Source organism: Gymnoscopelus braueri, assembly GCF_963280865.1.
Source record: "Gymnoscopelus braueri genome assembly, chromosome: 17".
NCBI lineage: Eukaryota > Metazoa > Chordata > Actinopteri > Myctophiformes > Myctophidae > Gymnoscopelus > Gymnoscopelus braueri.
In genome coordinates this window covers 26389524-26455958 of record NC_137617.1, presented here as the reverse complement: position 1 = coordinate 26455958, position 66435 = coordinate 26389524, and the positions used below count along the sequence as shown (strand labels likewise).

Here is a 66435-nt window from a genome sequence, read left to right as displayed (position 1 = left end):
AACAATTAGCAAATGAAAATGGGTCATAACTCCTCTGTCTTTCTTTCGCAAGTACTGTATACTGAATGGTGTGCATTGCACTAACATGCATTACGGCATACGCCATGTCGTAAATAATTACACGTGAATATAATTATCACCTACTGATATCATATCACCCCAAAACATCCTAATGGTCGCATACTGTAGACCCAGGCATGATTCATGCGCTAGTTCCTGTGATTGGTATAAGTGAGAATTTACAGTCCACTAAAAGTGATCTTCACAGTTGAACCCATGTGACAGGTCTAAACATCAATCGTTGGCAAAGAGAAACAAAATTGGAAACCGTGATCCAAGAATAATCGTGCGGAGAGCTCCAGTGACCTGCATGCGTGTGTGTCTGAATGTGTAAGCTTATGCCAGGCATGTGAGTAAGCGGTAACTCTAAGCTCGCATCATGAGCCAACCAGTGTAAGCCATAGCTCACACATGTGGCATGACATATCCCCCCTTGTACTGCTGCATATAAATGGCTAAATGGCAGGAACTGAGGGGAGGGGGTACTTCAAAGGCCCACATCACATGGTGCGGTGTTTAGTGTTTTTGGCATTACAATAGACGTGGTAAATACAGCTCTGAGGCGCATTCCGATCACGTGTACCAAAAACCCCTCTGTCAGCAACTCGCAATGTACGTACTGTATAATGTTGATCTATAAGACATCTTACGGTTTCCCACTTCGATGCCTAAGTTTGCCTATGATACATTTGTCAGAGTGAATATGCATTGAGACTGAGCACTGAAGTGAAAAGATATCAGCGTTTTGAGAAATTAGCTCGCTGTCTTCGCCGCTATAGTTATCATGTTCAAGACCCTTTACACAGTAGCTCCCATGTCTCGGGTCCACCGCCTCGTTCCACATTCCAGCCGTTTAATTTGTTCCCCTGATACTATTCCACTTCATAACGCATTTGTTCTTACTCTATTGGCCCCAGTAGGTTTACTTGTCATGTTATGGAACAACTGACCCACATGCACAACGAGGGCCCCCTCCACTTCCTTATGTAACCCTACGGCACTGACTGCATCTGTTGCCATTTCTCCCTCTCACTTTGTCTCTCTCCCGCTCTTTCTTCTTTTTCTCTGTCTTTTTCCTACTCCATCGCCAGTTTATTTTTCTTTCTTTCTTTCCTTCCTTCCATCCTTCTATCCATCCATCCATCCATCCATCCATCCATCCATCCATCCATCCATCCATCACTGACCCAGTCCTCTATTCCCCAAATGTGACGTCCCTCACAGCTTTGCTGTGTATGTGTCACTGCCAACTATGTATTACAGTACACATGCCATTCTCTTAACAGGTGACACAAGACTTGCTGTGGCTATCAACCTGTCATGTGGGAACAGTTTATATGGCCCCTGATGTTGAGACAGTGGCCGTGCAAAGTCTGCTGTTGTTTTTGTTTTGTTTTTTTAACTTTGTTTGGCAACGCTAACCATGGTTTCAAAACAGATACAATACTGTACACCGTAATGTGGATTGTAGCGGTTTGAAGGGCATGGTGGCCTTTTACGTTCCCGCCTTTTGGCTCCAACCACTTGCCCATATGAGGAATTGCATTTTCCAAGCGGAGGGCTCACCCACACCTGGATCCAGTTAGTAATTAGCTAGGTCAACCGAGGTCCGAGGGTCAACTGAGGGTTTTAGTGCTGCTGCCATAGTTAAGCCAATTCATAAGGCGCATGACGGTGTGGCACGTCGAAAATAGCCATGCGTCGCATCCGGGACGGATTGTGAGCTTGTGTTATTTTTTGACGAGCAGCACCGTCGTGCGACAAAGCATAAAGTCAATTAGGCTTTGGGGCCAAGTAGGATTAACGTGTGTTGGGAGAAGCACACATCCAAGCCAACCATCTTGTGACTGAGAAATGAAGTTTAGCCGCAGAGAGAGGGGAATAGTTTGTTTTATTTATTGTTTAATAATTGCCCCTGGCTATTGGCCACCAGCGGCACCAGTACTATGAGCCCTCATGTCTGAATAGTGACTAATACTTCATTGTAAAAATCCTCAGTGTTAATTTATGTCTTTGTGTGTAAGAATGTAACCAAATGGACCCATTATGTCACCCATTTTACCCGTTTCTTCTGTCTCACCCACTTTTGGTTTTCATTATTTTATATTTTCATTGTACAATGTCTACTGAAACAAAAAGCCATTGAAAGAATCTTAAATAAAATGAAAGCTATGTTAACATTTAACACATCAGGTAGGAGCACAACTTATCTTATGCTGAGCTGCATTTATGGGCTGTTAAAACATGATATTAATTGGGGTTATAAGACATGATTGGGGGTGGCAGTGGCTCAGGTAGAGTGGCCGGTAGAGTGGCCGGATGGGAACCGTGAGGTCCCCAGTTCGATCCCGGGCTCCCCCAGAGTTGGTGTCGAAGTGTCCTTGAGCAAGACGCTGAACCCCTCATTTGCTCCCGATAAGCAGGTTGGTGCCTTGCATGGTTTCCTCTGCCATCGGTGTATGAATGTGTGTGTGAATGGGTGAATGTAATGAACAATCTATGTAAAGCGTTTTGGATAAAAGCGCTATATAAATGCACCATTTACCATTATGATTGCTTAAAAAAGTACATCTTCATATTTTTTGCATACAAATAATGTAGAAAATTCATAAGGGATCAAACTGTCTAGACAAAGATTTGATCCATCAAGGATCTTAATAGACTTGGTTTGGTCCCCTGAACATTTTCAAGACAATAGTCTCTCAGTCATATGTAGTCACAATGAGGCATAACAATTTAGACATCGATGCTGTCAGGTGTAAACCTGAAATGTCTAAAACCGTTCCTTTGTTATTATTTTAAAAACATTTTAGTGAAAATAGCCGATCTGCAAGCTCACAACATGTTGCACCATGATGCATTGCGAGATTGTAGATCTGCTATTTTCACTACTTTTGTGTGACACACTTGTATGATGATGTAGGGTGGAGAGTGTTGCTTCCATGAAAGGAGGATAAGTCTCCTCGCGAGCAGGGATGTAAAGGCTATGATTACATGTGCTTTGCCTCGTATAGAACGTTTTCACAAGATTTGTCAATGATTTTCAAAGATATTCGATCTACAAACTCACATGCGTTTGGAATAGGCAAGGCTTAAATACAGTTAAAGGGGTTAAACTGATTTTGATGCTATATTAACAACATTTTGCAGGGCCCCTGGGGGGTCCCCAGACCCCACACTACTACACTATATAAATTGTTATCAGACGCCAAACTTCCCCTCTCAGGAACTTTGATAAGGTCCTCCTTGTAACCGCCAAACCCTGCAACCAGTAGTTTCCACCCACGCCTTCACAGGTATGTTGCTATATCAGTGGTTCTCAAACTTTTTCATGTCGCGGACCCCCAAAATGTATGTGGCCGCAGGCCCCCATCTCAAAATGTTTTGTTCCAGGGAACCCCCAGAAGCAAAGACTTTAATTACAAATGTTGGCTTTAAAAATATATATATTCACACTGTGCTATGAGCTTGTATATCTGCTATTTTTGAATAGCCAAAAATGACACAGATGCGTTCCCGGTCTTAAAGGGTTAATGACAAAATTAGCTTGAGACTGCTAACAGCCATACATATTCTTATGATCTCTCCTTTTCAACTTTGAAACAATACTACACCCGTCAATAGGATCACATCAAAGTACCATAATTACCTATATTATAGTACCTATAAGTGAGATTTGGAAAAATGTACAAATATCTTGGGCAGTGAAACCGGCCCTAAAAGTGAGGTTTGGAAATTTGTGCAATTATCCTGCGCTGTGATTGGCCAATCACAATCTATTCAGGACTGTGATTGGCCAGTGTCACATGACACATGTGCATAGCCCTATATAAGCAACCATAACTTAAAAAAAACCAAATTATAGTTTTTTTTTAAGTTATGGTTTTTGTCCATCATAAAGTGTGTTTTACAAAAGATAAATGTATTTATCTTTTGTACATGATTGATCGACTCCATTCAGTATTGTGATTAGCTAGCAAGACACATGCTGACACTAAGTGGCTCTTTCAGATCAAAGCATATATATTGGTTGACTCCATTCAGTATTGTGATTAGCTAGGAAGACACCGCCCACTTCACACAGGGTGTGATTTTTAGACTGCTTTTGCCTTATTAGGATTAGTTGTTGTTTGTCTCATTGTTTATTTTTGTACCAAGTATACTTTTGGTTCAAAGGAGATGTTGATGCTGTCAAGGTCTTCTCGACCTTGACAGCCTGCCGCTATTCTGGCTCGAATAGCCGGAGAGCTGGGGGTTACTCTAAATCGTCCCAAAGAAGGTTTGACTGACTTGGAGTCCTTTGCTCCCGAAGGAGGCCATGTTCTCAATCTGTCGTCAAGCCATAGCTCATTTAAAGTCATAATAATACTATGGCTTTGAACGTTTAAACTTTCGAACTTTAGAGGCTACTGTGCTCACCATGCATGCCCCCATCACCATGTCCTTGAACACGATGTCATGGTTAAACATGTTTTCGAATTCCAGAGCCTCTTCAGGCTATCTCAACAATGTTTGTGAACCCCTGCCATTGTTTATCATAACATGGCTTCCTTAGCAGAAAACTTAGCGTAGCCTACACAGTTAACACTGTAGCTATGGTTACACACATTCAGATCTGACTGTTATCTGCTGTCTACTATTACAAATAGGAACATCTTACCAGTGCTTCTAACTTCAGCAGTAACACACATTTAGTTTCTACTAGAAATGCATTACATTGTAATTAGTGACAATACACATTATAACACAGATTCTACTAGAAATGCTCTACATCTATAATCAGTGACATAAAGAAAATAATCAAAGCAGATCACAATAATACATCACATTAGTCATAAACTAATAAACTATTCAGTTCAGATTATGTTTCACACACTTTGGAATAGCTCTCTCGTGTACTGTTAATTCTCATCACTTACCACCGTAACTCTGTGCCTCACTTAACTCCATCGAGTCTTCTTTACTTTTCCAGCTTCTCCTCTCTGGCTACCTCTGGTGTCAGAGGTGTAGGCTGCAGTTATCTTTTCTCCTTCTAACTCAAAACTCCTTCCTCCTCTGTCCCTTTGAGGCTAGCTACCTTGATCCTTGACCTCAACTTCTTGCTCCACATGCTATTGTATCCCAATGCAATTTCCACCGTACGCCGACTCACGAAATAGCCGATCTACAATCAAAGTGTGTGAAACATAATCTGAATTGAATAGTTCAGATTACACATTAGTCATAAACTAATAAACTATTCAGTTCAGATTATGTTTCACACACTTTGGAATAGCTCTCTCGTGTACTGTTTGTTAATTCTCATTGCTTATCACCGTAACTCTGTGCTTCACTTAACTCCATCGAGTCTTCTTTACTTTTCCAGCTTCTCCTCTCTGGCTACCTCTGGTGTCAGAGGTGTAGGCTGCAGTTATCTCTTCTCCTTCTAACTCAAAACTCCTTCCTCCTCTGTCCCTTTGAGGCTAGCTACCTTGATCCTTGACCTCAACTTCTTGCTCCACATGCTATTGTATCCAAATGCCATTTCCACCATACGCCGACTCACGAAATAGCCGATCTACAATCCAGTGTGAAAGTAGCCGATGTACAAACTAATGTAGAAATAGCTGTGCGAAAATAGCAGATCTACAATCTAAGAAATCAACTTGGGAACAGGAGGGGTGCATAAACATCACAGTGTGGCGATAAAACGCACCATTTACCAGAATATAGGGCATGAATCTTAGACAGCCAATAAAAGTCTAAAGCGGTCAAGTAAATAGCTTGCCAAGAGAAGGTTCCAGGTAAACTTCAGGGGCCCGATTGCCGAATGGTTAGGTCGCATACAACATTGGCATGCCCGGTTCGATTCCCAGCCTGCCGGACTATTTGCTGCACCTCCCTACTTTGTCTCTGGTGTAATTTCATTTTTCAACATTATTGGTGACAGTGCATCACAACAGATGAAAACCATTGTTGGTGACGGCGCACCATGATGACACAGATGGACAATATTGTCCATATATATGTCTACGCAAACATAGGCTAAGACCTGATTAACACAAAACTATTGTTGATTATTCAATAAATAAATAGAAAAATGCTCTACTTACATCATAGGTGCACTTTCCAGGCTTTTCACTGTGCAAAATCATAGATCAAATCCTTAAGGTCCAGGTGACATGCACAGGCATTCTCTATAGATAATATGGCAAGTCGAGGTAGACAAGTTTCATGGGACTTCTCTTCACGAACAAGCAACATGTTGTTTGACAGAATCAACGTAACTTTAAAGGGTCCGATTACAATGTTAAGGAGCTCACACTCAAGGTCCCCACACTTTCATGTGCTCGAATTCATCCGCATTACCTGCATCACCTTAACTTACACCTTATAGCTCCAGCTTGGTGAATAAGTTCACTGACGACACGATTATGATAGGCCTGATCACAGACAACTACGAGACGGCCTACAGGAGATAGGTCAACAACCTGACGCCGTGTTGCCAGGAGAACAACCTCTCTCTCAACATCGATAAGACCAACGAAGTGATCGTGGACTACAGGAAGAGAGGAGGGAGGCTGGACCCCATTGTCATCAACAGGTCTGCTATAGAGAGAGTCCGCAGCTTCAAGATCCTCTGCATTCCTCAGGCACCTGAAGAACTTCAGCATGGGTCCACCAGGCCTTCTACAGAGGCTGAGTGAATGCATCACCGCCTGGCATGGGAACTGTACTGCCTTCAAATGCAAAGTTCTGCTGAGAATGGTACGGACTGGCCAGAGTATCAGTGGATGATTGAGCTTCTCTCAATCCCGGATATATACAGTGGTGTGAACGATGGTGTGCCAGTAAAGCCATAGGATTATCAAAGACCCCAGCCACCAAAACCATGGACTATTACAGCTGTTATTGTTGGCAAGCGGTACCACAACATCAAGGCCTGGAACAGCCAGCTCCAGGACAGCTTTTTCCACTAGGAAACCAGGCTTAGCAACCATCCTCAATCACCTTAAGACAATCCATCAAGTGGAACGTACAAGGGAAAAGAAAAGAGAGGATGACCACAAAACAACTGGCACAAGACTGGGAGGCAGATTCTGCGAGGCTGGACCACACCTGTGGACAGCTGGAGAGGTTGGCTCAGGACCAGGATTCTTGGGGAACCCTTGTTGTTGACATCCTAACTCCCAGGAGGGTTAATAGTAGGTATAAGTCAAAAGTAACCAGGCTTATGAACATTGGACACTAACGGGCACGCACACGCACCACATACCACATGGATTCCCAAAGTGAGGTGCACACACCCCTTGAGGTGCTCGAGCTGCCTCTAGGGGGTGCGAGAGAATTTTTATGGTGGTTTAATGGATGTAATAATTACACCATTAGAATCTAATATTTTTCAAGTGGAAGCATGGACACAGACAGACAGACCCACAGACAGATAAAGACATTCATCGATTTTTGGTTCTGGAGCGGCGGTGGCCGAGTTATGCTCTGGACCACACACACACACACACACACACACACACACACTAACTATTATTGTTACCAAATTCACTTTTACGCCACACCATCTCATCACCTTGTTGTAACAGTTACAACTGTGGCTTTGGTGTAAGAAGTGGATACTGTATTTATAACAAAATGATCAACTGGCCCCATCTGCTGGGCTCTGACAGTAACTGTAGTCAACTCTCTGTTGTAGTCAGTACACCTGGCTGGCCCATCCCATTGCTGCCCGCAGCAGCTATAATATTATATATTATGTTTTCCTCTCACACATATTTTTCTCTCCTATGTGGGCCAAGATATTTTTTTCTCAATTAAAACAAAAATATGTTTTAATTGTTTTGCTTTGAGGGAATCTGAACTTTTGTCAAGTGATTTCTGTTTTTAAAATAAATGCAATTGTAATTGATTGCAATTAACATTACATTTACAGCATGTAATGTGATTAATTTGTAAACAGAATGCAGATTAATTCAATCCTGTTGTCAGGTCATCTGTTATATGGCCCCACACTGCTGGTGAGTAATGTTGGCACATACACAAAGGCACTGTCCTTAGAGCTGGATCTGGTCCCTGGGTGCTGCTTAGTGGCTGCACTGCTCCTAATATTCAATTTCTGGTCTATTAGTTTACAATGAAGACTGACAGGATTATTTGGCTGTTCTGTATGTTTGTGAGCTCTCTTAATCGGGAAGAGGATAGCCAAGCTATCCACTTAATCGTATGTCCCATTTAAATCCAGATCCTTTGTGTATTTTACCCCGTTGTGATCCTTCTACGCCAGCTGTTATATAATACATTACCTACAACTTGTGGTAGTGAGACAGCTGTGCGTTTACCATATTACGCTGGGTAGTGTCTGTGGAATTCAGGCCAAATTTGACCCGGACCTAATTTTCCTAGTTTTCCAACCATAGTGATCGTCTCTGACCAAAATCTAAGGTTTTCCATTTAGAGTTCCGAATATCTTTTACTATGCAAAAAGTGAATTCTTCCTTGCATTGAAAAAAAAAACACAAGACAGAGATGTGTTGAAATATTTCAATTACAGACATGAAGTGTTTTTGACAAATTGTCAACAAATATAAAAAAAGAGGCAACATTTTTGAAAATAGCTGATCTACAAGCTCACAACGCCTTGCGTTGTGAGCTTGTAGATTAGCTATTTTCTCAACGTTTATATGTGGAACCGAGTTAAACAAAATGTAATTGCTCAACTCCTACAATTCCATTTCGGGGTGGGGGGTCCCCAGTTCAAATATGATTATGCTCAACTCCTACAATTCCATTTCGGGGTGGGGGGTCCCCAGTTCAAATATGATTATTTAGTTTATGACACGTCTATAATGTATGACTGCACATGATGGGCAAAATTTCACCCCGATCCGAGCCCCCTTGATTTACATTATAAGATTTAAGATAAATATTTCAAAAAATGTGAGAAAGAAATTGGAAAAAAAGTGGAAATACGTCTTTGGCGTACTGGCAGTGTGCGTTTGCTATAGATTAGCTCCGGACACACACACACACACACACACACACACACACACACACACACACACACACACACACACACACACACACACACACACACACACACACACACCCTCCTCTTATAGACTGAGCCACAACATCAAAATAAAAGCAATCTAACATGTCTGCAAAAGCACGTTTTTTGAAAGGTGCCAAACATGTGTAACAGGGAGACCTGTCCCCATTCAGGCTTCTGTGTCCATGCCCCAATTACACAGGTGTACAGTAGGTAGTCACTGATTATCCCCTCCCCTATAAAGCCTGGTGCTCATGCACTCATTCTAGCTTGGCTCTCTGTAATGCACTGGCTTGTCTGAGCAAGGTAGGAAATGGAGTGTGGTTCTGCTTTTAACCCATTGTTTAGACCATGCTATTTATGGTTAATGGTCCTATGTTCTGCTAAATGACTGTAATGTTCCTCAGGCGCCCTCCTCTCTGCCTCAGTGTTGAGGATCAGAGCAGAGGCCAAGAGGCTGTGTGTGTCGGGGCCCAAACCTCACATAACCGGAGGTACGTGGTGTGTAGTTGCCTTTTGTATAATTATATTGTGCCCTCAGATGGTGGTTCTAACACAATTCTGTACTTGTAGGCCCCTGTATTCTCCAGACATTGTACTGCTGCTATGGTGCCACTGTATGCTGCCGTATAGACAGACCTTGACTGTTGAGGTACTTAATGTTCTGTATTTTGATTTGAAAGTATTTTGATGTATAATTATAATGCCTGGTGGGGGCTAACGGCTGTCTTTTGTTTTATAGGCGCTCCTTAGCTCCATTGCTGCCTTTGCCCCTTTTTGTTAGTCATTTCTTATGTATTGTATTTTACTTTTGCATTGATCATCCAACTGCCACTGTTTCTGCCACTGTTTATATATCTTTATCTAATTGCCATTTCTTGTACCCTACTAGTTGGAGGCGACCGCAGTCGCACTGTGGGGGAGAACTTCTGCTATTCACTGCATGCCGTGTGTGTGGTTTGTGTGCACCTAACCCACCATAGTGTTGTGTGTAAGTGTGTTTTTAGTGTTTGAAGTGTCACTGTACTAACTCCTCTGTCTCTCCTCCCCCCCCCCCACAGTCTCACTGTGGTCTTTCACTGATATATTTTATTATAGTGCTTTCGATTCATTTAACCTTTATTTGTGATATACCTGTTCAATTAAAGGTATAGTAGGCAACATTAAGCCTATATTTGAAAAATACCTCTATATATATTTTGCATTTTTTCCCCTCTATCAGCCACTATATAATGATGCTGGGGTGTATTCCTGCATTGAAAAACACTCCTTTCTGAAATCCGTATTTTCCCTACTATTTAGGTTACACATCCGGGGATCCGGTGCGTAAATTCACGCACGCATGTGCGCATCCGTGCACGTCCGTGTCCGTGTGAACTTTTTACTTTCGGTTTTAAAATGCTCTCAAACTTCTTTTTTTAGGCACATAATTTACTTTTCAAAAAGCGTTTGGATAGAATTTAGTTGTTTAACTTCATATATGTGGTCAATTTGTCATGAAAGAGCCTATTTTAAAATAAAAATTTAGAGAACCGGCAGGGGCGGGCAGTTCCGCGAATTGTATCCGAAAAAAGTAACCTATATTCGGCATGGCCCGTTTAGAAGTCTGCTTACTCTATGGAAGTCCTCCGTGCGTCACCCCCTGGTGGTCGGGGAAACGAACTGCTGGATTTTTTTCCTTTGTTTATCTCTGAATCGCCTACAATCCCTTTAAAGTATAATAGCATGATAATACTACTGTGGCAATTATAATAAATATTATTGATTACCTTGAGAAGCACGTCTCTGCTCCAGTCAATTACAAACGAACCTGTGTTGTACCTGTGTTGTACTTAGTTACTTTAGCACTTTCATTGATTCTTTGGGTGAAACTCCCAAAGTGGCGTAGTCGAAGTTACACATCTGTTATATTTCTGCCATGGTTACACATGCATGTATCTAAGCTACATTGTATTGGTTTTAATAACTGTAAAAAATAGAATGAATGCACACTGACAGCTGTATTTTCTAGGAAGAAGATTTCTTTTATTAACGAGAACAGTACAATGTTCTCAGAAGTGTCAGCCCAGAAGTTGTCAACAGACAAAACAAAACTACATATCCCATCAGCCATGTGGCCCTTTATTTGGCTTCATGGGAGGTTCAGTGAGTAACAGGAGATAATGACTATGACCATGCAGCTGTCTGTCATCAGGGCTAGTTGGGGGGGCTGCTTTAGCTGTGAGCAGTATGCTAAAAGGGAGGAGCAAATATCTGGAAACACACTGATTGGCCCCTCGTGAGAATAGGGCATTCTTGGCATCAGGATCTCAACCTTCTGCTCAAGGGAAAAGGTTGAGTAATGTGAGATACTAATTATATGCAATTACCATCCGTTAACTGGGCAATGGCATGAGCTTTGTGTCTGGCCTACTTGGATGTCCATTGATGGATAATTTATAATCTATAGTGTATTAGATTATGATTATTATATTGTATCACTTTGGATAATTGCATAAAGTATGATGTATTTGCTCAGAATGGACAGTTCTGTAACTACTGATATAAGATGTCCTTGCTCCCTGGCCTACTCTTTCTTACCCATGAAAGTTGTGGCTACAGTTTATCCATGATGCCTTAGCACAGACAACCTTGCCACCAAGATGAGCCTTCGCCCCTATTCATGTTGATATGATATTGTGGGGTGGGCTTAATGAAAGATAAACTGTCTGTTATATTGATGTACATTTTGTATTACCAGTAGAGAATATTTTGATGCTGTACCACCTTGTCTCTCCTGTGCAAATAATTGAGTAAACCTGATTATTATTTAAGACTGACTCCGTGTTACTTCTTTTTACGGTAATCCTTTTGCCATCCATATTGCTGGATTTGCAAATAATTCCCAATTGGAATGGCTGAAGATCCTAGTGTTGGAGAAATTGAATATTCTCTAATAAGCCATGGTGTGGTGTTTCCTCAAACAAAACCACATGGCTAAGTTACTTTTATAACACTGATATTGGATTTCCAGAAACCACATTAGGTGTTTGTTTCACACCGCAGTACACCCAAATAGAAGGTCGACTCGACACGTTAAATATTGTGCCCGTGCAGTGCTGAGGGTAATTTTAGACATGACTTTTCTCTTATCTTCCTTGGTCTTATCAAACAGCAGTGCTAAAAATAGTGCCGATATCTTTCTGTTGTATAATAATAATGGCAACCCTCCTGAGGCATCTGTAGTGGCACATAATTTTTCATCTGCTCTCCCCTTTTCCTTTCAGTGTTCTTGTTTGTCATGGTCACATTATTCATGACTGGAAATGCTCCTATTTATTGTGCCCTGGAGGGATAGTGGCTGTTCAACTATTATCAAACATCTGGATTAGCTGGGTGTAATGAAGAATTTGATGAGAAAGTTTGGACTGAGTTAGATCCTTCTGCAAAGTGTGCTGATTAATCACTTTTACGTTCAACCTTTGGGGAGTTTTATCAAGAAAGTTGCTGACTATGTGCAAGAATATCCTGAATTTATCATCACTTTAAGTTATACTGTTTTATTAGGGCTAGACTGACTGTTTGTGTCCTCACAGTTGATTTATTTTAATAATTCATTCAATAATTTCTAGATTTTAAACTTAAATCTTTTTGATAAGAAAAATAAAACTTTGAAAACTTTGATTGCTTGTATAGCAGAGTAGCCCTGCCTGCAGCCAAGAAGCCAAATGTCTCCTTTTGAATGATAGAAAAATACATACGGATGGCACTCAAACTTGAAAATGGAAAAATGTGAGCAGATAAATGATAATCAAACGTGACGAAGGGCAGGAGAGATTAATGTAAATTCACAATCCTTGAGTCTGCCAAGGGACAGGGTGAGGGAGGGACAGAAGCAACAGAAGCAGGGAAGGAGCGAGAGAGAGAGGGGGAGAGAGAGAGAGAGAGAGAGAGAGAGAGAGGAAGAAGGAGCGCACAGAGAGTGTACTGTTAGAGGGTAGAAAGACAGATTGAGTGTCAACGGCCAGCGTAGGTAGATCACCAAACAAGCATCGCTGATAGACGTCAGAAGAACGGAGGGCGGGAGAGAGAGAGCAAGAAAGAGAGAAAGGCAGATTAACACATGCAAGGAGAGGAGCAGCGTAGCAGGAAAAGTGTTGTTATTGCATATGGACAACAGGAGAGTTGCTGGTAGCCAGGAAGAGAGCAGCCAACAACACTGGGGAGATGCTGTGAGGAACCGTGCCAAGTGATGGAGCATGAAGGAGTCAGCAGGCGGCCACGATTAGTCAGGTACAGCAATATGGCATCTTTACATTTCATCAACACATGACAACGTATCCTGGTTAGTGTTTAAAGTGTTTGCTACCAGAGATAATTTCAAATAAACTTTTTTTCTAATTTTGCTTACTTGCTTATATTTCAATGAATCTTATTGCACTTTTGATGTTTATTTACCGTATATGTTGTATGTTTTAGGCCACATACAATACTTAGTACTTGCTTATAATAGCCCTCTAGTAAGTAATGTAAGTACATTTTGTTTTATGTTTTAGATGGGATTGAAAACAAATCATAGTAGTCCCAGTTTTATCTCTTATTTTCTCCCTGTTATACCATGCCTTCCATTCATCCGTTTAATTTACCACTCTATCAACAGGAAGAGACTATTACTGGATGATGCTAGTCAATCTGGCGTCCAGGGTTAACAGGATTATGGAGCGGCTACTACGTACGCTTGGCCCTGTGTGACCCGTTGTCTGCAGTTGAAATAGGAGACCTCATGGGGCTTATTCACAGCCTGATCAAGCTTTGACATTGCACTCCAGCTTTTACGTTTCCCAAATCCCAGCTTCACTTTCCTCTGGTGATATAAAACGTATAGAATGTGTGTCCAAGTTTCCCATTTCCTCATCAGGAAATCTACCCAGGAAATCTTGCCCCATGGGTGGCTTGCGTCACTACTTAACCTATCGAGGTTAAATGTATAGTGATGATTTAGTTGACTTTTGAAGACATGCAAATGTTATCATTGTAGTCCTGTGTTTGGATGGAGATGGATGATATTTGGCGGTGTGATGTATTCAGGCGCTCTGTGTCGACCTTCACATGATGCTCCAGGGTCATTGGTCGCCACAAAGCACACTCTGTGTGGCGCACAAACCCACCATTTGTCCTCCCTCTCTATCGCTCTTTAGCATTTCAACTCGTCTCCTCCCTGAGCAAGTGACTCCCACTGATTAAGGAGGAGATTTTCCAAATATTTCACAACACCCACGTAACCCCCATTGGCCGTGAGGCCGCAAGACCTACTGTAGCTCTCATCTTAGACAAAGGCTTGTTTGTTGTCTCCCCTTTTATTCCAGTGTCTTACTGTTAGCCGATTGTTGTGGATAGTGGAATAGATTTCCTTATGTTAACCATGTAAAATTGCCCTGTCACCCACGAGGGTGACGGGGCTGTGTTTCAGAAGTTTCTCATGAATCTTCCTCCGCTATGCTCCTGTTGCTGTGTGTGTGACAAGAATACAATAGCTGTACAGTGTACAGTACATGTAGAATGGGAAATGTAGTTGTAGTGAGTATAATTTACAACAGCTGGAACTGCCAGTCAAGGGCATGGCACCCCTTTACCTTCAGGATATGATCCACCCCTTCCTGCACAGTTAGATCAGCTAACAAACCTCCCTTCCCTACGACATCCTGGCCATTGCTCCAAGCATCCTAGACTCTTCTCTCTCCTCCTGGCTGCCAAGCTGTGGCATCACCTCCGGCCTCCTGCCCTCAGTCAGGACTGCAGACTCATTCCCTATTTTCTATTGCAGTCTGAGAACTTGCCTCTTCACGCTACCTCATCCCCTAGCTAGCACTCCTCATTCCTTTTCTAGCACTCTATTTACTTGATGATCCTTTGTTGACTAGGGTTCATGCCCCGTACTCGGAGTCCCGGATCTTGCCCTTTGTTGCTTAGATAAGAGCATCTTCTAAATCATACATGGGCAACTGGCGGCCCGGGGGCCACATGCGGCCCCCACCTTCACTTAATGCGGCCCGCAGGTTAATATCGTAATACTGATATATTATTGATTTCAGCTGTTACAATTCCAAACATGCAATCATGACCCGCTTTAATTACTTCAGTCTATATAATAGTAGCTTAATGACTAGTATTAAAATCCGATTGTCTTTTTTTATGTCCAATGTATTTGTATTTAAGTTCATAAAGTTAACATAAGTATAACTAAATGCATTTGAAAAAAATAATAATGCTACTTTTCAGGATTCCAATTTAAAAATGGGGGGAAAAAAATCAGGATTCCAATTCAAAAATAGCAGATCTACAAGCTGAAAATGCGTCGCACTGCGACGCGTTTTGAGCTTGTAGATCGGTTATTTTTGCTACTTTTGTGTGACAGAATGGCCCGACAGTATAGGCAATGTTGCCCTGTGAGTGTGGAAATATAGTTTCCCTCTCCATCATCAAAGTTGCTCCCTGTTCTAAATGCTTAAATTGTAAATTGTAGTAGTCTCTAATTTGTTATGACCAACATGAAGGAACGTGATCCATCCAAGCGTTGACAGCATAAAAAATAAAGAATTCTTTAACACTCTTCAACACGTCATACAAACTCTACAATTTCATTTGTCACATCACAATGTGTTGTGAGGTTGCAGGTCACTGTAGCTATTTTTTAACTAAATAAAATAAAATTTGCCCAAAATAGGGATGCCTTTTTTTTCTTTTCTTTTTTAATGTTTTGCATGTAAGAAGCAGGGATTAATAAAATAACAATATCAATAAAATAGCGATAGAAATGAATGACAAAAAGCAGAGGCATCCCCCACCAGCAAATCCTACCCTGCATATGCCCTCGACATGCCACCTAGCTTCCCCCAACACCAGTCTTTTATTTTCATTTTATGCCCTCAGCAGTCTAGTTCAGTCCAGTCTGCTGTGTGCACTTTGGGACCCATTCCCAGGGAGGCATGTCTTTCATACCAGCCCCTCGCCTGCTGCCAGATTGGTTTTCACACACTCACAGGCCCCTCCCTGCTACCAGGGCGATGCAGCTGTCACCTGTCCGTTTCGTGGCGGGATGCACGATGGCCTGTTATGGCTCAGAATAGAATTCTGGGAGAGGGTTGCTGGCTGGTCTCTCTGTTTAGAGTGAACGGTTGACTGGGGAAAATCCTCTACGATATGGTAGCGTGTCTGTGACACCTGGGTTGTGTACATGCTAGGAGGATACAGAGTGGTGCTGGTAGGATTGATTGGACTGCAGGAACATAGAGGAACCTGGGTTTGTACTGACCTTTTGTTTTTACAAGTAATAGTCAGTGTCTGGTTACTGGTGAGGCCTGACTCACTTCTCATTCTGCTCATTCTGACTTATAGGCAGACTTCTAGGGTCATAGTTACGTTGGTCATGTTGTTATGCAAATGTTCCTTTTCCTGATATTTTCTGCATATTACTGTATACTTACAATTTGCGCAGTGTTTGTTTTAAACTGCAAGAGATCACACGTTTATATGGGCCTTTAAATACAATTGAATTATTTCTAATTAGCTGTTTTACTTTAAATTAAATTATTATTGTATATTTAATGTGTGTTCACCAAGTAGTTATGGTAATTATCTCTGATTGAATTGGATGGATCAATTATGACCTTACTCTTCATACCCACCTTGGCCATGTAGTTGTAGTGAGAGTTAGACCAACAGTACAGCTCTAAAGTTCAAATGCAGTTCTGCTATTGGTCAAACTGCAGGATCAGTCACAAGGGAGGAACGTTTCTATTGGTCCATTCATTTTGAAAAGGAAATAGCCCTGTGAGTGATGCTGACTTGAAATATATATATTATTTTTTTTATACCTACATTCAATACATTCCAGTCATTGGTTTTCTTGATGATGATGGTTTTGTATTACCATACATAGCCTCTTCACCTCATTTTCCTTACCTTATTTTTAACACCATTTTATGACCACATTTGTTATCTTCAATGATGACCTATAATTTAAAAAGATATTCTCATTCCTTTGCAGAATGGAGGACCAGGACAGAGTAAGCCAAGCATCCAGTGTGGCTACCATATCGTTCCCTGTCCAAAAAGTTTGTTATTTGCTTGCACGGCTATCTTGTTACAATGAGAACAAATATGTGTATGCTTTTTTGTTAGAGCCCGACCGATTGGCCATTATTTGACTTGTTTGACATCGGTATCTGCAATTATGCCGCCGATGGGTCCCGATCAAAAATAGCAGATCTACAAGCTGAAAATGCATTGCACTGATGCGTTGTGAGCTTGTGGATCAGTTTTTGTATTTATTTCTTATACAGCTTAAGTGGTTATTTGTGTATGTTTTTATGTATTTGTTTGCTTATAAGTTAATTCTTCTCTTTGAATCAAAACTAACTTTCTCAAATTGTTTCGAAAATGTTTGCAATTTCTGACAAAATATAGTTAAAAACATCAGTAATCGGTGGTCTGGGACTCTCTAAAATTGGGATTGCATCTGACCCAAAAATTGGGCATCGGCTAGGCTCTACTTTTGGTACAGCATGCTGCTGGCTTACAGAAATGGAATGCTGCAATGCATGTTCAATGGACTGGGATGCTACCTGATTTGTTTAAGATTGAGTAGTTTTTTTGTGAGGGAGTATGTGACATAACAAATATCTGCATTTATTAAATATTCTCTCCTCCTCTACCAGGGCAATGGAGACAGGTTGCAATCATTTGGGAAAAGATGTAGGGCTGCCAAAAGAGACCCCAACTGTACCGTGGTCATCAGAGGATGGCTCTGTAAAAAAGTACTGTTACATAACTTTTCTCCATACAGAATAGTTTTGCTGCTTGTACAGTACTTTTAAAAATGTAACGCAACCTCTGTAATGTTTACGTAAGTGACAGTTTGTACAACTAACTGGATTTGTACAATTATCTGTATTATTAATGTAATTCTAGGAAAGTAAGAAAGAGATTTATGTCATAAATATATGAAATATAACTAAGATTGAAAAAGTATAACCAAGTATGGTACATTTTCCATGAATGGCCTCACGTCACTCAGAGATCATTCTTTTTCCCTCTGTAGGATAGCAGTGGCTTGAAGCTGTGGAAGAGAAGATGGTTCGTCCTCTCAAACTACTGTCTGTTTTACTACAAAGGTAAGCCCAAGTCAAACTACTGTCTGTTTTACTACAAAGGTAAGCCCAAGTCAAACTACTGTCTGTTTTACTACAAAGGTAAGCCCAAGTCAAACTACTGTCTGTTTTACTACAAAGGTAAGCCCAAGTCAAACTACTGTCTGTTTTACTACAAAGGTAAGCCCTAGTCAAACTACTGTCTGTTTTAGTACTAATCTTTCAAGACAGAGTACTATAGATCAGGGGTATTCAACGTTTTTCAGGCCAAGGACCCCTTAGCTGAGAGAGAGAGATGAAGCAGGGACCCCCTCCACATATTGTATAAAATTGTGTTGCAGATTAAACTTTTTCATAGATTTCATAGATAGCTTCATAGACTTGTTTGACAGCACCATCATCAGTGTATGTTGGATTCATGTTAATGTGTATTTTCGGACATTTAACCAACCAATACTTTGTAAACTTGACGTTTCACTCTGTACTTAGTCTGCTCTTTCTTCCCTCTACACCTTTCTTCCCTCTACACCCTCTAAACCTCATTGCCGAAAATAGCCGTTCTACGAGCCCACGCTGCGAGGCGTTGTGAGCTTGTAGATCTGCTATTTTCAGCTAATGTTTCCCTCAGAATAGGGATGCTAGGGTTCAAGTGGTTAATGTAAAAAGATTATCCCATCAAACAAAGATTTGGCGGCCACCCCTGTAGTAACACTGAGGACCCCCTAGGGGTCCCGGACCCCTGTTGAAGACCCCTGTATAGGTTAGCCCAAGTCAAACTACTGTCTGTTTTACTATATACCGCTATTTACACTAAGCTATAAATGTCAGCAGTGGAACGAGGCGCTGAGCGTCTATTCTGGCATTTGTATCTACTGCAGGAGAGTTGAAAACGTATTATTTGGGGTGAGTGTTTTAGAAGAGCACCTTGCATTTTCAGCTGTGAAAAAAAATGCTTTGGTGGACACGTGGCCTTAAGGTAGGTCTAGGAACCATACAGCATCACGTCTGGAAAGGGCTCATTCATCTGATTTTGGAATTATTTTCTGTTCCTTCTCAGACAGTAGAGAAGAATCTGTATTAGGCAGCATCCCGCTTCCGAGCTACAACATTCTCTTCTGCTCACCACGAGAGTGCAAGAACAGGAAGTACACCTTCAAGGTACAAGCATGTAATTATCATTATTTAAGTTAATGAACTCCTTTTGGTCGGTGCAAGGCTGATGAAGTGCTGAACAAACGTTATATCCTCTTCTATAGGTGGTGCATCAGGGAATGCGTTCGTACTTCTTCAGTGCAGACACTCAGGAGGACATGCTCGGTTGGGTCCGAGCTCTGACTCAGTCTGCTGCCATGGAGTCTGACAGCTCCCTCAGCAGGTGCAGTACAACGCTATTCAGTGGGGAAAGCATTCATGTGTGATGCACTGGATTATCACTACGTAAAAAAATATAATCATAATTGGAAATGTTGCCATGTGATAAGTTATTTTTTAAAGGTGCCCTCGTTTCCTCACCTCCTTTACCGAAGTGTTACCACTAGGCTCAGAAGCCATATCGAAAAGAAATTGGGCCTCTTCTTACTTCCTTCACAGGTGTTACCAATGATACTAATGAAGGCTCTGTTCCATTCTGGTCAAACAGAGTCAGGATGCTGATATTGTGCATGTTGGCTCACTGGAAACACTCTGCTACACCAGTGGTTGTCAAAGTGAACCCTCATGGTTCGTTGAGGGGGTTCCAAATGGCCCCTTACAGGTGTGTAACTCTGAGAGTGTACAAACAGAACCAAATGGACGCGTAAGGGCCATTTGGTTCCATTTGTACACTCTCAGAGTTACAGTATGGGGGTCCTTGAAATTAAAAGGTTTGAGAGCCACTGTGCTAAATGGAACCTTCATTAGTATCATTGGTAACACCTGTGAAGGAAGTAAGGAAGAGGCCCAATTTCTTTCCAATATGGCTGCTGTGCATAGAGCCTCTTTGCACCTTATGTCTAACCTCATATACTGTACATAGGCTACTGTATGTATGTTTAAATAGATATCTTAGTTTTTTGCCTTTCCTTGACATGTTTTTCTCTTTACTGTTTGATTTTTCTCCTTGTTATCTTCTCTTTTCTCTTTCTGAAAACAACAAAAATGATGGAGCTTGCACAACATAAAATTTCACCCACTTTTCTTACACCTGTAAACCTGTGATGTGACAGCAAAGTTGATTCTGATTCTTTTCAGACGTTGCTCGAGCTATCACGATTTCACACAGATAGGTGGCAGCAGTGAATCAGTGATGGAGCTCCGTCCGTCCTCCTCCATGGGAGACGGGCTCTCCCAAAAAGCCAGGCACGTCAGCAGGACGCTGAGTGAACCGAGTCACCTCACCGGGGGGAGGATGGGGACGCAGCATGCAGAAAGGGACAGAGGGAGACGCGGCATGCGTGAAAGGTAGACATGGCATCCAGACATCCTGAGCAAGTGAACCGTGAACCTTTACAACACAGTGTTTATTTCAATGATTCTCAAAGTGTGATCTGAGGACCTCCAGGGGTCCTCGAGGGGGTTCCAGGGGGTCCCCAGCTAAATGAGTTAATTTACAGTAGAATCAAAATCGATTTAACCACTTTAGCCCTATTTTATACTTCGGCTATTTACAACACTCATCGTGAGCTTGTAGATTGGCTATTTCAAAAAATCGTGAGATGTTAGAACATTTTTGGAATAATTTAGAAAAAGTTTAACACAAATCTTCTCTTTTGAAAGGTTCAAAAAGGTTTGAGAACCACTGGTTTATTTAAGGTGAAATTGTCTGAAATAATGTTCTCTCTCTTTTTTCTTTTTACTTGATTAGCCCCTCCCCCACCACACCCAGTCCCCCCGAGTTCAGCAGAAGACGAGGCTATGGTCCAACAGGCCATGATGAGGACTCTTACCCCTACGCCTCCGGCCACCACACGCCACCCAGGCAAACGGAATTCATGGGAACAGGTTCTTTGACCCCGGGAGGTCGGCTGGGGTCGCGACCTCACACACCAGTGGGGCGGGTCGACATCCGACCCCATGATGACCCGTCGATGATGCCCCAGACTCTGTGCTATGTTCCTGGCTCACCCAAGCTAGAGTTCAAATCCACCCCGCACACCCCCGGCACAGAAAGGTGGCAAAATCTCAGCAAGGTCAGAGGTCGTCTTTCTTTGTGATCACCTTGAGAGAATCCATACCACTACAACAAAACAATTAATTGATTTCTCTGATAATGTTGAACACAAGAATAAAAGACTTGACATAAATAAATAAATTGTTATAAGAGACAAGATTATGTTTCTAATAAGACTATTCTATATAATTTATATATACAGTATTTAGTGAATTACCCTCTCTTACAAAGAAAATCTGATTAACTTAAAATTCTAAATTAATAAATGTGTTAGTATGTATCAGTTATGTATTTATTTATTTATTCTATTTAATTCTCCATAGCCTACACCTACCTATACCTCCATTCTTCATGTGCCAAGTGGGCGAAGAGCTTTGGGAAAGGTAGGCATACTGTGGACACTGAACACACAGCGAATCATCAACATACAGTACAATATTAATAGTGATCACGACAATTATTTAGTAAACCTAGCTATGGACAGACACGTACAGTATTCATTTCCTGTATTTATGTTTTGTTTTTGTATTTTGTATTTGTTTTGTTATGCTATTGCAGAGTGGTGTTTTTATTTTCCCCCTCTACTGTAGTCATATTCAACAATCCTATAAATACTCTTAACTTATATTCTCATGTGCTATTATTTGAATCCTATGTCTCTCTTCAGCAGTGCTCCACAGGGGCTCACACAGACTTACTGCCCCCTTTGCCCCCATCAACGAGAGCTTCACAAGCTCCTCACTCACCACAACACCACCACCACCACCACCACCATCACCGCAGCCATATGTCTGTCTGTGTGCTACCGCCGTCTATGGTATTGCCCATATCTCAATGTGCTGTTCGTTTGTTTTGTTTGTTTCATGTCGTTGCAAATCCTGTCAAATGTCTGGTGTCTTGCTGTACTCAAAACATCTGTTGTTTTCTGTCAGAAGCTACTTGTGTGGTCTTGTATGTATTAAAAATATGTCAGCGGTGTGTTGCAGGGCAATGCCTGCATGTAACATGCAGTACTGGTGCCTTTCGTTTAGTCATGTAATATTTTCACAAACATAGGGGCGCTCGTGACGCATTTTGTGTCCCGGATCCATTTTTTATGTAAGTTAAGTAAATAGCCTCAGGAATAAGGCTGTTCTAGAGCCTTGTGGCCCTGTCTTCTATTTCTGCAGCGTGAGGCGGCTTGATGTACAAGTACATTCCCCAGCCATGATGTGTACAAGTGCACCCTCTGGACATGACGCTAGTTAGTAGGCTATGTTGCAGGGACTTAGCCCCAATCCAACCCTTGGTGCTGAGTGCCAAGCAGGGAGGCATTGGGTAATATACTTATATTTTTATTGTCTCTTTGATATAAATAACTCAGTCGGGGGTTGAACCCCGACCTCCCAATATCAGGCCAGACACTCTAACCACAAGGCCGTGACTGAGTTGGTGGCTGTTTTTATAGGATGTGAGTAATAACCTTTTATACAAAAAAAAATCTAAAATGTTTCAGAATTTAAAAATAAGTGTTATTTGTTCATTATTTTTTGTCACTAATAAATAATACATTGTCTGTTGTCTACAATCATGATTAAACACTCACGTCTGTCTTTTGCTTAAATGGAATTAATCTAACTTTGTTTTTAACATAACTACAGTTGTGCTGCATGTGTCATTTGCTGCAACAGGCTGTTGAGCTGAAATATGTGATTGTCTGTTATGAAATGAGCCTGTAATGATCACTGTACAATGTATTATCAAACTCATTTGATAATACCTGGATATGCATTGATAATACTGTTGCTTCGTTGTCTTTGATATTTAGAAGCTTAAAGTGTTGTGTACCTTTTGTAAGAAAAAGGCTCACTCCTTGCTTTCTTGCAACATACTCAAAACACTCAACATAAGGTGCTGTGTGCACATACTGTAGGTATAGGTATTTACAGTGACAACTTGACTGACGAATACAAATCAACACTGTTATTATGAGAAGCACAAGAAGCTTATACGTATAATAGTGTTGCTGCGGGAAAAGTAATGAACTTGATACGTTCTAGCCTCCAAAACCTGACCCAAGGGAAACCCCTCCAATCAGGCCACTTGAGAGTGATGCAGATGTAAGTATTCATTCATACAGTAAACTCTCCAGTTTCAGTTTAACTTCATGTACAGTACAGAGCATGCACAACATTAGTACATTCTCTTGGTTACAGATACATTAGCACTGACAGTTTTACTGTGCACGGTTTATTTTTTGTCTTCTAAGGCTATCACAATTCACTTGATAAAACTGCAGTTTAGTTATTTCTTTTTGGACCGTTCTTGCAAAATTGAATTGATTTTATTTTTCAGGCGGTGCTGACCAGGCTGTGTGGGTGTGACAAGCTGCTACAGTCTCTGTCTATCGAGCTGGCCCAGCTACAAGTGGATAAGGTCAGTATCTGGTTCCACTGTTTAAGATTATAACATTAGTAAAGCTGCTTTCATGAAAGCACCTATTATATATACAATAATCATAATGGCTGATATACACAAATATAATAGTCGCTATCGGGCAGAAACCTTGTATCAATTAATCTTTTTATGTTTTTTATTTTTATTTAAAAAAATTAAATGTAATATTTAAAGGTAGGGTAAGTGATATTTTTTGGTTAAAACAAAAAGTATTTTGTTAAAAGGTTAAAGCACTATATTCTGATAGTAATCATTGCTATAGAGTGTTTGTTCAGTAACAGGACTCTCCCCGTCTCTCCAGCTCTTTAATAAACAGAAAATACATTTTCCGGTAGGTGTCAAAATCTCAGTCAATCAGGAGAAAGTACCCATTTTTAAGCTTCATTTTTATAGTGTTCCAGTTCCAATTTTGCCTGCTCATTTCTTAGTGTCATCACTTCCAATTTCACTTGTTTAATCTATATCCTGATTGAGTTCTCTATCCTGATTGGATAAAATGAAACTGAAACTGAAACGAAAATGCATTTTCTGTTTTATAAAGAGCTGGAGAGACAAGGAGACTCCTTTTACTGAACAAACACTCTATAGCAATGAGTACTATCAGAATATAGAGCTATTTTACACTTATTTTAACCAAAGAAAATCACTTACCCTACCTTTAAAACTTTGTCATGACAGTGTCATGCAAAAGTAGCGTGACATTTTTTTCCCCCATTTCCTGAAAGGTATCTGTTTTGGACATAATTTGGTGTGCACCTTCATGTTCCCCAGAGGATGAACCCTACTGAATTTTGTATTTAGTCAAATATGATTTTTAGAGTTGTCAAAATGTACCAGAAACTTTCCCTAGTAGTTGCTGTTAATTTCCCACACTGCATCCAAACCGCAATAGAGGGCCATTTTTGCTTCCATTTTGCCACCTGATTTTCCTCACTTTGGTAAATATTGTTAACCGTTTCCAATTCCGCATCCCTTCCTCAGGACAGTGTCCAGTGTGCTTTAGAGATGACGAGACTCCAGCTGGAAGAGTGGAGGTGCCAGGGTCTACGTGCCCAGGAAGGAGCGCTGACCCAAAAGGCTTTGCTCCAGGAGGAGCTGGTCACTATCCGGGCCAGAATGTGTGATGTGTCGTTGGTGCGTGAGATTGGAGCGGTGAACCCAAACGGCTTTGTCAAAATACAGTTTAGTTCTGCTGTGCAGTGAGAGGGCCTATCGTATCACTGTATGAGAAGGACTGCAGAAAACAATGTGAAGACGTGTTTTATTTTGGGTGCAGCCTGGGTGGTAAAGTTCCTGCCCACCACTGTGGAGTCTTAAGGGTTCAAATCCTCCACGGTGCATCCAGCTTACAATTGGCTGTGTTCGCAGGAGGGAAGCCGGGCAGGGAGAGTGATCTCTTTCGCTGCATTAGTGACTCCTATAGGTTTGTCAGGAAACTGTTCAGTGGGGGAACTGAACTGAGAATAAGCGTGTACCTCTGCAGAGTCTGCATACATTGCATTCTTCCGGTGAAACGCCTCACTGTCAGGTGAAGAGAAGTGGCTTCACATTTATCAGAGGTGACACGTGTTTGTGTCCTACAGTACACACACACTCCCTAACAAACCAACCACCAGGGAATTGACATAACCACTAAATTAGGAAAAAATAGGGGGAAATAAAATAGAGTTGAAGAAGATGATTATTTTTTTGGATTGACATGTTTTGGTGTGTTGCTTGTAGATACATCACTCGCAGTTTCACCTTTAGAAACGTGATTTTCTTTCTTTGGTTTCAGGAAATGGAGCGGGTATGGAGCCAGTATGAGAGGATGGAGAGCGAACTGTCTGTTATTCGGTCACAGCTTCAGCACATATGTAACTTTGGAATGCCACAGGTAAAACTCACAACCCTGTGTCATTTCAGCTAATGGACCAAGTCTGGTGGTTTGTGTGCCTCGCTTCTCTGCCCTTATAATAGATAATGAACTCACAGTACAGATGTACAACATATGAGCAATCACAGGGGCATAAATGCATTCATACAGTTAACCAGAATAACCACTTATGCCGTTCATTTTAGGGCAAATACCCAATCTACATGCTCCCAATATGTTGCCTCGTGGCACGTTGTGAGCTTGTAGATCGGCTATTTTCGCAATGTTCAATTTTTTTTTTTGAATGTAACATAAAAAATTAAAACCTTTTTTTAACGTTGGGGAATTTGGGGGCATTTGGGAAAATATTTTACTTTTTTTTAATGAATATTTGAAATGTTTAGAAAATGTGCCCAAAATAGGGACACCAGGGTTAATGTTGGTAACATTTGGTTTAATTGCCAGGAGCAGTCTCATGCCCAGAGAGAGCTGTGGATGATGGAAGACATCCTTGCAGGCCTTAAGGTCAACAGGGATCACTTCCGCCTCCTTCTAGGACTACAGAGGCATCTCAGTGAGTATTGATGTGTATGGATAGAGCTATGGGTGGCTGGATAGATTGCCATTTATTGACACGAGGTGAGCATGAAAATTATATTATTCTTAATTCATAAATTCTACGGTCAACATTGAGAGCTTCTGTTGTTGTTGTGTCCTAGTGCCCCCTTCAGCGTTCCAGCTGACAGCCCCCCACCCTGGGTCCCCTGGCTCTCCCACAAACCGGCCACACAGTGGACTGCCAATGGTACTGTAGGTCTTATACAGACATACTGTACTGTACAACAGCGATTCTCAACCTTTCTCCAATTCCCACGACCCCCCAGTTTCATATGCATTAGGCCAGCGGTTCCCAAACAGTGGGTCGGGACCCATTTGTGGGTCGCGGGCACATTCTTATGGGTTGCGATTTGCGAGTAAACATCCCTTTTTTTACTTCTTATTTGAAAAATATATATGTAAAAACAAATTCACAATTATTCATAAAAAATACATTAAAAAAACGGTAGAAGTAGTGTAAATAGCCGATCAGCTATTTTCACTCATTGTTCCTGGACCTGATGTTGAGAACCACTGCTGTGCAGTGCGTATTCATTGTACACGGACGCAACCTGATGGATCCATCTGACGATGGACGGTTGCAATAATGCCATGTTTATCTGACGTTTTCCTGCAACAAAAGGAGTAAAGTGAATGATTACTCCTGCAGGAGGGGGAGTACGAGCCACCAGCCCGACCGCCTTTACCTCAGGAAGTGCAGGAATGCAGTCAGAGCAGGGATCATGGACATGGATGGACCGACCCCACCTATGAGGTATGGATTAGAGATGCTTCGACTAATTGTTCATTCCATTATCTATGTAATCAAGTTTATTGGTGTGAAATATTCTGTAGACGGGCTCTTTACATTCGCATACCCAGTGGCGGAAAGTAACTAAGTACATTTACTTAAGTACTGTACTTGTAATTGTACTGTAATTTTGAGCTATTTGTATTTTACTTGAGTATTTCCGTACCAATACTTTTTTTTAATGCCTTTATTTAGAGAGGGATAGTGAAAGCAGGCTGACAGGAAATGGGGAGAGAGATAGGGGGTGACACGCAGCAAAGGTCGTCGGGAACGGGAGTCGAACCCGCGACACGTTGTCAGGCTGGCATTGCAGCCTAGGGTGCCCGGACCGTCACGCTACGGCCCAGGCCAATTTCCAATACTTTTACTTTTACTCCATTACATTTATTTGAAAACTTTAGTTACTTTGTAGATTTTGATTATTATTACAAAACATAAATTAACCACTTCAGGCCTGTACATTTCGGCCATTTGAAAATAGCCGATCTACAAGCTCACAATGCGACGCATCTCTCCAGGAAGAGAGAGTATAGATCTGTATAAGAACTGTCCACATTTGAAAAATACTCATTCACTGCATTGTTTCTCTGTGTCTGCGTTTCAGGGTATCTACGGCGGCCCTGTTGATCCTCTACACAGAAGAAGAGGGAACAGCCATCCTGATCTCCTTAGTGAGAGAACACACAGAGAAATGTATGGTGAGCACAGATATCAAATGGCATCATTAGGAAATGCCAACTCAACCAGCTCAGTGGCCTTGTGGTGTCCGCCCTGAGATTGGGAGGTCAGGGTTCAATCCCTGGCTGAGTAGCACCAAAGACTATAATATAAATGGTACCCAGTGATTCCCTGCTTGGTACTCAGCATTAAGGATTGGATCGGGGGTAAGTCCCTGAAACATATAGCGTCATGTCCAGGGGGTGTGCTTGCACATCAAGCTGCCTCATAGGCTCTTCACCATACCCCTGATTGATTGATTGATTGATTGATTCAATACTTTATTAGCATGTTTGATAACAGTACGGCAGTACAGTCAAGAAAACTCTGCTAAAAGGATGACACAAAAAGCCCAGAGGGGCTTGTTTCCATTGTGGTCCATTGTACTAAATTCATCAGTAAGACATTACAATACATTACATAACGGTAAAAGCTCCAGTAGCAGCAAAAGATATATTTACAGAAATATTTACATGGCTCGGGAAATGCCAGATCCCAATGCTACTTACTTACTATTTAATATCAATATAGTAGTATAACTGGATCATCGTGAGTATGTAAAAGTTTGTGATCATGAGGCTTCTGTGATGATACTCAATCAAGCAATTTGCGCACCCCAATGCTACATTGTTTTGAACTGCACCCTAATTTTTTCCTCCCTCACCCACATTTCTCTATCTTTCTATCATTCCCTACAACCCACTCCACCCCCGCCACCCCCTCTCTGACTCCTTCTTTCTCATCGGTTCCCATTGCATTTCTCTCAGAATCCCAGTGTAGTTCGAGGTGGACCACACCAGATGCCACCATCCAATCAACCAAGGTTTGATGCTCCATTGTCTTTGCTGTGTACTTGCTATCTATATCTGGATGCATGCAATGCAATCCAGCGCGGTCCAAATATAGAAGCAGTCAGGCTGATCCCCCCCTTTGCAATCACAGCCAAATTCCAATTCTTTGATTTCCCTCATCTTCCTTGCAATTAGGGCATGTTGCAATACCCGTTGTAGACAAGAGGGGGAGGTAGAAGCAAACTTCTCTGAGGCTCTCTCTTCTATCACCCAACCCCCTCTTCCCCTTTACATACCCACACATGCACACAAATGCATGGAAGCAGGAAGCGAGCGCATTGGCACCTATGCACACATATGAATGCACACACGCACTTATTAACACAGACACCCCAACCCCCACACACACTGTCTGTATCTGATGTGGAACTGCAGCTAGCGCGCTCATTCTTGTCTTGCCATTTTCGATGTGCGAGCAGAATGTTGGCACTGCCTAAGCGAGCATTTAGGGTTCATATATGTTTCACATTAGCATTCTAAAGGCTGATTTATTCTTGGTCGTGCGCTGGTGTCACACACCGAAAACAGCCGATCTACGAGCTCACAAGGCGTTGCGACGCGACATGTTGTGAGCTTGTAGATTGGCTATTTGTGGTGCACGACACCTGCATGCAACTAAGTATGAAACCCAAGCTTAAGGATTCTATATGTCTTCTTCCCCAGAAGGCAAAGATGAGCGAGGAGGAGCAGCTTGAGAGGATGAAGAGAAACCAGGACATCAGGCTGTCCAATCGGAAGAAGCCGCCCATCCCCAGCCACAGTACCCAGCAGGCCCCGGGTCAAAGTTCAGATCCCAGAGAGGAGGTCGGACCAAATCACTAATCAGTATGATTGACTGAATGGCCATTAGCACATTAACACATGCAACAATTAGTCTCTTACTGTCAGTGGTGGACAAAGTATTCAACAGTACTTGAGTCAAAGTATAGATACTCCTGGTTAAATATTATTCAACTACAAGTGAAAGTTGCTCTGTCAAACAGAGTTAAAGTACTGGAGTAGACTACTTACTTTTTAAAATACTTAAATATTCAAAAGTACAAATTACAAAGTACATTTTCTTTTAATATCAATGCATTGCTGTACTGAAATTTAAACATTTCCACAAAATGTCAGAGATTTTCCAGAAATGTTCTGAAAAATATAAATATTTGTGAAAATAACAGATCTACAAGCTCACAACATGTTACAATGTGACGCATTGTGAGCTTGCAGATCTGCTATGTGAAATACGGCTTCAGTTCATAATGTATTTTTTCCCTTCCTAGAAAGGTAGTGGAGTCAAAAGTACAATATTTGTCTTTGAAATGTAGTGGAGTGAAGTCAAGTATCCAAAAAAATACTCAAGTAAAGTATAGATACTCAAAACATTTTACTGTCCACCACTGCTAATCAGTATGAGTGACTGAATGGCCATTACGACATTATCGAATGCAACAATTAGTCTCTTACTGCCAATTACAATCGTGCTCCAATGTGTAATTTCCCTACAGACGCCCTTTCCTCTGAGGGTGACACGTGTCGTCACAGCTGTGCTGCCGTCGTCGCTCGTGGCCAGACGGGTGTCTGTGGAAGACCCCCCGGCCGAGCTGGCCACGCCACTGCCTGAGCAAGTCCCGCTGGACATGCAGCAGAGGACGGCCGACCAGAGCAAGAAACCACTGAGCAAGACTCAGCGACAGCCAGAGACGATGTGTTATCAAGGCTGGTTCTCGGAAAGAAGTGATCACGTGCGCGGTCCCCACGCAAGTAGGCAGCATCAGAACATGACTAGGCCCCCCAGGGAAGACCGCTGGCCTGATGTGAGCGAGGCAGAGCCCACGGAGAGTCCAAGGACCCGGGCCCACGAGCAAGTACGTTTTAGGACATGTGAAGTGTGACTTTAAAGATGTTAGAGAAAGAATGCAAGGTGCAAAGTAGTCCCCAAGATGATCCCACGAGATTTGCTTGTTCAGAGGGCTTATTTTTAGCTCATTTCATCCTGCCAGTGTTTATCCTACTGTACCTCAGTGTCTCAGTCTTCAAAAATGGAATCATGTGGATCTTTGGAGACACACGGGAACGTGGCTCCAATGTGGATCTCAGACTTCATGTGGCCAGCCTGTGAAATCAGTCATGACGCACAGTACTGTATTCATGACGTGTGACTCCGAAATTGGGCAAGCTGATCAGAGCCCCGTTTTATAATTGCCATTATAAGATGTAATAAATAAGTATAAAACATGATGGCGGTTTGCACAAGAAATAAGCTACAGACAGACAGACAGACAGACAGACAGAGAGACAGAGAGAGACAGAGAGAGACAGAGACAGATAGAGGTTCTGTCTGTCTGTCTGTCTGTCTGTCTGTCTCTAGACAGCTCGCCACTGAGGAGCCATGCCGTAAAAATGTGTCTTTTAATAGTCACTAGTACCATTGCTACCGAATGTAGTGACGATTTGCATTCCTCCTCTGTGTTATAGTTTAACTCTGAGATTGTAAAAATGGACCCGTAAGTGTTTCTGTGCACCTTAATACTATGGGGTGCAGCATGTCATGGTCAATTGTGTCTAATAACATTTTTTTGACCAGGTAGAAGGAAGGCCCTCTGTCCTCCTGAACCCTGACCTGGATCCTGACCAATGTCTGACCCCAGAGCAACGAGAAGCCAAACTCCGTCGCGTGGAGCGAATACGGGAGAGAGTGATCCGGAGGTGAGATCCATGGAGCGAGTGTGCGTGCGAGTGTGTGTATTAGTATGCTTGTGAAGGACAAATTATCCCACAAGTATAGTAGAACTTGAGAAATAAGCATTGTGAGGACCATTTTCCTGGTCCTCACAAGAGAATGGTTGTTTTTTTTCAACCTGAAAAGATTCAGGTTGGAGTTATAGGGTTGGGATTAGATATTCAGAGGTTAGGTTAAGGGATTAGTGTTTGATTTATGACCGATTTATTATTAGTTCCGCACCAGTGTCATGCACCAAAAATAGCCAAGCTCTACCAGCAGATCTGCTACAGTATGACTATGTTCGGCTATAGGGTTATGGTTAAAGTGTCAAAAATTGGCATTCAGAAAATCACGGTCCTAAAATGTTGATGTCCTCGCAAGTATAGCAATACAATGTGTGTGCAGGATTATCCTCTTGGCTTCTTACTGTGGCAAGACACTGTTTTTTTTTTCTTTCTTTGTGTGCATCAGCAAAATAATGCATGCATGGTAGATATGAATGCATCATATGACTCTAACATAAATGACTAAATGATCTTCAATCTCTGTGTCCTCTCTGTATGTGTCTCTGTCTCCGTCCCTCTCTCCCTCAGTGCAGTCAGAGAGAGTCCTATAGTACCCGGCCACCTGCCAATCAAGAGGGAGAGGCGGGAACTCCCCCAGGGTCCCCGTACCCTGACCAATGACATGCCTAGAAAGACTAGGGATACGTCAGGTACTCTTTTCACAATAATACCATAAGTAAGTTATAGAATGCAGTCCAGTGGCGTAGCAGATAGCTTGATTGGGCGTTCACCTTTTGGCTCAATCGGAGGATGTAAGCCCTGTTTAGTGCAGTGAGTCTCAACCTTTGTCATTTCAAGGACCCCCAAAATGAATTATGGCCACGGACCCCCATTCGATTTTCTTTTCCTCAGGGACCCCAATCTACACTGTAAAATCCTCAGTGTTTCTCTAACTCTGAGAGTGCACTCCATTTGTGCACTCTCAGAGTTACAGACTCAAACGTGTCCATTTGGACCCCTGGAGGCCATAATCAGTTTTATTAGAGTTTACTACAATACAAAAGATTATATGAGTGTATGAGTCATTATTATAAATATACATTTAAATGTGCAGTAAGTTATATGTAAAAAAATAAGTGTTAAATATCGCAATCGTTGCTATATACAGGTAGCCAAGGGTCTCCCTGTATCTCCAGCCCTTTAACAAACAAAACATCACACCCAGTGTGAAGTGGGCGGTGTGGTCATCACAGTGATGGAAGCTCACAAAAAAGTGAAGTGCATAGTCCTATTTATAGGTTATTAATGTCATCATGTGTCTCGCTAGCCAATCATAGTGCTGAATAGAGTCAGCCAATAGAGTCAGCCAATCACAGTACAGCTAGGGGTGTACTAATGAGCCAATCACAGTACAGCAAATGTGTACTAATGAGGTGTCCCAACCCCACTTATAGGGGCGGCTACACCGCCCAAAATCACACCCAGTGTGAAGTGGGCGGTGTGGTCATCACAGTGGTCATCACAGTGATGGAAGCTCACTTAAAAAAAAAAAAGTTTTTAAGTGCATAGTCCTATTTATAGGTTATCAATTTCATCATGTGTCTCGCTAGCCAATCACAGGCTGAATAGAGTCAGCCAATAGAGTCAGCCAATCACAGTACAGCTAGGGGTGTACTAATGCTAGGGGTGTACTAATTATGAGCCAATCACAGTACAGCGAAGGGTGTACTAATGAGGTGTCCCAACCCCACTTATAGGGGCGGCTACACCGCCCAAAAATATTTTTTTCAGGTCAGGATACCTATTTAATCCAATGAGGAGAGAGAACTCGTATAGGATACATGATAGACAACTGAAAATGGAAGTGATTGAATAAATAAATAAATGAGCAGACACCTTTTTTATTGGAACACTACATAAATGTGTTCTCTCACCTGATTGGAAGAGATTGGCAATCCACCTGAAAATGTATTTACTATTTCTTAAAGAGCTGGAGAGATGGGGACACATATATAGCAATGTGTGTGTAAATTAAACATTTAATTGAAATTAAACCAAAGTGTTCATCACAGGGCCAAATGAAAATAAATGTTGGGGTCCGCTGCTTAAAAAGTCTGCCTCAGATAATGTGCTATATACCGTCACTAGAGTTTTAACCAGGAAACACATTGGTTGGCCATTATATACTACTGTAAGTGAGGCAGCATAGTATTTGACACTGACTGGCAACTTGTGAGCACATAATTAATACAAGTATGTAACTCCTTCTTGCTTTTCAGACTCTGGACCTCATGACAGCTTTGGAAGCTGTTGTGATAGTGATGGCGGGCCTCAGGAGTATGGCCCTGCAGAAGTTCGCACCTCTAGTGGAACCTCTCATGAAGACGAAGAGGAAGGAGACGGACAAATGAGAAAGTTTAAAAGTCATTTGGGAAACAAAGCACAGCACAAAGGTAACAGTGGGAAGAAAGGGGTTGCCAGACATAAAATCAAACACCCTGACTCACCCTATCTCTCATCTATGACTGTCCACCAGAGAGATGAAGGCAAAGCATTTAGAATGAGAGGCAGTTATAAACAAGAGGAAGAGCACGAAGAAGGCCCAAATGATTGTGATGAAAGCACTTTGTCGGCCGCCAATCTGAGAACCAAGTGGTTTCTCTCCACCAATCAGTGGCATGGGTTCATACCGTTGCAGGACCACAGCTCGGAGCCGCTGTGTGATGAGGAGATATCAAACATCAACAGCCAACTGCTATGCCACGACTCTGTGGCCGATTCAAGCGACTTCTCGTCCATGGTCAGTCAAAGTCTGGAGAAAATGAGAGAGAACCATTCTCTCTTCTACAAGATTGCGTGTGACATCAACATCTCAGACTCTGACATAACAAAGAACGATGTAACCTCAAAAGTACCGACACCATCCAAGTCAGAAGGTGAAACAGAGCTGTCAGCCAAGCAATCTGCGCCGGAAGAAGAGACCTGTAGTGATATGACACCGTGTGACCAACAGATTCAAGATTCCATCCTCCCAATGTCCTCCGAAAGTGTAAATGCATCATTGGAGGATAATGGAGACAGCCTCTCACACATTGACAAACACCAGGATTCAACAATAACGTATGAGAACAGACAAGACAGCCCCTCTGCCCAAGCAATGACAAATACCTCAGTCAAGCCAGTGAAAGATCTATGCATTTATGAAGACATCCCTGACAAAGAATGTGTCGATGACAGCAAAAGGCAGGAGAAACCGTTGGTAGTGGAGGAACCCAGTAATGGAGCTTCTGATCAGGACGTTTCTGATCAGGCTTCAGATAAATGCTCAATGATGAGAGAAAAAGACAGTGCAGGAACACGATCAGCAGAGAAGAAAGAGGACAAAGAAAAACCAGAAGTGATGAAGAGAGCTAGCAGTTTATGTGATGGCTATAAAGAGACGATCCAAGAGGAAGACACTCAATCCAATTCTTCTTATGAGGTGATCCGGAGTGCTTCTTTTGGAAAGCCCCGAGTTACAGTATTAAGGACAAGTTTGTAGAACAACAGGGATGAGGGCTTATGAAGGCTTGTTGCTAAATGAACTTGAGAAGGACAAGAACAAGATTAAGTGCTTCATAAAGTTAAAAACAAAAAGCCTATTAAGGAAGTAGAGTTGAATGAAATTGGACCAGAATTTGATGGTAAAAATGGGATCATATTATTGGAGAGGACCTTGGAAATGTTTGGCATCATTGGCAAACTTGAAACCTTCCAACAGTGTTCATACTTATTTTTTGGCTTGTAAGGAATTAGCATAAAACAAATAGTCTTAAGTCTTATATATGCATATCCTGCTGTTATCCCAGTTTACAGTGACCAAGAAATGCAGTCATCAATAGCAGTGAAATTACATATTGTTCATGTTAACACTTCCATTCCACTCTCATATAATAGACTATCTAACACAAAGTATTAACACTGATATTGCAGTGGGATGTAAAATTATTATGTTTAGCAGCATAACCCTTGTTATATTCACTAACAACTATGCATTGTGTTTTGTATCTCAAATGAATAAACATACATACAAGACATATGTCTGACATAAACCTACTCAATTGGAATATTTGGCCTCTTTTTATTAGTGAAGCAGATATGAAGTGATGCGGGGGGAAACACGTGTATAATTTACTCTCATTTCATCAATAGGATTCTTTCTTCCCCTAATGATGGTCCCCTGGACTCCAACACCCGTGTGCTTAACTCTTCTGTGGCCATGCCTGATGCAGGATTGCACAGAGCCTGCAAAAACGCCTTTGTCACTTTAAATCCTTGCTGTGTCTCAGTCGATGACATCATTGTCTGAGAACACATTACATCACCTCTAGCCAGGCTCTCGCTCTTAAAGACAGCACAGCCTTATGTTTACCGATGCTTGCTCACAGTCCTACCTTATCTGTTTAGCATGTATGATATCACAATCGCTGGCCATATATCAATATCAGTATTTGTACAAATCAAATCACACGCAAAGGCTTGAATAAATTCCTATTCAGTGAATGTAATTAGCATGCATGCCAGCACCCACACATGTAGACAATTCTGCAAATGCATTATAAGCTACTAACCAACTATATCAATGGCCTTATCATGAAATACTGTACAGAATCTTGCATCAGAATTATTTATAATAATTATCATGCCATGCTTTCCCTACTGTGCAGGGCACATGAGAGGAAATTATTCTAAATCCTAAATGGAACACAATTTTTAATATTATTATTAATAAATGAGAACATTGAATATTAAGAAAATAACTTTGAATAATATCATTGCTGCAGGAAATGTATTTGGGGGAAAAGAATATTACTGGTATATTTTCAGCAGTTTTAATCACCTTTTCTCACCATTTTAGCCTATTATTCTACTCTTAAAATTGTGCACATTCAGCCCTAAAGCTACAGCCCCTCTAACCTTAACCCTGGCACAGGCCCACATTTACTTGGCATGTCTACACATTGTAGATAATTATGGCCAGTTTGTGCATTAGCAGGCCTATATAGAAAATGTGCTTGTGGTAACATTTATTCAAAAAATATATTTCCACTAATTAGCCTGGCTAGTGAATCCGGGGCTTTTTAGACCACATTGAACCACAGTGTTGAGAATTAAATGTCAGTGTGCACTTGTCTCTCTCATACTCATACTGGTGTATAATTAATCAGGTGTTTGATTGGCCTGTGTGTGTGTGTGTGTGTGTGTGTGTGTGTGTGTGTGTGTGTGTGTGTGTGTGTGTGTGTGTGTGTGTGTGTGTGTGTGTGTGTGTGTGTGTGTGTGTGTGTGTGTGTGTGTGTGTGTGTGTGTGTGTGTGTGTGTGTTTGCGTGTGCCCGCGCGCTTAAATCCCAGTGAGATGCGGAGAATTCTGAGAGAATGTTTCTTTAAGAACCATTACCTTCCAATCCGACAGAGAGGGGGGGTGGGGGGTCTGTGGTGGTAAGGTGGTGTAGCGTCGCTCCCCGCGTTTCCCCCTTAACGCCGTTTATACATGTGGAAACGACATGAGAAAGAAGGGAAAAATAAAAAATATAACATTAAAATCTGAGTGTCGATGGGTGGACGCCGCCGACGAGGCACCGATCCAAGGAGATGATGGACCTAATAATAAGGAATATTTAACGTCAAATATGGACAATATGGGCTCCGCGCAACGATGACTGTGGTAAGGATGGAACTTCAACACCGCCCCGTTTGCCTTGCAACCCAATTTCCATTGCATGGAATCAGAAACGACGAAAATGCATGGATTTAACGGAAGGGAAAGGGTTTTGCAAAATTTAACATGGAAGTAGAAACGCGTGCGTGCTTGCGTGTACGCGTGCGTGCGAGCGCGCGCGTGCGAGTTTGAGTGTGAGATCACCAAATAGCAGTTGTGTTGCCAAGGATGGGGAGGAAGGGGTGTAGTAGTAGGCTAATAGCCTACTGTACGGTTTGTGTGATATGGAAGGTAAATAGACGACATTAAATAGACGAATAGACGATGCAACGCTTATTGGTGTAAAAGGCTACTGTATGTCAAACACTGACAGGTGCGTTAGCAACATCATTTAGGGCGCGCACGCTCGCTCCCGTTTTGGTTTGCATACAGTTTGTTATACAGTAGGTGAGGTGATACCTGACCAGAGAGAGACTAAGGCATAGCCTACCGTGCATGCTTATTAACCACTTAAACCATTGAGACCTGAAGCCGATTCTACATGTCTCCTATAAATCCCAGCAGTTTTCTGAAAAACCTATGTTTCTATATCAGTGGTTCTCAATCTTCTTCATGTCAAGAACCCCCAAAATGATATGTATTTGGCCGCGGACCCCCATCAAAATATTTTTGTTCCAGGGACCCCCCAGAAGCAAAGATTTGAGTTAAAAATGTTCGCCTTAAAAATATATATATTCAAAGATTTGCACACATTTTCACGATTTTTCAAAAATAGCAGATCTACAAGCTCATAGCGCGGCACTCGGTGCCGCGCTATGAGCTTGTATATCTGCTATTTTTGAATAGCCAAAGTATAAAATAATGCTTTTTTAGCTCAAATCTACAAATGACACAGTTCCAGGTCTTAAAGGGTTAAACCCCATGTATGGGTAACCGGAGTCCACCCAGGGCTCAATACTAGTGTCTTTTCTGTTTTCTTTTATCGTGGGGAAAGCTTTTAGCTGAAAATAGCCGAGTTGCATCTCCTTGTGAGCTTGTCGATCTGCTATTTTCAGCTACAGCTTTCCCCCACAATACCGATGCTGGGGTTTAAGTGGTTAATCTCTTAATACATAAATCATTGTCATATACTTTTGTCTATAATATAGTCACCTCCTGTTCCTGGATGCTGTCATCATGACCATGATGTTAATTTGTTGTGGTTTTTGTGATACAGCAAGCAGGCCCGTTCCAAGAAAATGTGTGCTATGCATTTTTGGGGCCATTCTTTTGGCTCTCCATCTCCAAAATCTCTTAATTGAATTGACTATCCAAGGCATTTAGGCTACATTATAGCATTCCACCTGACCAGTCCTCTGTTGCTTTATGATATAGCTAATACACACACAAGGCTACATCTTAACATCTAGACTTATAGGCCTATTTACAACACCAACATGATTATGCCTAGCTTTTCACAAGCAGAATGTTTCTTCTCTCTCTCTCTCTGTCTCTCTGTAGTCTCTCTCTCTCTCCCCCCCCTCCCTGTGTAGTGTGTCTCTCTCTCTCTCCCCCCCCTCCCTGTGTAGTGTGTCTCTCTCTCCCCCCTGTGTGTGTGTGTGTGTGTGTGTGTGTGTGTGTGTGTGTGTGTGTGTGTGTGTGTGTGTGTGTGTGTGTGTGTGTGTCCGCGCGCGCGTGCGTCTGTGCAAGTGTGCATGTCTTCCATCGAATGGTCTTCCTCCATACATTGAGGAATGGGGGAGAGCCAGTCGATCTATCATCTCGACAGCCGCGAAACATTTCCTCTTCCGCTTTGCCATTATATTATAACGTGATAGAATACAACAAATGCATGCTTTAGGACACCGTCGTCTCTGTCACACAGTTGTTGCCGACAATCAGTTATCGATTCCAATGATGCGTTTCGTGCGTGGAGTCGAGGCAGCAGTTAGCCCATGGTTGGCATTATAAGGCGTTCGTTCATTATCAGCCACTATAGCGCGCTCTGTCATTAACATGCTGGGAATTCTGCCGTCATCCATGAAACGGTCGCTCTGAAGATGTCGGCAATGGAAGGTAAACCGAATGTCAAATAAATGCTTTGAAGACCTACTGTAGGCTATTTCTCTCATTGTCGGCAGTTAGTGGTGGGAGCCTGCATCCACTCTCCCCCACCCACCCCATCATCCCCATGTCTGCCCCCCCTCTCTCACTGTGTGTGTGTGTGTGTGTGTGTGTGTGTGTGTGTGTGTGAATCATTAACTGGATTCAACATACTCACTCTTGTTTGTAGATGGCTGATCTTTTAGAAAACTGATACATACAGTAATTGGGGTCATCATATCCTAATTGGTAGCCTATAACATTGGTTCTCAAAGTGGGGTCTGGGGACCCCCCAGGGGTCCTTGGGGGGGGTACCAGGAGCTCCCCAGCGAAATTAGTTAATATAGCATCCCATATTTTATACTTTGGCTATTCAAAAATAGCAGATATACAAGCTCATAGGAGCTTGTAGATATGCTATTTTTGAAAAATCCCTGGCATCAAATATTTTTGAGATGGGGGTCCGCAGCCAAATACATATCATTTTGGAAAGAGTTTGACAACCACTGGCCTATAATACATACCAGAGAGCTAGCTCACCTACAGTGCTAGCACTGTGTGTGTGTGTGTGTGTGAGTGAGTGAGTGAGTGCCATTGGTTGATGTTGACACTGATAATGTGGGTGATGATGTAAATGAACACACACACACACACACACACACACACACACACACACACACACACACACACACACACACACACACACACACACACACACACACACACACAGACACGCCATGTAACCTGGCCTTATTTTACACATTTCTTAGTGAAGTAACAGCCCACATGATAGACATGACGGCCAACTAGTTCAAAAGAATATGGCCTTTGCTTCAGCTCATATGCTATTATTTCCATCACAGTGAGTGAGTGAGAATGTCAAAGGTTTCCAAACTGTCTTTACCCAGAGCAGTCACAATGTGAATGTTATGTCCTGACTCCTGCCCTTCTTGTTTTATTTCCCTTAAGACTTAAGTTGTGCATAATGTTATATTACATTGTAAGGCTTGCCTGGTCTATAGTAGGACACTATCCATCCACGCCATTTATCATTTTGCAGACCATCAGACAGAGCTCTCTCTCTCTCTCTCTCTCTCTCTCTCTCTCTCTCTCTCTCTCTCTCTCTCTCGGCCACGCACGCACGCACACACTCACGCACGGGCGCACGCACAGGCACACACACACACACACACACACACACACACACACACACACACACACACACACACACACACACACACACACACACACACACACACACACACACACACAGGTCCTCAAGCCCAGTGACCTCATAGCAAACTCTTGTGTCCGGGAATGCAAGCTGCAGTGTTGAGCTTTGTTCGTGCTGAATATGGGCTGAAGCAGCCAATGTACACAGTTAAATCTGGAGAGTTAGTTAAGTCTGAGAGTGTAAAAATGTACCCGTTGGCTGTGCACCTTTCAGCCCAGCTAAATTTAGGTTACACCTCACGCTTACACATCATCTAAAGAAGAGGGAGCTTTCTAAGGGAATAGCTGCGAATGCGATGCTAAAATTAAGTTAGTACACACAAATGTTGAATACTTTGTGGCAGACCATTGCTTTGCAGTACTCTGTGTTGTTACAGCATATCACTGGGCCTTGTACATTTCCTGTTTCCTGTGCCTCCTGACATGTCTAATAAAGCAGTGGTTCTCAAACTTTTTCATGTCAAGGACCCTCAAAATGATATATATTTAGCCGCGGAGCCCCATCTTAAAATATGTTGTGCCAGGGACCCCCGGAATGGAAGATTTTTGTTAAAAAATCCAAAATTATTCAAAATCTTTCAAACATTGTTGAGATTTTTCAAATGATTTCATAAATAGCAGATCTACAAGATAATAGCGTGGCACTCGGTGCCGTGCTATGAGCTTGTATATCTGCTATTTTTTTTATAGCCAAAGTATAAAATATGGTTAAAGGTTGAAATGATTCTGATGCTATAGTAACACATTTTGCTGGGGGACCCCTTGGTACACCCTCAAGGACCCACTTTGAGAACCAATGTAATAAAGTGCTGCTGAAACTGAATGATTTTATATCATGTTTGTGAATAATTCACAGTTTAGCTAGTCTTTATAGCGGAATTATTTTAAAGTAAGCTATAGCAATGCTGTGCGATTTTAAACACTTAAACCCATGTATAATTTGTGGACAAGGGTCCTCCAGGGTTCTATTCTTGGCCCCCTCCTTTTTTCCCTCCACACCAAATCTCTTCGGCAAAAATAGCCAACCTACAAGCGCACAACACGTTCCATTGCGACGCATTGTAAGCTTGTAGCAGGTTGGCTATTTTCGCTAATTGTTTGCCTATTATGACATTCGGAAGAAAGCTAGGGTTCCAGACATATAAGTGAAAATGCTTTGCTTATACGAACATATAGGCCTACTACTGAATGAACATTAAATCACTGGACCTGGATCCACTGAGGACAGTCTGAGTGGAATTTTGTCTTTTAATTTTCAACAACGCTTTCATGTTGCTGTAGCATTATGGTAAATGCTTTATTATTATTTAAGAATTATAAAGTGGACTTTTGCCTCAAAGCACTCTCACAGTTACAGCAGGCTTCATCTTCAATGTGATGGATTTGCTGTATTATTTGAATTAATCTTTCAGGAAACCAACTCTGGACATTTGCTTGAATACAAAAACCACTTACAGGGTTCAGACTGTAAAACATTCTATTTGGTCTTTTTTTAAAGCGGTTATATTTGAAGAAGTGTTTTTGATGTAGTTTGCTTACAATACATAATAACAAAGTTCGATGATTTATCCCACACCTAAAAGCTAATGCCTGCTTGTTGTCTAATCAGTGTCTATTTTCACTTTTTGCACTTGTTGTCCCAAAGCCCAAATTTGTTGTTGGTAATCATTGTTAAAAAAAAGAAGAAAAAAAAACTAGAAGTTTAGCTACACTTGATCAGTACAGTACACACTATTTGGTTGATGTACTGTACAAGGTACTACTGTAGGCCTATGTCTTGGGGAAACTCAAAGGAACATGTCACCTGTCAACCTCATCTCCAAAAATAGGTCCTCACCAATGCTCACTAGGATAGTACCATTTCTGTCTACTTGATCTGTGTCTCAGAGGTGGGCTGTGGGTAGCTCAAAAATGTATCTGCCGATCAACGGCAGGGATGTCATATATTTCTAACCCTGGCTATTATTTTGGCATGCTAACGTTCCAGGAAGAGAAGGCTGTCATTTCCATTTGCGTGAAATCCCTGCTGATGACGTCATTGGCAGGACTAAAGATGGAAATGAGCTAGTGGCTAAATCTGGTACAAAGCATCTTTTCTCTTTACTTGAGATTAATTTATTTTTTACCTGGTCCCTCATACAAATAAACTGATAAATTAAATGAAGGTTCAGTACATTTTGAGCTATCCACAGCCAACAACTTGCGCACAGAGCGACACAGAGCGAGTTGATAGAAATGGTACCATCTTACAGTGAGCATTAGTGAGACCAATATGGTTTCTTTAAAACTGCTATCGAAATTCAGGACAGACGCAGAACATAACTCAATGCGCTTAAATTATCAAGTAGAGCATGTGCTTTACACATCATGATCAGCTTAATTTTCACATGCAGATCAGTTGAAGTACACCCTAGCATCCCTATTCAGCTGACTATTGGCTATTTTTGCCGAAGAGATTAAGGTGTAGAGGGAAAAAGGAGGGGGCTAAGTACAGACCCCTGGGGTACCACGGTCAACAAAGTATATAGGGTTTAAGTGGCTAGGTTCTAAGCTATCTTTGGCATAATTTGTACTTTTGACTACTGTATGTCATCATAGCATCGCCTTTTCAAGTGTACCTGTTTGTTAACTTATATGTTGTTGTGATGATGACGGCAGGTGATAATGATTATATGCAGCAACTGAGCAGCAGTTGATATTTCACAGAAGTTTAAAACGGCTCTCTAAATGGCATTCCCTTTGAGCATTTAAAGAGGAATATGGCCGAAAGCAATACCGTCAGCCTTGCATGAGTAATTATCCATCAGTCGCACAGGGGAAGGAAGCACGTTTTTAAGTATTGAGACACGGCGAGGCTGCCAAATGCTGCCAACCTCACCAGCAATGAGGAGCTAATTCAGAACCACATCAAAGCGAGGTCGCTTTGAAACCGGACAAGGCATCTGATTCCTTTTGGGTCGCGGTCCCCAAATTAAATCCTGTAAATCCACATGGTGTGCAAACCCTTGGCATTTTGTGTTGGCAGCTGTGGTGCACTCAGTTTGTACAGAACACATTTGATCTGCAAAACGGATGATTTTGATTGGAGAAGAAGATGTTTTTTCATTGCGCCACCTTGGCTTACAAACATAAAGAAGCCCACATGGGCCACTAAGTCAAACCTAGCCATTTGACAGTATAAAGGCCACGCGGCAAGCCTTTGAGTACTAATAGACTAAATGGGGAAGAATAGGGTATGAGAGAGTGGGACATCAAGCACAATAGCAATAGTGGTTGTCTGAATCAGTGCAATTGTGGCCCGCAACTCACAAGATGTCCTTATACACTTAATGGGCCAATGAAGTATTATGCAGACCGTTATCCATTAACAAACATGATTAAAAGTTGATAAGTGGTAAGATTTTGCATTCTGGAATCACAACTAATCATTTTCAGCTCGCTAGAAAAAGCAAATGTCAACAGATGTGGAGCTCATAATTGTCTTACTTGATTCATATGAGCCTGTCTGTCTTTTAACTGTTGGCTACTTTGAATTCTGAAGTGTTTTTTCTGTCATTTATTTAGACTGTCATTGACATAGCCAGAAACAATTTGATCCTTGTCTCTTTTGGAGGTTTATTGAGTTCCATAGCTCAGTGTTTAGGTCTCACCTTAATACCTGCACTCTACTCACTGTAGCGGAAATCCTTATATCTGGATGTGAACGTGTATATATATATAGGCCTATATATATATACACATAAATATATATATATAGACTATTATACTGCTAAATATTTGTATCTCTTGTAACCCATTCAATCCGGGAACGCATCTGTGTAATTTTATTAAAATTTTATTTCTTTGGCTATTTTAGAAAAATCTTGAGAATTTGTGCAAATCTTTGAATATATATATATTTAAAGTGAACATTTAAAGTGAAATCTTTGTTCCTGGGGGTCCCTGGAACAAAACATTTTGAGATGGGAGGTCCGCGGCCAAATACAGTACATATCTAAAAATGTTTTCTAAATCCTAACAGTATGTTGCTATATCAGTGGTGCTCCAACTTTTCCATGTCAAGGACCCCCAAAATGATATGTATTTGGCCGCGGACCCCCATCTCAAAATATTGTTGTTCCAGGGACCCCCTGAAGCACAGATCAGAGTTAAAAATAGCAGATCTACAAGCTCGTACCGAGTGCCGCACTATGAGCTTGTAGATCTGCTATTTTTGAATAGCCAAAGACATCTAAAATGACACAGCTATGCGTTCCTGGCTTGAATGGGTTAAAGATGCACAGTGATGTCTGCTGAGGTGAGTCTAACGTGATGCTTGCTCTGTTTTTCAGCTATCTCTCCTGGTGCTTTAAGGAACCTGGCCTAGTGGACCAAGATTAGGAGCACCAGTTCTATTTCATCCCCTTCCTTCCCCCACAGCCCCGTCACCTTCCTCCCCCTCTGCCAATCCTAAAACTTCCCGTTTCATCTTCCACGTTGACGCATGACGCAAGAGGAGCATTGAGACAAGACGTGCCGTAAGGACGTTGGATTTGGGAAAGCATGAAGGCAACAATAGGAGGAACCGCGAAAGACATAAACGTGACCAAATGAGTGATTTTTGTTTTTGTTTTTTTGAAAGCCTGAAGAAATAAATATTTATATTTTGTACATAGCACTTTTAGTAAAACGTGAAGTATCCTTGTTACAAGAACATGTTTGTTGAAGGCTGAAATCGCACGCCTCTGTAACGTAAAAGACCACACTGGATTAAAGAAGAATCCTCGAGCACGGAGTCGAGCACTTTGCACGTACAATCCCCTCATTTAGTCCTTTTTTTGTTTTCATTTTTCTCATTGAGACCCTGACACACACGCCACGGTCTCATGATGATGTGTGAGGTGATGCCCACCATTTCGGAGGATGGACGCAGCGGGGCCGGCGGGGGTCCCTCGTCTCCCGCTGGAGCCGGGGTCGGAGGTTCGGTTGGTGCCGTAGCAGGAGGGAGCTACGGCGGCAGGGAACCCAGGGGCGGGGGAGACGACGGGGGGAGCACGGGGAACCTGGAGTCCTTGATGGTCAACATGCTGACGGAGAGGGAGAGACTGCTGGAGAACCTGAGGGAAACCCAGGACTGCCTCGGCACGGCCCAGCTTCGCCTCAGAGAGCTGGGACATGAGAAGGACTCACTTCAGAGGCAGCTCTCCATCGCTCTGCCACAGGTACTGTGTTTGTGTGTGTGTGTAAGATGGACATTTATTTATGCAAATGGGGGAAGTATAATATGAGTGTTGATGTAAGGTGAAATTGTTTGTGTTATGTAGCCTGAAAGCATAGCTGTGCATTTATTATGTTCGTTTGAACATGCATGGCTTGAGTCTTGAAACATGAGACAGAGCCTTGACAGTGACAGTTCACACGCGCACACACGCACGCACGGACACACAGCAGCTACCAAGGAACATCACAATGCACCCTGCTCAGCGTACTTAAGAACCTTCTACACAAATATAAGGCCTTAACAGGTTTATGTTCTGTTTATGTTCACATGTGTTCTGTGGTATGCTGTTTTCTGTTTCATTTGGCATGCTATTCCAGATAACTTGTAGATTCTGTAAGATGATCAGGCCCCATTTACACTTGCATTAACATTTGTCCTGGGTGATCATATTGTAATCGGATTGCGCAAAGATCTGATCACTCAAACCACCTCAGAAGGTGGTCAGAGATGCATTGTGTAAATGCATCTCCAGTCCACATAAAAAAAAGAAACGGAAATAGAAATGAATGTTTTTGTGTGTAGAAACCAAATGTAAGTAAAGTAAGTAGCCTTGAGAAACAACGGTTCCGGAGCCATAAGACCCATAGCCTTTATCCCATAGGTCAGGGGTCTTCAACAGGGGGTCCGGGACTCCTAGGGGGGTCCTCAGAGTTACTATAGGGGGCCGCTAAATCTTTGTGATAGGATAATTTTTTACATTACACTTGAACTATAGCATCCCTATTCTGAGGGGAACATTAGCCGAATATTGCAGATCTACAAGCTCACAACGCCTCGCAGTGCGAGGCGTTGTGAGCTTGTAGATCGGCTATTTTCACCAAAGATTATTTTTTTGGGGGGGTTAAGTGGTTAACTGTCTGAAAATACACATTAACATGAATCCAACACAACACTACACAATGATAGTGTTGTCAAACAAGTCTATGAAAAAGTTTAATCTCCAACACAATTTTATACAATATGTAGTGGGGGGTCCCTGCTTCATCTCTCTCTCAGCTAAGGGGTCCTTGGCCTGAAAAACGTTTAAGACCCCTGCCATAGGTACCTTAGGGGTCCATCTCCAGTTTCTGTATATAGCGTGAGCTTGATAGAGAGAAAAAAATATTCAATCGGGAATTGAATCCCAATATTAGTATGAAAAAGTGCAATTAGGTTCAGCTCTACATGACACAGGACCCTCAGTCCAACCCTTGACGCTGAGTGCCAAGCAGGGAGGCATTGGGTATCCTTTTTATAGTCTTAGCTATGGCTTGGCTGGGAATTGAACCCCCTATCTCCCAATCTTATGTCGGACACTCCAATCACAAGGCTACTGAGCTGGACCCGAGTGTAGGTACTGTAGGCTTTTAAACTCCAACATCAGAACGCCAATGATAAATCAGTGTTATCCTGAGCAATCATATTTCTGGCGGATGTGGAAATGATGCGCAGCATTCTGCATTTTGCGTGGGAAAATTAGATCCGATTTCAATGTGAATGCCAGGGAAGGGACACATTTTAACGGCAGGTGTAAATGTAATCCAGCTGAATAAGTCTACAGTACTATGTGGATAGGAAACATTTTAGGGCAACAGATGTTACACACTGGAGATACCTGATGAAGGTATGAAGGTTTGCTGTAAAGTGAAGACAGTGTGCAGGATCTCAATGTTTTCATGTTTCATGCACTGGTTGCCTGCTCCTACCAACACATTCTCACATATAGGCGTCAGTTATTGCTGCTCTGTCGTTTTCACTCCCTAATGCGTCACTATAGGACTACAAAAAATAAAAGGCACGCATTGAAGCTTCAAATACTACTCGAATCAAGGGATTAGACAGCGTCTCTGTGGTTACCTGGTAGCAACGCTTGACTAGTAACCGCACGCAACCTCCCATGATCGGATCTAGACAATTTGTTTCTCTCTCTCTGCCTAGTTTTTGTGAGGTTAGGGTTAGGGTTAGGTTTAGGCGTATTTTTGTGAGGTTAGGGTTAGGGTCAGAGCAGGGATTTCACGGAGGCCACGAAGGCCATGGCCGTCGTTGCCCCTCAGTTTGGCCATGTGCCCCTCAAAAAAAGGCCACAGTGGCCCCAGCTGACAGTACCACTTTTTTCTCCGTCTCTTTCTTGTCAATATGTAGACACTAGTGTTTCTTTCTTGTCATGTAGACACTAGTGTTTCTTTCTTGTCATGTAGACACCAGTGTCTTTGTTGAGATTCTGAATTCTTAACTCCCCTGAGTCCCCATCTTTAAACCAATCCAGTGACTTTGATTGGTGCAGGGCCGAGCAAGGATCAGATTGTAAATACCATAATTTATTTATTTCACTGCCGATAGTATACATATTAAATTTAAAATCATCCTTAAATTCAATTCATTCTTTCAATGGACTAAAATCTTGTTTTATTTGATAGCCTTCCTGCCCTGGCATTTGGCCTTTGTGCCCTCAAAAAATGGACAACAACAAAGGCCAAGTGGCTTTGCCCCTAAAATGACGAAATTCCAGGCCTGGTTAGGGTTAGGTTTAGACATATTTTTGTGAGGTTAGGATTAGGGTTAGGTTTAGGCATAGTTTTGTCAACATGCAACGTCGCCATGGCGTTCTGTCATGTCAAAACTTGACTTTCAGGGCGTCCCGTCATGTCGCTCAAAACTTGACGTTTCAGGGCTACTGACCTTTTTCACAAAACACTGGTAATTCAAATAATGTTGAAAACAGTACCTATGTTATAATTCGGCATTCTCATAAACAATGAGTATGTTGTGTATATTTTGGAAATCATGTTTGAACTGCTAAATCTGCCCCTCCCCACATTTCCCATACTCAGTTGTCAGGAGTGGAAGAAGTCCACCCTGGCAAACCCACCCAAGCTCCATATAAACAAATACAAGGATACTTGTATATACCTTAATTATTATTTTCTTTTACTAATGTAGAGTAGCCAATTATTTTTTACCCCCTTTTCTCCCCAATTTAGTCGTTATGCCAATGTATTCCTCCCCACACACATTTCTGTGTTGTCACTGCTGTCGTATCCTACTGACTCACCTGCCAGTGAGAAGCCCCCACCAGGAGGACGCGTCGCGTAGAGCCTTCGTTCTACTCCTCCCGCCCAACACTCCCCGCTGACAGGCCCGCAGGAGGAGTACGTGCAATGACCGATATCACCCTTCCCGCCCGGCTTCCCTCCCCCCAACATGGGCCAATTGTGTTCGTGTAGACACTCGACAAAACCGGATGCACCACGGTTCAAACCCACAACCTCTGTGGTGGTGGGCAGGGACTTTACCACTGCACCACCCGAGCGCCCACAGTTCTTTTCCATAGTGTTTTAAAAGTAACAGTTAAAAATGCAACAATGTAGGACCTATCCTGATCGTAGGTTTTCTGTAGCCTAAATATCTATATACACAATGTTTACAGCAGGTTAATAACAAAATGTGCTATGTTACCATATGCAAAATCAAGGCATTTAATAATACTAGAGGTTCGGGCTATCATCTAGAGTTCACATCTAGAGTCATAGTATCGGGGATTTGTCGGAGTACCCGTTGTAGCCGTCTGTCTGTGTCCCTTTTGTGCCCATATATGGAGATCTCTGTATCTGTCTGTCTACCTGTGTCCCTTTATGCCCATATAAGGAGTTCCTGATCTCATTAGTACATGCCCATACCCTGTATATTGGCTCTCTGGGCAAGACCTAGCCGGTTGAGTGTCTAAACGGAAGTACCGGAATTTGGCGGTAGTACCGCCCTAGGAATTAACGTTGACAAATCTGTTTACGTTCTTCGTGAATGAAACAAGTGTCGTGATTGGTCGAAAGAGATCATTTCCCGGGGAAATGCGTACGACGGAAGTCGCCCCATAGATAGACACTCTCTGCATTAGGTCGTGACCAGGCTTTTCTCTTCGCAGATGAGTAAGGCTGGGTGGGAATGAGGCCAGTATATTGGTAGGGATAAAGGTATATGGATAAAGGAAATAATAATGTTGCATTATTGTCCAATCCGGTCGGAACCATATAGATTTGAGTGACCCAATGACCTTTCTTCTACTGTAGGCCCAAATTTCCGCTTGCACAAAAGAAGACTCCTCAGAAGATTAATCCTAACCGTTTGAGTGACACCAGGACTTCTAACGCCACCCTCAGGCCAAAAGTTTTGTTTCCGCCAAGCCGAAGGCATGACCGAGACTATGTTTTGCACCCTGCCTGTCCGACCATGTGTCCGTCCACGTGTCTTTCTGTCTGTTAACAGCTAATCTCCGGCACCGTTGGCTCGATCGACGTGAAACTGTGCACACACACTCCCTGCACTCTGCCCCAAATGTTTCACATCGGCCTGTTATAGCGTCACCAGGAGGCCGATTTCTGCACACAAAAACAATTATATTACTCCATATTTGCTCCAAACATCACGCAAATCGGTAAACAGTATCTCTATAGTAATGTGATCAAGATGGATCTGTCCGATTGTCCATCCTGATTGGCTTCCAAAGTTTGCAGGAGTGGTCCGTTTTGAACAAAATGCCTCAAATCATGAACACAGCGTCCGATTGCTGTGAAAGGCAGAGGAAGAAATGCCACCCTTTTCACATTGGCCTATTATAGAGCCAAATAATTGCGCCAATCAACATACAGTATTGTGTCTGTGCAATAACTTCATCAACATGAATCCCTCAACTTCTACAGATTCCACTCACCTCTATAATGACTGAATTCCGAACATTGCTGGCCCACAATAACCTACCTGACCTGGCGGAGACCTGTGCTCCGAGAAGCACTTTTTCTATTTTTTTTTCATTTGTTTTGCCCCACCGGTGCTTAAAGTATGGCAATGTCAGTCGATTCAGATCACATTTTCTCTGATTGAATGTAAGTAGCAGTTTGGCCTGAAGAGTAATTAACCACTTAAACCCTATATGGTTGACGGAGTCCCTCAGGGCTCTATACTAGCGTATTTTCTGTTTTCTGTTAGTGTGGGGTAAGCTTCCGCTGAAAATAGCCGATCGACACACGACGCGTTGTGAGCTTGTCGATCTGCTATTTTCAGCGAAAGCTTTCCCCACAATATGGATGCTGGGGTTTAAGTGGTTAATTGTTGTTGTGTGGTTGCTGTCCAACATGTACATTCTGGTATGTTGACGTCATCACTACCATATTGCATTGTGGGATATTTATGCCGGCCTAGCGTACAGTATCGCATACTATTTTATTTCCATGAAATGTGTGTGCATTCCACACACTATTGAGTACATGCTAATGTTTCGGACACAGTCTCAGTTTTGCTGACATTTCCCTCTCTTAGATTTTTCTTTTTTAGTATTCATATTAACCGCTGTATTTCAAAGAAAGATACTACTTTCATTTAGATGAATGAAGGCCTGCCAGTCCACAGAGGCTTTCTTTTTTCAGAGATGAAATGGAAAAGAATCGACAAGGGAACAAAGAGAAGCCAACTGAGAAGCCGCCCTTATCCAAACAAGGAACAATCCCACAAGGCCATGAGCCAATGGACCCACTGTGTCACCATCTGTATCTCTCTTTCTGTCTCTGTCTCTCTCTCTCTCCCTCTCTCTCTCTCGCGCTCTCTCTCGCTCTCTCTCGCTCTCTCTCTCTCTCTCTCTCTCCCCTCTCCTCCTCCTTGCTCACTCACAGACCCATTATGTGTTTATGTACTATTTATACTTGTTTTGATTTATAAAACAGGTAGCAATGTCACTGTCATTCTCAGCCAGTCAAACAGAGCAGTTTCCTCAATCCTAGAATGTTTTGCTGCTGTTTTTTGTGTGAAGCACTTTCACCCTATTTTGGGCATGCATATTTTGGCCATGCAAGTCATTATAGGCAACGATAAAAAAAATAAGTGTTAGCTTTTAGATCAGCTAAGTATAATGATCTCTTAACCATATAGATATATTATAGCTATAGTGTAGTAACTATAAGAGATCATTGACCATGACATCCACTGAGTGAGTCTGTCTGTCTGTCTGTCTGTCTGTCTGTCTGTCTGTCTGTCTGTCTGTCTGTCTGTCTGTCTGTCTGTCTGTCTGTCTGTCTGTCTGTCTGTCTGTCTGTCTGTCTGTCTGTCTGTCTGTCTGTCTGTTTGTATTTTGTTTTTCACAAATGATGTAAGACAAGCTTTCCTATTTGCACTCCATTACTGCGCACTAGTTGCAAATGTATTCCCGTTAGTGTTGCAAGTGACATATCGGCGCTGTGTTTTCAGGCCTTCTCTTGTGTATTCCCGTGCAGTGCCATTGTGTAATGGTGTGACGTAATCTCTCCATGAATGTTGTGTTCACAGAGGGGGAGAGTGATACGGGAAAGTGTGTCAGTGAGCCACGCGATTGTTAAGTGTGTTTACGTCACATATACAGTACAGTACATCTTCCCACTGTGTGTGTGTGTGTGTGTGTGTGTGTGTGTGTGTGTGTGTGTGTGTGTGTGTGTGTGTGTGTGTGTGTGTGTGTGTGTGTGTGTGTGTGTGTGTGTGTGTGTGTGTGTGTGTGTGTGTGTGTGTGTGTGTGTGTGTGTGTGTGTGTGTGGTGTTCCTAAAGAACTACTGTATCTGGTCAAATAGACGCACCTGACACAGCGTCACACCTGAACGCATGTTGCATGTGTCTTCCACAGGAGTTCGCTGTGTTGACTAAAGAGCTGAACGTTTGCCGGGAGCAGCTACTGGAGAGAGAGGAGGAGATTTCTGAGCTCAAGGCGGAGAGGAACAACACACGTGTAAGATGTTATAGCGGCCATTTTGCCTATTAGCAAAAAAAACCTGTCTTCCTGTCATTATCTTCCTCATCCATTGTGCTGTGACTGCGTGGGTGGGACGGCGCTCCCTTTCCGTTTTCTTTTCTTTTACTTCCCCTCGTCCCTCTTCTTTGTGTTTTCTCCCTCGTTCATCGTCTTCTCGTTTCTTATCTCTCCAACCATTTTGTTTCGTTTTGTGGTACCTCACCGCTCTTCTTGAAACATTTTCATTTCCTTCAAATCTGCTACACCTCTCCATCTTCTATTTTCTCTGCATCTCATGATATCACCCACATGGTCTTGCCATTCCCTATTTCCTCTCCATTTCTCCCTCTCTATCCCTGTCTTTCTGTACCCTCTCACCATTGCTCTCCTCTCCTCCCTCCCCTGTGCTCTACGGTACGTCATCACTCTTTTCTTCTCTCCTCTGCCTGAATTGCTGATGCCTAATTCATGCTTCATGGTGCGACGGTGTCGCGCACCAAAAATAGCAGATCTGCAAGCTCAGATCTGCTCTTTTTGCAACTATATCGTATCGTATGATGAAGTATAAATGATGCTTAACACCCTCCCACCCTCCCCAGTTACTGCTGGAACACCTGGAGTGTCTGGTGTCGCGTCACGAGCGGAGCCTGAGGATGACGGTGGTGAAGAGACAGGCCCAGTCCCCGGCAGGGGTTTCCAGTGAGGTGGAAGTCCTCAAGGCCCTTAAGTCCCTGTTCGAGCACCACAAGGCGCTGGACGAAAAGGTTGGTGTAATTAACAATGTCATTTTTGTTTGCCTTGAATTGCCGTAGAAGACCGTTGTCGGCAGCAGAGCCTCTCAGTTTCACTAATTGACAATCGGTCCACCAGGGCTGTCCCAAAAGTGCAATTTGCACATGACATTTCCAGTTCAGGATAAGAGGCGGCAAATCGGTACTGCGGATACCGTACAGTATGTTTCAAATGGAGAGGTAACAGTTGCTATGCATCCTATTTCTGTTAGAGATGTCCCGATACCGATACTAGGATCGGAAATGTGTCCGATACTCCTATTTTGGTCATATCGGAATTGGCGAGTACGCTAGTCTATGCACCGATTCGATCCAGGGGTTGACACTTTTTAACGGTTGCCAGACTGCCCGTGGCAGGTAAATAAAACTTTTGAGCAGGTGGAGTTCGCTTTCGATTTGCCTACCGGGAAAGTGCACGTTTGAGTGAGGAGTCTGAGGATGCAACCGTCTTTAGTTCGCTACAACACGAGATATCTGTCCAAACACCAGAGCACTCCGTCTCCCCCCCTTCTCTCTCTCTCTCGCCCTCTCGCCCTCTCTCCCACACACACACACACACACACACACACACACACACACACACACACACACACACACACACACACACACACACACGCACACACTCTCAACTGCAGTCAGTCGCTCAAAAAGCTCATGCAAGCATTCTTTCCCAGTAGACAATCTTCGCGACTATTTAACTCTACTACGGGTGTGCGTGAGATGAGCGCGGGCGCATCCCACCCGCGATATCTATATAAAAAAACACCCGCAGGGGCACGGTGGCGCAGTCGGTAGTGCTGTCGCCTCACAGCTAGAAGGTCCTGGGTTCGATTCCCGCAGGGGACGCTGTGGGCGCTGGGGGCGTGTTCTCTCCTCCGCGTCATCAGTGCCCATACCCTAGGTGGGGTTGGCGAAAGGGCCTTTCTGTGTGGAGTTTGCATGTTCTCCCCGTGTCTCCTAGGGTAGATACCCTCACAAAAACATGCAGTAATCCTGGTCACTATACTGCCTCCCCCAGGCCAGCCGGGGCGCCTGATGGAGGGGAAGGGAACTGGTTGGAATAACGTGTTCCTTCCACGCGCTACGTCCAACCAGGGAAACTCTCCCCTGTCAGGTGACAAGAAGGTCAGTTGGCTCTCATGCATTGAAGGAGGCATGAGCTCGGCCCTGGCCTCCCTAGGTTGGCAGAGGGAAGGTAGTGCCCAGGATTACATAGACAATTGGCACTGGGTGTAAAAAATAGGGTTACAAAATCGTGGGATAAAAATTATAAGTAAAAGAAAAAAGAAAAAAAACACCCGCAGACTTTTCCTTATGGGCTGCGGTTCCCTACTAGTCCCTGACCGACGTGTGAAAATACAAGAAAGCAGCTCAAAACAGCCGTGCCAGTAGTAGCCTACCTACTGACGTTTAGTGAAAGCTTAGCATTGCACAACGTGTCAAGTCAGACGAACGTAAACCCTTGACTCCCGGTCGGTGGACTTCAAAATAAGAGATAACGACAGCCTGCAACAGAAGCACAGAGTGAGAGAAGTGAACAATGTTATAGCAGAATAGTGGTGAGAGTTTGAAGTCGATCGGTTTAACGGTTCTCGAGATATGTTAGACAGAGTACTTTTGAGTGCTTTTAACTGCATTTATATTGTAATAAAGCAATTACAATGCATTTTACTTAACGAAGTTATTATCAAATGCTTTATAATGTGTTAGGACTATTGTTATAAAGCATTATGAGTATTCATGTGTTCTTATTACTATACATATAAAGTATTATAACCAGATTACAATGCATTATGCAAGTATAATCCATGGATGCACAGCAAGTGTTACCAACAAGGCAAATCGATTTAGGAAGTTCCAATATACGTCTTCATTTGATACAAGTTGTGATAATGCACTGCGAAAATAATATTTGTGAGGTATTCCCATGGGTTGTCTCATTCCTCTGGGCACCTGCAGGTTCGAGAGAGGCTTCGCGTGGCCCTCGAGAGGGTAACTCTGTTGGAGGATCAACTACAAACGTCTTCTCAAGAGGTAAAGTACAGTCTGGAAACTCTGCCCTTTTTGAATGTTTGAAGCACAGCACATTCAACGTGACTCAGAACAATGACAGAAAGTTGAATCTATTGTCTGCTATTTTGTCTCCGTCTTTCCCAGGTAATCTCTTTAAGAGACCAAATTAAAAGACGTCAACAAGGGTTGGAAGGCGGGAAAGATGTAAGGGAGGGTTTTATGCATGTTGGTTCCAGTGTTTTTGTGTGTGTGTGTGTGTGTGTGTGTGTGTGTGTGTGTGTGTGTGTGTGTGTGTGTGTGTGTGTGTGTGTGTGTGTGTGTGTGTGTGTGTGTGTGTGTGTGTGTGTGTGTGTGTGTGTGTGTGCGTGTGCACCAGAACAGTCAGTAGAGTAGTACTATAAATGTATGGATATCATGATGTTTTGTTGTGCTGTTTCAATAGAGCTTACCATACCTTGCCGAAATGTCATTAATATTCACCTGCAACCTCAACTGGTTCTAATTGATTCTTTTTCTCTGTTGCTCTTATTTGTTTTTCCAATACGCTGCTGTAAAGCAGCGCCTTCCCAATGGCCCGTCGTCTGCCCTGGACGATGGCGAGCTCGACAGACAGAGAGAAGGAGAAATAGAGCGACAAAGATCTGAGCTCTCCCAGCTGAAAGAGAGACTGGCTCTCATGTGCCGGCAGGTGAGTGAGTGTGTGAGTGAGTGCATGTGTGCGTTTGTGTGTGCGTTCGTGAGTATGTGTACTCTACTTACAGTATGCACACATGCTTGTATACTGTATACACAATTACCATCAGAAAGGCTGTGCATGCATTTCGTAACCTCTTTGCACAATGTACCAGTACAGTTTTGATAATTAAATCATTAATACATAATAACGCGACTTACTGTAGTAGTGCTGGGCTAAACCAGAAGTGAAGGAGCTCCAACAGCACAGCAGGGGCATTTAACAAGGAGAGTCCAGGCTGGAGGAAGCTGTGTCCCCTCCTCCCTCTTGTGGCTAATTAGAATAATGCAACTGTTTTGGCAAGCGTCATTATGTAGTGCATTCTGATCACTGTCGGACATACACAGTTAAAGTTTAGTCATTTATCAATTATTATGTAATGAATTCAAACTGAATAGACGGTGAATGATTGCTAACTAACTACAGTCCCTACCTTCTTTATTTGGATTACACAAATTCAACATTTAACAGGCAAAGGATTCAATTGAAGAAATGAAGTAATGTTCATAAATACTACTAATATCCTCTTATCTCATGAATGTTTTACACTCCTCATACCCTTATTCAGACCCCTTGCTCAGCATATTGGGTTTTTGGTGCTCTTGAAGAGTTCCCATTCACCCATTAATATGAATATTCTGATTCGCCATTTCCAAAAGTGCAGCCATTTCCAAAGTGCACATTTAGGATTTAGCAGTGAGTAATGACGGCTCTGTCTGTGTCGTCTTGTGCTGTCGTGTCAGGTTGGGGAAATAGAGGAACAGCTTGCGGCCGCCAGGAGGGAGGTGACGAAGTCAGAGGAGGCCAATCAAAAGCTCCAGAGGGACGTAAAAGAGGTCTGTTGGGCCAATCTGTTCCTTCCTGGCCGAGGCCCTCAGCTCTCTGGACTACATACATTGTCTGTTAGAACATAACATGCATCTACTTGAAAAGCACCAATGGAAAATGTGTTGTTTTGTTTTGTTCTTGGTTTGAGAAATGAAATAAGAAGGGGCGACATAACGTTGAGCCCTGTTTGAGCTGTATAGGCTGTTGTTAAATATAACATGACACTATTACCTCACAAGGCAGAACATGCCACCCCACTACCAGATACGTATCCATCAGTTACAGTGTAACGTGATATGTTATGAGAGCATAGTTGCGTGTCCAATGATACATTATGAACTTGTTTATCTCTATGCGTCATCACAAACGATTCTCCTCTCCTTCAGGCCCTGTGCCAAAGAGAGGATATGGAGGAAAGGATTACCACGCTAGAACGCAGGTAACCTGATCCTGTCTCGCTGCGTTCAGAATAATATCGCAATTGTAAAGATCTATTCTTACCCATGGTGATTTCTCTCACCCACAGTGTGTGAGACATGTATCATAATGCATATGGCTGAGGTAATGTTGGCTTGAAACATGTTGTGAGGGCGTAATGCCCCTTTAAGCTGTCACCGGCTTCTTCATCTGGTGACGTCCGTGCTGACGTTTCTAATTTATAATTAGAGTGTTTCAACTCTCCTGGAAAAATCTGGAAAAAGCGATAGAATTTTGTAATGACATGATTGCTCACGTCTAACGCAAGTGTGAATCTTTTTTAATGAAATAGAGTGGGAACCCTGAATAATTAACGTTGCCCTGTGTCGTTTTACATACTGTAACTTTTTGCAAACTAAAAAGTAAAGGGATTCTTTAATTGGGAAACTGGATCCTTGGCACAGAGTTTGAAGAATGACAGCACAACCTCCCTCCCACCACCACCACCACAATATAGATCAAAATCCTCTTTACCGTTGGTTTACTTTTCTTCAAAACACAGTTTTTCTTTTCTTAGGTTCATTTACTTGTCTTCAAAACACTGTTGTTTTTTATGAGTTGAGTTTTTCAAAACGTACGTTTCATTTGCCTATCGCCAAATATATGCTCCGTCGTATGACGTGTCGCGCGCCGAAAATAGCCGATTTACATGCTCACAATGCGTTGCATCATTGTGAGCTTGTAAATCGGCTATTCTTGGCAGGCGACACCGCCGCACGTCGAAGTATAAATCAGGGTTCAGCCCTCTGCTGCAGTATTCACACCCATTCCTTCACCTCCTTAATGTACCAGACCAGCTCTGTCAGTCACACAAAATCATGGATTATCTTAGCCTGACCCAGCACTACAACGCTAATCTCACACTGTACCATGGTGGTGTACGCAGGTACCTGAGCGCCCAGAGGGAGGCGACGTCTCTCCATGACATCAAAGACAAGCTAGAGAACGAACTGGCCAGCAAAGAGTCTCTGCACAGACAGGTGGGGGAACAGCTAAAATCACATAACCGGTCTGGTTGTATTGGTATTGCTCTGATGTTTGTGCCTGCATGAGCATAGGGCATAAGGCTTCCATTGTGCCTGAGAGCCCTATAAAAAGAATATTGCAGCCACTGAGAAGGGCATTCATTATTAACTATGAATTAACACATTGATTATTGTAATGCCTTTATAGTTGGGGTGAGCATCAAAGTTGTGTTTTACCTCCTTGTGTCCAGAGTGAAGAGAAGAACCGGCTGCTTCAGGAGCGCCTGGACGACGCCAAACAGAAGCTCCAGCAGACCCTCCAGAGGGCCGAGACGCTGCCCGAGATCGAGGCCCAACTCGCACAGAGAGTAGCTGCCCTCAACAAGGTACTGCTTGGATTGCCGCTAGAACGCAGGTAATACGGATAAAGTAGTGTCTGTCAAGACTACACATTTTGTGATTCTCTCTTATTTAGGCGGAAGAACGCCATGGAAACTTTGAGGAGCGGCTGCGGCAGATGGAGGCTCAACAAGAAGAGAAGAACCAGGAATTACAGAGGGTAATGCCGCTTATCTCTCTGTCTCTACCTGTATTTTGGCATTTTGGTCAAAATGTACGTCTGGGCGACATTTAAAATACTCGCTCACCACCAGCAGAGACGTAGGTTCACTTTTCAACAGCAGTGCCCCAGGCCTGTCCGGGTGCCTTGACGAACACAATTGGCAGTGTGTGTGTGTGTGTGTCCTCATTGCTGCATTAGCGACCCCAACGTTGTGTGAAATCACTGTTGAGGAAGGAGGCCACATCGCAAAAAAGTGCTGGCTCAGGCCAACATTATACGCAAACAAAATGATTGGTGCCATACATCAGCCGGCTCTCTGTTTGTGTGTACTCTGTAATAGCGTGAACCTCCGCGTGTTTTACGCTCTCCCGGTAAAACTCCTTACTGTCCGGTGAAAAGAGGCGGCTGGTTGTAGTAGTACACTTTCCCCTGGCCAAGGGAGGTTGACAACATCAGGGATCTCATCTTTTTGTTTCTCTTTATGTTTCTGTGCCCTGAATCTGCCCCTCTGTCGTATTTTTTAATGCAGGCCAGGCAGAGGGAAAAGATGAATGACGAACACAACAAACGCCTCTCAGATACAGTAGACAAACTCCTGTCAGAGTCCAATGAGAGACTGCAGCTCCATCTCAAAGAGAGAATGGCCGCCCTGGAGGAGAAGGTAATGAGATGTATCTCGTCAGTGCTTTGGTTCTCATATAAAGGTCTGTCAACTACATCAGCAAAAGGTACATTGCATATTCATTCTTCCCCTTCTGGCACTGTAGAACTCTCTGTCGGAGGAACTATCCAATATGAAGAAAATCCAGGATGATCTTCTAGCAAACAAGGTATTTCCATATTCACTTATTTAATTGCTTGTTTTTGTTTAGCATTTACTCATTTTAAATTGTCACAAGCTGAGACTTTTAACACCAGTATCCTGCCTCAAGTCACACATGCACAAACACGTGACGCTTTTGCTAATTAGCTATTCTATTTTATTCCAACCTTGCGATGCAATCTACTGTAATCCAAGGCTGGAAAAAAAACGATTGCCAGTGTTTCATGCACACATTGATTAGGGCTGTCACGATTACAAAATTGAGTTGACGATTAATTGTCACTCAAATAATTGCGATTAACGATTTAATTGTGTGTTTGGCCAACATTATGAAGCCTTTTAGGCCTCGTAATAAAACATTACACAGGCAGATATGACAAATAATTGAAATATTCAAAGCAATTATTGACATATTTGATCATTTTTATACATGTAAAAATAAAGCTTAAATAGCAGATCTACAAGCTTACAACGTGTCACGGAGTGATGTGTTGCAAGCTTGTAGATTGCTTTTTTTCATATTTGAAAATGTGTGAAAATATTTCAACATGGAAACGATTATGCAAAAATCATTGCGATTATCTTAAATAATTGCAATTACCGGTAGACGATTATGTAATAATTGTGACAGGCCTAATATTGATGTCACGATGAATTACTTTGATTTAGAGTCTAAATCAAAGTAATTCTCATTGTCATCGTGACATCAAATTAGTATAGAATTGTGGGAATTGTCTAAATTTTAGACAATTCCCACAATTTTTTTTTTTACTAATTTCAAGCAAACAAAAGATGTGCCGTTTCAGAGTGATCAGTCATTTTCCTTTGACCTCTCCTTCCCATCATTGTCCTGTAGGACCAGCTTCTGGCTGAGCTGGAGCGCGTTCAACTGGAGCTGGACCAGCTGAGAGGCCGGCCTGGCTCCTCCTCCTATTCCAGGTTAGTCACAATGGACCCCTTCAAGGGTATTTATTTATATATTCCACATAAAGGACTAAATAAACATTCTAAACTGTCCCAGGGGGAGATTTAATGCACACCCCTGCTCCGCGGCGCTCGCTCAGACTAGCTGACCTTTGTTTACCCCCCAATTCCCCCTTAAACCTCGAGTTCTCTTGTGATGTACTTCTACTACCAAAACAGAGGAGTTATTTATGTGATGCCTGGAGGGAGGAGTGTGGTGTGTTTTATAAAGAAACATTGCACATGATCTGTCATCTGAACGCATATGTTGTTACGCTGTTTACCTTGGGACCTTGTAGCTAGTGTTTTTTACACCCTTTCCTAAGGGTACTTTGTCATTTTCAAGAACTGTTCCATAACACAGTGTTTCTCAAATTTGGGTATGCGGAGATACTACACAGTGTACATGAGAGAAAATGTATTTTACTGTTATGTTTAATGATAACACATTGACAAACGTTGTGCGAACCCGCTGATCTGTAAAGTGTTCAACCAAATAAGATCAAAAACTTGACTAGCCCAATTATTATATACTTATTTACTTAAAGGAGTAGTTCACCCCAAAAAAAAAATATTTTCTATCAATTACACACCCTATGAAGGCTTGAATTCATGGAGATTTTTTTGTTTTTGTTGCATTCATAAGCCAATAATTTGATGACGAGTCTCCCACCAGAGACATTAGCATCTTTCCGCCAGTCATCAAATGATTGGCTCAGGAATGCGACAAAAACTAAAGAATCTCCATGAATTCAAGGCTTCATGGGGTGTGTAATTGATGGAAAATATAAAAAAAATTTGGGGTGAATTACTCCTTTAATATACTTATTTGCTGTTATGCTGTTTTATTTTTAAAACATTTAAATGAAAATGTATGTTATGGCCACAATAAATCTGTTCAGGAGACACTAAAACTCTTTCACTCCGTTGCCAATTTGTAATGTTATATTATTAAAAAGGTAGCTTATCATTAATTTTTTCTAAGAAATCAGGGAAAAGGGGGTATACTTGGATTCAGAAACCAGGGGAAAAGGGGAGTACTGAAGCCAAAGACATTTGTTTTTGAGAACCACTGCCATAACAAATGAATTCTGGATCTCACCAAACCTCCATAGGGCGGGCAGCGTGAGCTCACTTCCATCCACCCTTTTTCGAAGATCTCTTCCAGGGAGCGCCTCGGAGCTGCGGTACCCCCAGGGTGGCGGCTCACTCCCGTCCGGCTACAGCAACTCCACTACTGGGGTGGTGGTCAGGCGGGCACACCGCGGCCGGTGGGGGGCCCCTCGGGACGACGGCAACAAGGTGCGGGATCTCATGCTATTATGATGGGGATGATGATAATGATCAGTGGTGGAAGAAGTACACTAAAAGTATCAATACTACAATGCAGAAATACTCTGTTACAAGTACAAGTCTCGTATTCAAAATTTACTTGAGTAAAAGTACAAAGGTATTGACATCAAAGTGTACTTAAAGTACCAAAAGTAAAAGCACTCATTATGCAGAAATCTTCCATTTCACGTTTTCAAAATGTATAAAATCATTTGAAAATAGCCGACCTACAAGCTCACAACGCGCCGCGATCGGCTATTTTCAAATAGCCGAAGTCTAAATAGGGCTGAAGTGGTTAATGTATGTTTTGTAATAATATTTTAAATCTACAAAGTAGACCTTAAAATTGTACTTAAGTACAGTGCTTGAGTAAATGTACTTAGTCTTAGTTACTTCACACCACTGATAATGATTACGGTAATCATGAATTCATTCCTCTCATCTCCTCACCTTGCCTCTCCTCTCGTCTCCTCATGTCCTCGTGTCTTTCCCTCATTCCCTGTGTGATTGTTCCCTGTCCTTCCAGTATGGCGAGTGGGACAGCGGCAACATGATGGGCCCCGGGTTCGACGGGGAGGGAGGCTGCTCTGACGACGAGGACGACAGAGAGACCATGTTCGGCTCTGAGCTGCTGTCCCCCAGTGGGCAGACGGACGTACAGACCTTGGCCATCATGCTGCAGGAGCAGCTGGAGGCCATCAACAAGGAGATCAAGTAAGTGCTACTGTTCTGCTCCTCACCAGTGTTGATTTCGTCGACTAAAACTGACGAAAAGTGTCGACTACCTTTTTTCACTGACGAAAACAAAATAAAAACGAAATAAAAACTAAGCTATGATGACTAAAACTAAGAAATATATTGACAATTTCGACAACAAATAAAAACTAGACTAAAATGTTAGGGAGGGACTAGTGGAGAAGAGATCCAGTAGAACTAAGACAAGTCATTTTATGTTTGGTAAAAATGTGCTCAGGTGTTGCGCTCTAAAACTAAATCAAAATTTGCTCTCAAAAACAACACTGCTCCTCACAGACAAGTGCAGTTAGGGCTGCACGGTTATGACCAAAGTGATCATCACGATTATTTTTGATCAATATTGCGATCACGATCATTTATCACCATTATTCATTAGCCAGTGGTGGGGTATAGCCTTGTAGAAAGAGGGATAGACAGAGAGTGGACGGATGGAAGACTGAATACAGCGCTTCTGAGCCAGTCCTTCCACATTCACATTGATAAATATATCATCGCTGTGAATGCGTGCGGGAATCTCCCTCATTATCAGTGCAACATTTGTGGCAATCAATTGAATAATCACAATCCCCGCAATCTGCATGAAATTGAAATTCAGGCCCTGAAGGTAGCAGTTTAGGGAGAGCTTGACTCGTATCGCAGTGGAGCGTTCGATGGGCACAGCACTCAGTTTTAAATGTCAATAATCGGACGATCATGTTCATTTAATTGGGGGAAGACTTTTTTCGAATATCTTTTTCTTTTTCTTGTCTCTCCTCCCCTCTCCCCTCAGGCTGATACAGGAGGAGAAGGAAAGCACGGAGCTGAGGGCGGAGGAGATCGAGAGTCGGGTCAGCAGCGTGGCCCTGGACGTGTCCCTTCCCCCCTCCTCGCTGGGTGGAGGTCGGGACAGCATGGGACGGGGGTACATGACCCCCTCACTCACATCCTCCACCTTGGCTTCCCCTTCCCCGCCCAGCTCTGGACATTCCACTCCTCGCCTACCGCATTCCCCTGCCAGGGAGTGTGACAGACAGGTACTGACCTCAATGCTCTCAGAACTGAGAGCAGGTGTTTTACAGCCGTTTACATGCTCAATACAGTTATCAGTGACAATCCAAGAGAAGATGTGATCTGATGTTGATATAACTTGTATTATAATATAATATTATCACTGGGTTATATAATATCATCCTGCTTCACGTACCTAGAATACATGCTACATGATGATGGACAGAACATGCACAATTACTGTACAAGTCTCAAAATACTCATAAGGTCTCAAGGTAAGGTAAAGACTTTAGCTATGTTGAATATGATTGTTTGTTAACCACATGAACCCTAGCGTCCCTATACCTCAACAAAGTATACATGTTAAATGTTAAAGCCTCACAAAGGATAGGTAGCACTAAGGAACGGTACTGGAGCTCACAGGCAGTTGAAGCCTTTTTATCGCAGATGGAGACTCCATCCGTCTGTTTGCAAGACCCGAAACACCCAGTGACTCCAGGAAACAACACTGATGATGTGTCCAAGTTTGTGCATCAGTAGATGTTTTGTTAACTGTCAGATGGGACTGGGGCTGCATGCTTATGCTAACAACATAAATGTTTTTCCTCCTAAATGCAGAATAACAAAGAGGGCGAAGAATGCAGAGCACTAGCCCTGATTGACCCCAACCAGCCTGCTGTTCCTCGTGCCCTGCGATTGGACAGAATGACCCACACTCACCCAGGGGCGGGGCTTGATGATCACCGTGAATTCCGCAGGTATTGTGATTGCACTTTTAGCACGAAAGTCAATGAATAACTCGATATGCTCGCAAAATAACCTTTAAGAATTGGTTTAATTCGCTTTCTATCTACCTACTGTTGATTTTCCATTTTTCTCTTCTTTGGTCTATTCCTGTCTGTTTAGTATGTCCACTGATGGAGCAATCACTGCTAGCCAGGATTCCCTCCACAAAGCCAGCAAGAAGAAAAGTATTAAGTCATCCATTGGTCGTCTCTTTGGGAAGAAGGAAAAGGGAAGAATTGGTGGGCCTGGGCGTGAATCTTCATCACTGGGTCAGTGAATAGACTCATACATGTATTATGTTGTATTGCACGGTGTGTTGGCGCTAAGCTACTTATTACAATGCACGGGTCCACACTTGGTATTGCTTCAGTGACTTCCCTGTCATTCAATGAATCTTCTGGAAGTCCTCTTTGCACTCTTGAATAAACAGGGCTCATATTCTGGACAACTCTCTCACTACGTTTGTACATTTCCCTCTCCAGCCTCCACACCCTCTGATGACCTGGGTTCAGCTGACCCCCTGGGCCTGGCCAAACTCGGGACTGGAACAGTGGAGAAAGATCGCCGCAGCAAGAAGAAGTTAGTCATCCATTTACACATCCAACATTCATTTTAGAACATTTACAATGTGTGTTAAAATTGCATGCTCTCGCTACCCTCTCGGTCGCCATGTGTGTCTATTCTGATCATTCTCCAAATTCCATCTCAGGCACGACTTGTTAGAGGAAGCCTGCCGTCAGGGACTGCCCTTTGCCTCGTGGGACGGCCCGACCGTGGTCACATGGCTTGAGGTAGAGCGTCAGCCAATCATTTCCAGTGATTATATGGTTCAATTTGGGGTCATTCATCGCAACCTAATTGAATCATGTTCTATGTGTCTTTCTGTGTTGTGTCACAGCTGTGGGTGGGGATGCCAGCGTGGTACGTGGCAGCGTGCCGTGCCAATGTGAAAAGCGGTGCCATCATGGCCAACCTGTCCGACACAGAGATCCAGAGGGAGATAGGCATCAGCAACCCTCTCCACAGGCTGAAGCTCCGTCTGGCCATCCAGGAGATGGTGTCCCTCACGAGCCCCTCCGCACCCGCAAGCACTCGCTCAGTAAGACTCAGCATCACATGTACATGTATACACACAATGACATGCAAACACAAATTATATGTACTCTACAGCAGGCCACATATTTTCAAAGTTAATGCTGAGGCCCCAAAGGGGGGGGGGGGGCGCCAGGGGGGCTATTTGGAAAGAAGAAGAAAAAATATATTAAACATCTAAATTCAATTCAAATTCAATTCATAAGATTATTGTGCCAGTTTAAACACTTTCAACATGGGTCCCTATTCTGGGCCTGTCATTTCAATTTCAATCATTCTTTTTCAAACATTTTCAAAAAAAATCTAAAATAGATCTATAAGCTCTAGGGGTGTAACGATACGTTTTAACAACGATTCGATACGTATCACGATACTTGGTTGTCGATACGATACATGAACGATACAGGTTAATTTAGAACGATACGATACGTTTCGATTCAGCGATTTAGTCGATACGATACATGAACGATACAGGACAGGTTAATTTAGAACGATACGATTCGATTCAATGATTTAAAATCGATATAGTAACTATTTATTTACCCAAGAATTCTGTGTGAAAAATAAATACCTGGATACTGGATATAAACCCCTCTTTCTCTTTTCTTCTTCTTAAAAGTACTTAGTATTGATATAATTGATTATTTGCATTGCAGAACGATTCGATACGATTATTTGCATTGCAAAACGATTCGATACGATTCAAAGTCAAACGATACGATATTTAGCTGTTTGCATATCGATATAGTAGATCGTTGAAAATTCAAAACGATGCATCGATGCAGTTACTGTATCGTTACGGGCCTAATAAGCTCACAACACGTCACGGTGAGTTTTGAGCTTCTAGATCCGCTGTTCTATTTTTGGAGCGTGGGAGTCGGGGATGTGCCATTTCGCAATAGGGGTGCCACAGCCAAAATAGCTATTGCTATTTGGCTATTGCTACAGTATTTGGGGTTCTTGGCATCGAAAAGTT

At 42.6% G+C, this 66435-nt stretch overlaps 2 protein-coding genes across 13 annotated transcripts in view; both read left to right on the top strand.

Annotated features, from left to right (window-relative positions):
• The first annotated feature begins 13051 nt into the window (after positions 1–13051).
• Positions 13052–35429, top strand: plekha4 (pleckstrin homology domain containing A4). Of its 12 annotated transcripts, none has more exons than XM_080456290.1 (25): positions 13324–13372; positions 16010–16379; positions 17127–17145; positions 17797–17895; positions 18180–18252; positions 19286–19386; positions 19485–19603; positions 20458–20667; positions 21071–21395; positions 21700–21759; positions 22044–22193; positions 23416–23475; positions 23711–23791; positions 24794–24946; positions 25590–25688; positions 26133–26241; positions 26387–26472; positions 26935–27039; positions 27680–27773; positions 28560–28615; positions 29307–29447; positions 30137–30496; positions 31216–31337; positions 31947–32068; positions 33638–35429. In XM_080456290.1, the coding sequence occupies exons 3-25, from the start codon at positions 17128–17130 to the stop codon at positions 34897–34899; spliced, it is 4005 nt and encodes a 1334-aa protein (XP_080312416.1). In that variant the 5' UTR covers positions 13324–13372; positions 16010–16379; position 17127; the 3' UTR covers positions 34900–35429. The 12 variants fall into 12 exon arrangements, 10 of the variants coding, with proteins under 10 accessions (XP_080312415.1, XP_080312412.1, XP_080312413.1 ...); XM_080456288.1 differs by having other exon boundaries at positions 17127–17193; XM_080456289.1 differs by lacking the exon at positions 16010–16379 and having other exon boundaries at positions 13052–13372.
• A 9805-nt stretch (positions 35430–45234) lies between these two features.
• The window catches only part of LOC308105516 (liprin-alpha-3-like), a gene marked incomplete at both ends in the record, with an annotated part of 25338 nt that continues 4137 nt past the window's right edge, over positions 45235–66435 (top strand). The window contains 22 exons of the mRNA XM_080456301.1: positions 45235–45570; positions 52247–52348; positions 52951–53115; positions 55102–55176; positions 55300–55359; positions 55715–55843; positions 56632–56724; positions 57103–57155; positions 58080–58173; positions 58410–58544; positions 58634–58717; positions 59250–59381; positions 59488–59550; positions 60400–60482; positions 61622–61808; positions 62365–62552; positions 63364–63607; positions 64200–64339; positions 64488–64636; positions 64850–64946; positions 65077–65158; positions 65266–65466. Of these exons, the coding sequence (XP_080312427.1) occupies positions 45235–45570; positions 52247–52348; positions 52951–53115; positions 55102–55176; positions 55300–55359; positions 55715–55843; positions 56632–56724; positions 57103–57155; positions 58080–58173; positions 58410–58544; positions 58634–58717; positions 59250–59381; positions 59488–59550; positions 60400–60482; positions 61622–61808; positions 62365–62552; positions 63364–63607; positions 64200–64339; positions 64488–64636; positions 64850–64946; positions 65077–65158; positions 65266–65466 (2892 nt within the window). The remainder of the gene's footprint in view (positions 45571–52246; positions 52349–52950; positions 53116–55101; positions 55177–55299; positions 55360–55714; positions 55844–56631; positions 56725–57102; positions 57156–58079; positions 58174–58409; positions 58545–58633; positions 58718–59249; positions 59382–59487; positions 59551–60399; positions 60483–61621; positions 61809–62364; positions 62553–63363; positions 63608–64199; positions 64340–64487; positions 64637–64849; positions 64947–65076; positions 65159–65265; positions 65467–66435) is intronic.

Coding starts and splice junctions, on each gene's coding strand:
- plekha4 (XM_080456282.1), top strand. CDS start 13,332: ATGGAGCATGAAGGAGTCAGCAGGCGGCCACGATTAGTCAG. Junction 21,396..21,699: donor GGTGGCAAAATCTCAGCAAG/GTCAGAGGTCGT, acceptor AATTCTCCATAG/CCTACACCTACCTATACCTC. Junction 23,476..23,710: donor CACTTGAGAGTGATGCAGAT/GTAAGTATTCAT, acceptor TTTATTTTTCAG/GCGGTGCTGACCAGGCTGTG.